The sequence below is a fragment of the Xiphophorus couchianus genome, chromosome 6, assembly GCF_001444195.1.
Source record: "Xiphophorus couchianus chromosome 6, X_couchianus-1.0, whole genome shotgun sequence".
Taxonomy (NCBI): domain Eukaryota; kingdom Metazoa; phylum Chordata; class Actinopteri; order Cyprinodontiformes; family Poeciliidae; genus Xiphophorus; species Xiphophorus couchianus.
The window spans coordinates 16,364,072-16,428,037 of NC_040233.1; the positions used below are offsets into that span (position 1 = coordinate 16,364,072).

Genomic DNA, 63,966 nt, shown 5'->3' on the forward strand with positions numbered 1-63,966 from the left:
TGCAACATGTAGTTGTCCAAAAGAAGTTACAGAGAAAATCTTCAGCCAACTGTGTTGTTAAAAAAGTTCTGTGATGAAATCCAATAACTGAAGTCAGAAAAGAACAAGCAAAACATACTCATAAAAAAACACAGTAAAGACAAATCTCAACTTTTTTGTTTCAGTCAGCCTTCTTATGTCTAAAATGCCACCTGTTGACAATACCATGCCACTGATTTTACGTTTTGCATCTTATGGCCTATTTTATTGGGCCTTAATTTAATCCTGGTACATAAAGCCAAAAGTAAACAATGAGCTGACAAATGTGCTGCCTTTTTTTTTGCTGCAAGAAACTGCAATACACTTCTATAAGTGTAGTGTCACTTTTAGTAGCCCATGCCTCCTCAAGTACAATATCAACTGAGTGAGCATGTAAAATAAAGTTGATGAATAATGTAACGAGTATGTGTAATATGACCAGTGTCCTACATTCAAGGTTTTCAGCGGAAGCTCGTGGCTGCCAAACTATTCAGCTGTGTGCACATATTCCTTTTAAGCAGTTTAGTAAAGGCAGGGATTATGCAAATTGCTTTTGCATGTGTATGTAAGTGATAAACCTGACATTGTTAGAAAAACGGCTCACTGCCAAACATCTTGTAAGAATTCATCTTGCCCCTCAGACTTCTGCAGGCGCCAGCAACCAGTGAGCTGGAAATGACTGATCAAAACGAAGGCGGGGAAAAGTAGGGAAGTTGGACTATTTGGGGGATTTAATAAAAACATTTCATAAAAAATAATAGGTTAGTTTGAGTTCATGTCATTGAAAATGCCCGTGAATACATTAGTGCTGATAAATGGGGATGTGTTTAAAAATGTGCGGCACTGTCTTTTCTGCTTTGAATAAGGAGACAAACGGAAAGAACATGCAAAGTCGTGCCATTCCTTTTCTCTCTTAGGCTTTCTTTTCCCTCATCCCGTCAGCTTTTCCCTCATCTCTCCATCTCTCCGGGGGAAGAAGGTCTCTGAGTTTCTCAGGAATGCTGACTTCAATGTGCTTTCGTCACTTGGGGGACGTTGGTAGGGGTCTTGACCCCTCTCCTCTTGTTTCCCTGGAGTCTATCAGCTAACTAAGTTATCATGAGATAACTCTCTCCTCTTGGCCCTATGCTGCAGCCTCCTGCCCTTCCCTTCCTTTCTGTTTCCTTCACCCAAGGCTAATACAAGGCAGGAGCTTCATTAGAAGCAGCGGAACATCCATTTGACTGCCGTCTAATCTTGTCCTGAGGCAAAAATAGTCTTTTAGTCCCTTTCCTCCTCATAATTCTGTGTCCGGGGTCTGATGGAATCTGCTTTGCTAATCAGTTGGTCAGAAGTAATGCCTTCTTCTTAATAAACAAGGTTGCAAATTTGTCTTTCATATGACACTACTTCCTGTCACATCATCAATATTTGACTCTACATTTACAGTATTATGAAAAACATGTATTGATGGTTTGTAATAAAAAATAATTCACAACTCATTTCCTTCCTCTCCAATTGTCCAGAGAGTCTTCTGTTTTTCCATGCTGTGAGTCTGTGTTGTGTAAAATATGTCAGCACACTAGAAATTATTTCAAGAGTGAGGCAAAAATTATTCATAGTTCTGGCAGATTTGTAACTAAAATAATTTTTATTTCAATAAGACATCTAATTCTGATAAAATGAGACTGGCACCTTTTAAAATATGACAAAACAAACTAAAATAACTATCTGCTTTAAAGGAAAAAAAGATAGATAATAGACAATAGAAGAACAATCAAAATATTTGATTCAGACATTTATAGTTCAAAATTACTTATTTTATCTGCTTAAAAAGTGTCACTCTTGCTTGGTCTCACACCATCTGGAAGAATTGCAGATATGCCAAAATGTCATAGAAATTAAATTTACCGGAAAAATGTCTCTTTCATTTCTATGCTTCCTCTGACTTCTCTAAAAAACATCTCATTAACCCCAAACAAGGCAAACCTTGAATGGTTTTCTCTTAGTAACACCTACCAACACTGAAGAGTGTTGTTGCTTCTTGAAGCTCTCAAGTATAGTTATTTCACTTGTCTGAAAAAGATAGGAGTTTCTGAGAGGCTGATCACTCAGTGGCTGCTCACTTACAGAGGAAATTAGGCTCAATTGAGACAAATTTGGGGGACCACACAATTTCCTGGTACATCTCTGACATTTTAACAAGTAAGTCATATATCGTTTAGCTGGACTTTATTAGGAATGAATGCAATAAGTAACATGCTCCTGAAATAAATTGACTTTTCTTTAGCCTTGTTCAAACTGGCTAAAAGGCATTCTGGAAGAATGTTCATAACTGAACTAACTTCATAACTGAACATAAGTTGTGAGCATGCTCAGTAAGGACTGAGGAAGAATTCTGGGCCAATTAATTAGACCACATTTAGAGAAAGCCTGACATTTTCAATATTTGCTTATCTATGTGAAGACAAATCCATACAGGGCTGTAATGAAGGATCACCAGTTGACTATATGATTTACCACCATGATATTTTGTTGTTCTGTTTGTTTCAGAAAAATATTTTTTAAAATAGGTTTAAAAATAGGTTTTTGTAAAGATTGGTTGGAATGTGGAATACCTGTTTGATATCTTAAAAACAACAAAATATGTAAGTCGTTCACTTACAGTTTATATAAAGTAAAACTGCAATGCTTTGGTCTGAATTTCTCCTTATTGCATATCAACAGACTCCTTGTTTATCCCTGTTCTGAGGCGCTTTTTAGAGCAACTCATTTTGGTGCCGTCTTCTTATATGTGAATGAGACATTTCACGCCCCGCCCCACTTCGGGTTGCAGACCTTTCCACTTTACTCCGTTCGGCCATTTTTGTAGTTTGATAGCAGCGATACAATTATCTTAACCTTATCAGAAATACCAAACAATTTAGTACATAATCATTTTTGTATTTCTGAAACAAAAACATTCTTATAAATAAATATTTTTCCTCCTAAGAACTGCAAAACTCATTTTATGTTGGCATTATCAATGATTCATGATCTACAATTGTCATTTCTTCTAACCTAAAGCAGAAAGCTTAAACAGAAAACAGCCACTATCCCCTAAAGCTGAACGACTGACCCATGATGTGCCCTCTCCATGTCATGCAGACAATTTTTATAAGGACCATGACTTGAAGATGATTGTGATCTGCCTCTTGTTTGTTGTGTATTTTCTCAAGCCTTTCTTATTTCCCTGTGAGGTCAGTCACCCCACAATTTTCTCCCACACACTGGTTAGTATTGCCTGTCTCTAGATCTGGTCCACCTCAGTTCTACTCACCAGTCCACATTGCCTGGGGTGCTGCTTGAACTTAACGACACACTTTGTCCCTCAGTGGGAGAACTTGGAACCTGGAGGAAATGGGCTTTTCCCCAAGGTTAGGACAGGCACCACTGGAATAAACATGAGGACTGCTTCAAAAAAAAAAAAAAAAAAAAAAAAAAAGGAGATTAGGGAATATGAGAGGGGAAAGAGAAGAAATGCTTTTTTTAAAAAATGTGTCACTGCTAAGGAGCTGCTAAGATGTGTTGGGTGTTTTTCTATTGTTGAAGAGAACTATTGGTCAATTAGAAAGTCAGGGAAAGAATGCATAGCTTTTAACTTTTTCATGTCTTCAAACTTTTCATCCAAAAATCTGGATTTGGTTACATGCTGCAGGCTTGTTTGCTTTCAGTGAAGGTGGTGTTCATGCTCAATCATGAAATAATGGCTAATTTTTATTATTTACGATTTTATTTTCCCTTCAGGAACACGAAGATAAAAACAAACAAACCAAAAAACATATACGTGTGTACACCATAAAAACTTAACTACAGACAGCCCTCCTAATCCCCTTCTTCCCTGAGCCATTTATTACTCGTCTCTTAAATGAACTAGGTGCCTGCAGACAATATTACTCATAACTCCAGCTGAGGCCAAATATTGGTATGAGGGCCATTAAAGAGCTTAAAGTCTACATTCATGTTTGTTCTGGATTGCTGTTCTTTATTTTAAATATGCCCTTGATTTTTTTTTTTTTCATTACATACTACAGCAGCAATTTTCTGAGAGTTCTCACCATTTTGGTGTACGCTCCATCACCACGTACCATTCAGCACCTTACATATTATATAGCCACCTTAACTTTTATTGCTAGCATAACCTACTTTTGAAAGAATTAAAGCTGTGTTTTTTGCAACGTTGACGTTTGGCCAATCTGTAAAATTAGCCTTTCAAATCTTGCATTGCATGAAAACAGTGTGCATCTGTCCCCAATCCATAGAAAGAAAGTTTTATTGCAATTAGTTATTTCTAATTATCTTGTGCTCAATCATAGAATAAAGCATACAATTTTTAAGATCAGCCATGGACTGGTTCCTGGTACCAATGTATTTAAAAATCCATTAAAATTCTATTTTATATAGATAACATTATTAAAACTGTTAAGAGAATATTATTTTTCACAGCTTAGAGTAATTTTCACTTTTCAGTTTTAAAATTAAAAAAACTGATTGTTTTGTACGTTTCTTTTTTTATTCATTTATATTTCCTATAAAAGATAATTATATTTTATATAAAAAGAGCATTATATTTTTGCATAATCTTTATAAGACTAAAACAACAACAACGCCTTCAGAAAGAGACTTCCTAAGATCCATTGGAATACAAGACTATTATGAACAGCCTTTCTGCCTACACCCAGCATCATCTACAAGTCTTTCAAGAACATTGCTTAATATGAGTTCAAACATTTAATTTTATGTTGTGATAAAGAAATAATTTTGTAATTAGATTGAATTGAATCATATCATAAAAACTTTGACAGGACACTTCACCTTGCTGCCCTCGGGATGTAGATGTAGGACATTGAGGTGGAGCAGGGCTTGATTTGGGAAACGCCTGATGCCCACAGTTCTAGCAGCCCTATACAACAATGCCTGCTGAGGATATCATTTTATGTTGACACTTGTGCGGTGGTGTTATGTTATGGTTTGTCTAGCGCTGTATGTCACTGTCTACCTAGTTGTTGGTTGTTATTGTCTACTTGTTGATGGGAGTACAGAGACTGGTTTGTGGAAAAGAATTTGCTAAACTTTTAGTTTAGTTTTGGACAAACCCCTAAAAAATCATTTGGAATTATTTATATGAAATGATCCATTTTAGAGCTAGAGCAAAAGTAAGGCGGTGTGTGCTGAAATCGGAGTGTGTTTGTGACGAGATCAGATGTACATAATTACACACTTGCAGAGAAGCCAATGGACAGCTTTTTAAATCTTGTTTTATTTTCTATGATAAAATCAGTTTCTAATATTGTTAGATAGTGTTGTGTCTTAGTGACATTCTATTTTAGGAATATTTTTATGCTCAGTTTTATTAGGGCTAAAATATTGGGATGCAGTATTACTGTGCAATGATGTGCAAAATATAACAATATGTAGCAAAACCTTAAAGACGGAATGCATATTTTGTCTGAAGTTGCTGTGTGACTAATGTTCTATTTCAAAATCCCTAAATGCTCCTCTTCTCTTCTTAGGAATTGTCCGTTTTATTTTAAGACAAGCAAGATCAACTTTTCTTTTGCTCCTAAAATAAAAACTCAAAATGGTTTTCTAACAAAAAGAAACAAAACAAACAAACAAACAAGAAAAATAAGTAGAAGCTGGTGTAAAAAAAAATAGACAAACAACAACAACAACAACAATAGTAATAATAATAAATGGTGAATAAACTTGTACTGTAAGCATGTCTCTTATCAACTGAGCTTCTGAAAATCTTCATTCTGGTATGTTTTTAAAATGTCAGTTTTCAGTTACTCAAAACTGTTTCTTGTGTGGAAAGACAAGACTTCTTTTTGGAGAAAATTCCTATGCAGTGAGTTTTCACTCTAATCACTTAATCAGGTCATTGCACTCAACCACCTCTCATTTGAAATCTTATTGCTGCTTATACTAATCAAAAGCGTAAGCACAAAATTTGTCTACTTTGAAGAATAAATGTTTTAGAGAACATCATTTTAGGGAAGTTTCATCTTGCAGTATTTAGATTGCTACTAACTGACCTGGCCCGTGCAAATGGGCTCTTCTGTGTTTATGAAAGTAGACTCCATGAGTCTACTTTATCCTCAAGGCTCATACAAGTGACTTGAGTTACACTGGACCCCTGTGGCTTTATAGTTACAAGCCTGAGCGCAAAAGTAGCTATGTGGATGAGTGCTTGGTAAGATTAATGGGCTGCTGATTGAGATAAATGATTTTCCAAAACACAGAAGGGATGTAAACTAATACTAAATACATTTAAGAGAACAGGAATTATACAAAGGAAGGTCTAAAGTACCAGTTAGCCCAAAATGTTTAGAGACAGTCATTACACATTTGCCCTTGGACGTTTGAAGGCTTACAAAAGGGAAACAGGAATGCACAGACATGCATGTTTGTACTAACTGCAGAAAAATTGATCAAGCAATAATTGTCTTATGATTGTTATGATTTTGGGTTCATATAACTTTGAATTATATTCAAAGTATGTGTTATTTCATACAGATACTCGAGCTGCCTTTCACTGCAATTATAGCTGCAAGTCTTCATACATCTGAAGTTTTAGTCCATTTGTCTTTGCAAAACAAGCCATGCCACAAATTCTCGAGTTTGGACTTTGACGAGATGATTCTCATTAAAATTCTTCATAAAAATAATTTCATTGTGGCTTTGGCTGTATGTTTCATTCTGTTTTCTTGCTATAAGGTGAAATGAGTCTTTTGTGACCAATTTAGGAATTGTGTGGTTTGGGTGATGTGCAGAGATTGTTTTCAGTCACCTATAGTGGTTTTGATGTATCCCAAAAAGTTCATTTTTTTGTTTCTTCTAACCTGTGGTCCGTCATTCACAATTGTTGTATTCCCTTCATTGTTTAAGGAAAACTCCAAAGGGGACTACTTATGACCTCTTCAGGCCACTCTTCAGTAAGGCTCAGATTTTCCATAGAGCACGAGTAATGGTTTCCTGTCAACAGACTTTCCAGCCGAGTTGTGGATCTCTGCAGGTCTTCCAGAGTTACCATGAGCTTCTTGGCTGCATTGTTGATTGATGCTCTCCTTACCTGGCCTGTGTGTTTAGGGGGACAGTCATGTCAGTAAGTTTGAAGTTGTGACATACTCTTTCCATTTTCTCATGATGGACAGAACAGTTTTCTGTGATATACTAAAAGCCTGGGATGTTTTAAAACGTAACTCTGCTTTAAACTGTAGCTTCAGGCCTGACAAGTTTGGCTTGTTTATTTGGTCTCCACCATGTGCTTTAAATATTACAACAAATATGCATGCAACACTTTCCAGAGTTTTATTTTTTTTAAAAAGACAAAAATGACTGTTTCTTTAGTTTGTTGAATGACAAACTAAAGAAAACAGAACATAGAATGTTCTGGGGTTTTCTTATAAATTTGCTGACAAAAAGCAAAAATCAAAATGGTGTGTTCCATATGAATCTCAATCTTGTTAATTTATGAGCTGTTACTGAGGACATATAAGTTCATTAATGGAAATAATGAAATGATTTATTTTTGAAATTGTGTATAGTGGGTACTTTTAGATGTTAAAACATTTTTTTATTTTGCATCATTTCTGCCATTGTGTTGTGCCGTTATTGCTTGTGATATGTCTTCTCTTTCAGATGATGCTGGCTCAAAATCTCCCTTTTTTAAATTACATGATGTGGATTGTTAAACTATTTAAGATGAACTAACGCTTGAAAAACAGAAGTTTTGAATTAAAGATTTACTAAAGTAGTGCTACAAAAAAATGAATACTTGTCAAAGAATAGCAAAAGCTAAAGCTACCATAAATAAAACCTCATGGTAATCACACATGGAAGGAGAACACAGTATTTCCTCTCTACTCAACATCTCTGGGCAGCAGTGTTAAGTGTGACTGTGGTTTCAGCTACACACGCCTGTCAGTCAGGGATTTTGGCTTTAATTACGAACCCAGGCTTGCTCCATAAGGCACAGAGTGTTCTCACATGGTGGTAGAGGTTCTCTTGAGGGAACCTCTGGTAAAGTGAATTATATGAAAGGAACAGTGCTCTTTGTTCTGCACAATGTGAGAAGAACATTAAAAGTGAAATATTCTCTGTCGATATTAATGCAGCTATTTTTATTCATTCATTCGATCCAAGAGCCACTGAGATTACTAAGCACATAAGAACCGCATAATACAGTAAACTTTGTTTTGTATTTAATTGCTAACATTTCAAAGCTACATGTCTTTTTAAACTGTACTTTTGTGTTCAAGACTGACAGGCCCAAACAGAAGATCCAGTCATCTAAAACTTACCACTCTGGCTTTGGCATGTACAAACTGTTGTGTCTGGGACGTTCGCCACATCCTCAAATGTGTGCTATTTATCGTCATTACACCCTTACTACAGAGACAAGCAATGACTGGCTTCAATCTAAATAAAGTTAAAAAAGAGAGGAATTGACCTTGATTAGGACTAATGTCTGGCAGGAAAAGAAGCAGTAGCAGTTACCAAGGCAGATTTTTTGCCTGGGTGGGATACTGCTGATGGGGACTTAAGTAGGGAAGTCAAAGCAAGGCAGGCATACTGATGTTTAGGGCCTTTGATGTAAACAAGATGAATATCTTGTGTGTTTATGCTCAAATTTGGTGCCCAATTGTACGAAGATTGGTTTACAAATTGAAAAATGAAGGTCAGGTGCAGAGTCTGGTAGCAATATTCACCTCTGCCAGTGGAAACTCCATACTCAGATGCTTACTGTATGTACACACACACATGCCCAACGGCACAGAAACTGCTTGTTTTCTCATGTTCCATTCAAGGGGCCATCTTGGACCATCGGAGGTCCACAAACTCAGATGCCACTTCGCCTTCTTCTTTCAGAGAGGACTATGTGTGTGCCAACACTCTATCAGTGCATTTTTGAATCACATATTTAAAAAGGTTATGAGACTTAAGGGCTGTGAAAAGAAAGTGACTCGTGATTCTGGTTGAATTGCTACTGCCCTCTGTTTTAAGAGCATAGGAACATCTTGTTTTCATTATTTAAGGGTCAGATGAGAGGAAGGCAGAGGAGGGAGGAGGAATGAATAGCAGCAGTTGAGAATGTTTTATCTGATTGTGTGTACAGATGAGGAAACATACAGTGAGTGTGTACTGTATGTAATCGTAAACAGAGATATCTTAGTGGTGTGAAGTAAAAAGGAAGAAAAATCTTTGTTAACAAATACCATCCTCTAGGCAGGACCATCTGTCACTAGGAAGTTCTGGGTAGCCAAATTTGAAACAGCATATGTTGTTTCACTTGTAATAGACTTCTGTTTTGAGTATTTGCATAACTGCATTTTGAGTGACCCCTGTGGTAATAATGTCAGGAAGGATGATACATTCAATGAAAGTACAGAGGCACCCAAGATATGACGCAGAAAGAGGGAATTCATTTGACAAATAAGTTTTTGTCTTTCATCGCTGACCTTTCTACATACTGAACATTTATGTAATTAATAATTTTAAACTTGATGCAAGGTGAAGAAATAGCAAAGAAAAAAAATCAAACTCTCATAGCTAATTTACAAATGAGGAATAACAAGTAGGAAAAATGTAGGTAGTTTTTGACATCAGAAAATCACAGAACATGTCTAAGTTTTGCTTCAGTTGTTCTATGCTGTGTTTATGTAGTTTTATCTTTTCTGAAACTCAATAAAAATGCTGAAAATGTGTCAAGTACGTGCATTCTGTGCTGCTGGTGACAAACTGGTTAAAATACTGCTTAAGTTTTCTTTGCAGAAAGTTCCCATATTGTACAATGACATATTGCAGTTTATTTGGAACATCCTTCTGCAGATACACACTCATATTAAGTAAATTAGAGCAGTTAATTTATTTCACTCAGTGAAATACTTTAATATAGAGTAAAACAATGATTTTAAGCCTTTATTATAGTTAATTATAATAGTTTTTTTTTTACTTAAAGGATTAAAGATTAGAATATTACATCAGAATAATAATAATAAAAACCATTTTAATACAGAAAACACTTTGAATCTGACATTTGAGAATGGAAAACATTTTTAATTTATTTAATATGACTGTATTGCATGTGGATTGAGAAACAGATTATTTTAAGTGAAGTAGCATGTTCTAAGTAGTAAAAGTGGAGCAGGGTTATATTTCTTCTCACTTTCACGCCAGAAGAAATGGCCTTTTCCAAATGTTTTGCAATCCAGGGATGTTTCTATGGTCTGGGTGGCTCTGGAGATCATAGGGTGGCCTAAATCCACTGTGAAAAGGGGCCTTACCTTGATACAATCATCATTAAATTGAGCAAAGTGCCTGTTTTAACTAAATTGAGCCACAGAAATAATAAATCTAATTTGTGTGACTGATGTGTCATGCTACACAATCCTAACTGTCCTGTGGACTAAGAACACACATGAATGCTTAAATTGAATATTAAACTATCTTCTCTGTCCACAGCAGTGACCTTCAAGCATGGATCTCCTGTCACAGGTCCCCTCCCTACGGCGCTTAAGACCACAAGGCTGAAGGTCAATATTCTACAGGAACATGTAGAGGCCAGAACTGTTGAGGTGCCTGACCTTCACCCAACAAATGATGTTGGAAATGTGAAAATAAATCACTTTTTACAATGTGTTAATCAGCTCTCACAAAGCATCTTGACTCCAAATCAAGATGTCATTTTTTAGTGACACCTATTTAAAAGAGGAGACCTAGAATGACTTGAGTGCCTATTAAACTGGAATTCGTGCAGAGAACATAAACGGAACTGCTTGTCTGTTATATTTGGCCAAGTTTTTCAACCTCATCAGATGATGGCTTACATGTCTTTAAAAGCAGGTGTTGGGGCATGTTACTGTAACCACTACTTAATTTAATTAGCAATAAATTCAGTAGGAAAGTTACTTTTGTTCTAGGGTCACACAGGAGGATGATAAGCATAAAGGTTTTAACAACTCAAGTTTATTTTTCTTTCCCCACAAAAAAAATAATAATCCAGGTAACACTAATTACCTTAATAAAATTAAGGTATAAAACTTAAATTGTGCACCCTTATATAAAAATATCAAATTAATATATAGAAAATTGAGGGTAGTTTTTTTTAAACAGTAGCTTTAAAGCTTATTTCAACAAAAGAAATTACATATTCCAGTTAGTCCTTCAATATAACAGTTCAGTCAGTCAGTTCAGTCAATGTGCACATAAGTTGTCTGTTATGAAAATGTTCATGAACAAATAGTTTGTGGAATAAAAAAAAAAGATTTTCGTTCAATAAGCTTATCTGTTGTCCACACAAAACATCCAGCTCCAGCAGCACCAGGCCCTCCGTCTTTCCAGGCTTCAGTCCGAGTCAAAGATGGCGGCGGAACCCTCCTGCTTCTGGAACCACTGGCTCGTTCAGGTATCGGTCGTCCCAAAAAAAACCAACCTGCATGCAGAGCGTTAACCGATCATGCAGGTATACGGAAATCATAGAAATCTTTCAATTACTTCTCAGTGAAAATCAAATTAGCGTTTAAAATAAACCAAAAAGGCTCCGTAATAAAGAAATGACTTAATAAACATCACTTCATCGTAAACAGTCTCATTTCACAGAGTTATGCTACTTACAGAGCGACACTTTATACTCTGGTTGTGTTTTTTTTCCCAGTTCGAAAAAAACTGAGCAACGTTTAGCTCCAGCTAGGTAGCCATTCTGCGTAAGTAAGCAGCTGAAAATAAAACAACAGACTCACCGGAGAACTCTCAGAACAGAATGTACATTATCCAGTTCAAAATAAACTGATTTCTTTCATATCACAGCAGCACTTATGCGTAGTAACTTCTCTACTTCTGCTGAAATGTGCTTAGTCTGCATAGTCTGCCATTTCTTTTTTCTTCTTCTCGTACCGACACAGGAGAAATGTGGGTCCAGTGCCCTTTACAGGACATTCTAAGAACTAACAAACACATTAAACATACAGACAGATCAGCATAGTTTATGGGGGTTACATTACCATAGAAATTAACACATTGATACAACTCAATTTCATTGCAGTCAATATCTTTGAGCTAGATGCTTCACTTTCGACTTATTCTTCAAATTCTCATTAGTTACATGAATATTTTATCATACTTTAACAATATATAATATGCAGAAATTCCTCTAATATTGGTAATTCATGCGCTTTATTTACTTTGACCTTTCTTGGTAGACTTTAATTCAGCTGCACAGTACAAACTCTTCATCTTGCAGAGCTGAACACATCTCACCAAGGTTGCCACCAATGTAATGGAGCAATCAATTTCCTGTAGATCTGCAAGCTTTGCCTCTCTTGCTGTCAAACTAAACTGTGTAAAGTTAGAGCATGCAGACCAGATGTGAGCCAAGGTGTCCGTCCTCTCAGGCTAATCAGATTGATTAGGGGCGGTAATCTGGCGCTCTGGAACTGGACTTTATGCTCCATGAGGCTGAGTAGTGAGAACTCACAAGATGGCTGGATGTTACACAGTCCAGAACAGCTTAGGCTAGCCTGCACGTCCAGTGCACTGACATGAGAATGGTTTGGTAGAGCAGGGTTATGACTACAGCATTGTGTGTCTGTTTTAAATCAAAACAGCAGACTCAAAAAGACCCAGTAGTATGGGTGCATGGGGCTTTCACAGACTTTCTTGCTTTCTTCAGCATATTTTTATCCTGTGTTTTGATGTAATATTGCGCCTTTTCAACTTCACTTCCTTCCATCGGATGAAACTGCCCAAAAACCTAAAATCAAAGCAGTCGGTATATAAGAGTGGAGCCGAACTTATAAACAGGCGCAGCAACAGGAGGTCTTATTCAGCTCCGGCCTGAATTTCAGAGTTTGAATCCAACCCATTGAAATGATTTCAGGAGGGATGTGGGAATTGAGATACTTGTGCTGACAAGCTTGCCCAACGATCAGAAAAGGAAATGCTGCTCTCAATGACCTTACTGTTACCCTTAGAAATGCTGCATAGGTCTCCCGTATTTCTGATACCGGTCTGAGTCTTAAACTTCCAATTCAGGAACTAGCCTTCCTCTCATTTCCTGCCTGTGCAACAGCCGTCTCCTGTTCAAATTATGCCTCCCCAGCACACGTAGTTACATTTTCATGTCTTTCTTCTCTCTGTCTGTGTCTAATTATCTTTATAGTTTAATTTATATGGAAAGAAAATATGCTAACAACGGATATATCCCTTTCATGCATAGTGGTCACTACAGTGGACAGCTATCTAAAAGCCATTTTCTTGTGCTTCCTGTGGATTTTTATGTTATAAATGCACACAGACCACTGAAGTGGACACTAATGCATCATAAAATATACCATCAACCACTGGTCATCAGCTGCAAATGCAAGAAATTATTTTTGTTAAATACAATATGGCCGACAGACAAAAAAGCATGAGAACCGACCCGGTCCCTCCTTCTACTGTAGACGACTCTTGCAAGTAAAAAAAATATTGTGACATCAGATAACCCCTAAGGAACAATACTACTGATGTATTTTTCAAATAACAACTTTGTATTTGGACAAAATTACAATTGATCACATAAAAAAAAAAAAAATTATTTTTACAAAAAAATGTTCCTACCTTTTTTATGCCTTAAGAAAAGAATTTTAAAAAATGGAAAAAAAATTCTGACACAAAGGATCATAATTCATGCATCAGAGGGATATACTGTGTGATTTTCACAGTAAAGAGTTTTAGCTGAAAATTATGCATGTAGCTGGAAAATTAACATTTAACCAAGAAGTTCTCTCTTACATAAAGTGAGACAGTAATCTTTAAAAGATGCTAAAAATTAAAAGCAATATTAATTTTAAAAAAAGATCTGTTTTTACTTGCATGTTTTTTTTAAATGCTGTGATGGAAATTATTTATGCTCTTAGTAATTTCTAGAATAAATAGTTTGTTGGCATTACAACAATGAAACAATTCATATGATTAAAGTCATGTTGCCACTGGCATTTTGATAAGAAGCAAAATATTTTGAGATTTTCAGTCTAAAAAAACTCACCATCATTCTATGCTTTAGCTTTGTTAATATCAGCCTGGAACTTTGAATCATAAATGTAAAACTGCAAGGAGTAAAAATAATTTTGGGCTGGTGTTTAACAAGTTGTTGCTTTGGAGGGAAAATACTAAAATTTTCTCTGCATAAATGATTAAAACTTTGCCCTGGTGAAATGTGGAATACATATATTTTTTTATTTATGAGTAGAATGAGTTGCGCTTACTTCAGATTTGTCAGAAATAAAATGTCATCATTCAAAATAAAGTTCTTGTTTTGAATTAAAGTTGAGGCTGCTTGTCAGAAATTTATACTTCTGTGTTTAGTTTTGGTTGATTACATAATTTTCTAAGATCTGAGAATTTTTAAGCAGAAAAATCACCATGTAATACTGAAGCTTCACCTTTGTTAAAATTATGTTGGATGTATATGGAGCTCCATGGATACAGGATGAAGCCATTTCCACAAAGAAGTTACTCTTGAGGCGAGGTTTGCTTCTGTATGGTGTGTAGGATTATATTTTCTTTACAGAAAACAGATTTTTTTCAGTGCTAGTTCAGTTTTTCCCTCTTATTGATCAGTGCTGTCTTTTAAAATCACATCTCACTATAGTAACTTGCATTACGTTATGCTTGACTACCATTTCTACTGTCTCTCAAAGAAAATATATTGCTCTATATTTAAATTCAATTATGGCTTGATGTATAAGTCCCAATCCTCACCTCTGTCTGACCAGCTGCTGCTGTCCCCCTAAGAGCAAATTAAAATGTTATTACCACAGCTTTCTGCAAAACCATTGTCAATATCTTGTACCGAATATACCCAGAGGATGAACACTTCCTTTAAAAGAAAGAACCATATAAAGAAATATTCAGCCATGTAACAAAAAAACGCATTTTCGTTAAGTGTGAAAGGACAGTGTTGAAAACCCAATAAACACACGTCTACCACATTTTAAACAGCTTTTCCATTGTTTCTGAAAATATGCTGAACACTGTATCAGTGTTTCTGCTACCATGAATGCAATAAAAGTAAAAAGTTAAGTTTATACCACCTCTTGAAATGGTTGTGTCCTGTCTCTTCCATATCTTTGCATTGCACCATACATAAACAGGAAAAACACATGTTCACATATAGACATATTCTGCCTGATAACTATTTTAGTCTCAAGACTATGTAGCTTCTTCTTCTGGCTCACTAAACCATGTACAATTATCATAATTTGTAGAGGTAACAGTGAGAGGATTGTGTCTGAATGTCATGATATTTTGTCTAATAGGTATATTCACTCCAGATTTATGTGCGTGTGTATATACATGTGACTCCAGAGAAAGTTATACATGTCTTACAGACTCAATGCAAATGAATGTGGAGTTTAAGATGGATGATGATGTGTGGGAATCTTATTTAAGTCAAAGGGTTAAGTCAAAATGAACCAAAATACAAGTCAGGCAAAACGACAGGCAATGTTCCCTCTATAATATTTGTTAGGGACCCACCTTGGTAAAGTCAAAGATTGTTCACCCTGTTGCACAAACCACCAACTGACCTTGGCTCACTCACTGGTTAAACACACAACACAGTAACCCATTCCCAGTCATATTAGTGTTGCCTATGAGGCTTTGAGCTTTGGGGTCACTGTGTGAACTGGAGCCTAAGATCTGTATTTTAGATATCATGTAAAATGTCTTTTAGTAAAAAATACAATATACATTTTCATGGAACCTTCTGAAATTTTCTTCCCAAATCTTTAAGTTTACTTTCTGACATTTACTAGATACTTTCTAGAACTCACAAGAACATTTCCTGGAACTTCAAAAAGAACTTTCTGGTTCCTTTTACAAAACATCTCAGGTGCTTTCCTGGAAACTTCATGGAACTTTCTGTGAACTTTGAGCAAATTTACTAAGCAATGTGATGTAATGCATTGTAATCTACTGCAATGAAAATTAAATTAATTAATTAATAGAGAATAGGGCAAGAGTTTAGCACTAAACCGTTCCTCTATGACACCCCTACACATGTCATATGAACAGTTTTGGTCTTTCAGTTGGTACACAAGCAGTATGCTTAATCACCAAGTAACTGGAAAAGAATTTGATACTTTACACAAAACGTCTCACTCCTTTGTGCATAGAAATTACTGTCTAGACTGCACAGAGTCTGTTTCAGGTTATTATAAAAATGAGAATAATTACATTTTGAATTTAAAAAGTAGCTTAGTTTTCAGCATCTTACCACGATGCAATGACACAGTAGAAAATTTGGTAACATATGTTACCAAATGGTGTTTAAATGACAGCACCAGGGGCTGAGGCTGTTCATTATTGTCTCTGCAAATAGGTTTGAATTTCCTTCATCATACCCGAGCATCTCATTATATCGTTTCAAAGCAGCACAGATGTACAAAGCCTTGTAGAAGGGTAACGCTGGTCTTCCTACCGCAGAGAGCCTCACACTGACATGGTGGCCAATAAAATCAAAAGTACAACATCTCCTATTGAGTTTCATGGTCACATTTGACATCAATCACTGATGTCCCGGGTCAGCATTGCGATTCTATCCACAGGACTCCTCAGATCATTCCCTCACACTCCTCAGCAAAACAGGCCTCTACATCACTCCTTCACTGGGAGGGCACTTACTGGACATGAGACTGTTATTGCCAGGAGTTGAACAAACCCCACAGAGATCTCTTTAACAGTGTTCCTCAGTCTATGAGCAGGAAAAGGACGGAACCTGCAAGCGAACCTTTTTTTTTCTCAAAAGGGGAGAAAATTGTGTTGACTTTGGAGTCTCTTTTGTTTCCCTTCATCCCAGGAGTGAGGGGTCCAGTAATTTTTATAGGACATACGGCTGACATTTTGATTTCAGCAGCGTTCTTTTGACTTTGATGTCAACTCCCGTGATTTTCTTTGCAAGAGACATTTTGAGATGTCAGGGTGGTATGTGTAATATTTACTGTATTTACCTTATGCACTACGCTCTTTGTCCTGAGAGACCACTTCAGAGTGAAAGATTAGAGCAGAAAGGATCAATCACTGGAACTCCACTTACATGATTTCTATGTTTTCACACCCTAAGTTGCCTTTCACTCCCATCCTTGATCTTATAGTTCTGTGATTTTTAAGCACAAGTCAGAATTCTCTGTCCTGCATTAGAGCCATTAGACTTCATTGCCTTCTACCTTTGTTGTTGTGCCAAACAATGAACATGGGAAAAGCCTGTAATACATCATGTGAGTACAACAGGACAAAATCAAGTAAAACGTTTAATGTTGGAAATTACATTCGCAAGTCAGATGGCAAAATGTGCAAATGTATATGCAGTTAAAATACTTCATTTCTAGTGTATATTTTTATAAAAGCAGCTGCAGGTGCTAATGTCAGTATAAGATTAATTCAGATTTGACATACCATGCTGTGGTGCCAAAAATCTGAGGTCAGATTGTGCCATGCTTTCGTTTTTTCCATCGTGCACATGTGAAAGACCATGTGGAAGCAATTCTTCTTTGTTAATATGAGTATTATTTTAATTGTTGTAATTACAGGTTAAACTGTTCAACCACTCACAAGGTGCTCAGCAGGTTTTGACAAATGGACAACTTGACTTTTTCTCTGCTGTCCATTTCACCTCTCTGTACTTTTCCTTCAGCTACACCCAGAGTGAAAATTAGACTGGTGACTCAAATACAAAACTTTGGAGTCTCTACTCATGAATGTTTCTGAGGAAAATCTACAAATGACTGAATTGGCACTTTGTTTTAAAATAAATAAATACGTTTATGTGTTATAGTAGTTGAGAATGTAATTTTACATGCCATCTAAACAGCAGATTTTCAAGTGTTCTAATACTGTTTTTAAAATAATACTTGAAGCCCAATTTCTAGGTACATTATCCTTTATCAGAAACCCCAGTATTATTATTTCTTTTGGATTATGTATGTGGTTCTTGATGCCTTTTGGGAAATGTTGATTTTGAAAAATAGGTATTAGGCAGAATTGTTCATTTTTTAGTTTTGAATTAATTTAGTCTGGCAGAACATGTACTGTATAGTGACAAACCATGATGAGACGGAATAAAAAGAGAATATAAAATTGTAGGAAGTTAAATTGTTACAAACTTCTTGTGATTTTACTTTATTATGCCCCCTAAACTGCCAAACAGATGACAGTTTTAGACTGAATCCTTTTAGGCTGACCGATACATCTGATCCTACTCCTCCCCAAATCTTTACCACTTAATTCAGAGAGTGTTTAAAATATTCCACTGGCAAATCTAACACTTCTTAAAAAAGCTGAAACATCACCAACACTAAGTGTTTCCAACTACATAAAATTTAGTGATTTAATTAGAACATATATTATATAAAAATGTGTAAATTCCACAGCAAATGTTTGTGTTTGTTAAGAAATAACCACATTTTACCATATGCCCTGAAGTAAAAAATAAACCTACTTTAATCTATTTGAAACAAATTTAGATCTTGATCAGATATTTCCAACATCCTAACCCTAATTAACTACAACATATAAGCCCAGCATTATGCCTACACCTGGCAGGTTTACATGACATGTAACCTTACAAAATTTCACCAATATTTGGGCAGAAGCTGCCCTTCCAGAACTTCAGTGCTGATTTTGTGTTGCCTTCAATGTGCTATACAGATAAACTTGACTTGACTTAAAAGGCTGATTCCAAATCAGGTCAGCGTTTTCTTTTTGTTCTCTATGACTATTGCTGTCATAAAAAATGTGCATTTTAATGTTCTAAGAGAACGTCTTGTTTAATTTTTGAATGTTCAAGTTCACCTTTTTAATTTTACCTACATGTTTCCCCTGAAGGGAAGTTATGTTGACATTTTAGAGTTTTCCAGGCAGAAATTGACTTGAATCTGAAACTTTGAAAGATAGCTCCATTGTCAAGGCTTATTTTGACACCAAAAAAAGGGAAATATTTACGCTGGTGAATATATTTCTTGCCATTTTATTTTCTAAAATCCGATGCTAGAGGCTTTGTTTCCCTTATTCAGCTCAACAAAAACAAATGAGACGAGCTACCCCACAGAAATGCTGCACAAATTGTCAAGAGAGAGATTTGTTTATGTTTGGTGAAATGTAACTTTATTTCTTTTTTGCCTTACATGCAGCCTTTACAAACTGCTTCCTATAAAGAGCATCTAGGTAGATTGTCACTTTTCTTTGTTTGCCCTCGCTACCAGAGAACTGCTCACAGTGAGAAGTAGAGTCCTTATCTGCTTGAAATGACCCCAGAGGCTCATAAGGTTCTTTTAAGCAGGATTTTCAGGAAAATAGTTTATGTAAACTGTATTAGTCTCTTTTTTGTGAGAAAGTAAAAGTGGTAATTGTCCACATTCCAACATTAACAGTACATAAACTATGGGGACCATCAGCTATAACTGACCCAGCTGCTAGCAATTTGCGTAGCAGATAATAATCGGGCTGCATGCAAAGCAGTGGTCCTGTGTCAGGCATTAGGACTGTGGTCCATGCTCTAAGGGATTTGAGACATTAATAGAAACGGTTGGTTTAGTTTAAATAACCTTGGACAAGACGAAAAAGAAGACCTAGTCTGGCCAAATTTACAATATCAATTCGACAGCAATCCAAATCACTCACCAAAATGAACCAAGGTACAGATCCACTCAAATTGTACTCTGCACAAAAAACACATGGATATTCAAGCCCATGCGACATTTTAATACTATAACACATTTAATTTTCAAAGCCAAAGACATGAACATTAATCATAGCTTGCACTGTTTGAAATGACTATGGCTTGTTAAAACTCTTCATATAATTACTTTTGGTCAGTTCTAACTTAACTTTCATGATGTTGGATTGATTTAAAAAAAAAAAACACAAGTGTTTATGGGCAGAACACAATTCATGAGAGTCAAACAGATTTTAGACCCGAGTGTAAACTAAATAATAACACCAACATGTATAAGAACAAGTTCTCCACAGCAGCTATGGCAAAAATCTGAATGTCTTCACCACAGCATGACACAAACACCAACTGTAGTGACCTTCCTGGTGATTTATCGTCCTGCTCACCATCATTCAGGGCTCTTTTCAGCATATGATCACCTCTTGAACAGCTGGGATTCAGCCCAACCCCGTAGACTGTATTATGTGTCCTGTTCTTGCATGAATGACCTGGTATTACTTGCATCAGATGGAAACTGAAGCAACTCTTTCACACTAAGTTTGCAGGAAAGCCTTATGTTTACTTTTAAGATTGTCACAGCACTATAAGCTAAATACCTCAGTGTGAAGATGGATGCATTTAAAATGAATTTGAAACTGTTTTATATTTAAAAACTGGCCCTATATTTTAAAAAATTAAAGTAAATATAACCAAAGTAAAATCCTGAGTATTTATCCTTAATATATTGATGGAAATAACATTTTAATGAATGCCATAATTCATCTTCACTTTATCACTAAGGGAGATAACTGAACCTCCATCAGCTGATAGCACAAGAGCAGCCACTGATTTGGACATTTCCCTCTGGTGCTGTGATTTCCCAACAGGTGCTGGCCCAGTTGGAGAGATTAAGGGCCCAGTGTCCTCTGATTCTGTCTTCCTTGGAATGTCCCACATGTGGCTGAAGACAGGCCTCTCTTAGATTCCTGAAGAGTGGGTTGATAAGGTGTGAGTTTTTATGGCAATTTCTTAGGGTATAATATACATCAGTGTAGGAAGACAGTAAGACAACGTGCCATACGAAATATGTGCCTTTGTTATTTCCCTGTTAATCAACTGCTTCCTTCTACATAGTGAAAACATACTGTAGCTAGTTAATGAAAAAGTTTTTCTGCTGCTGAAAAACTTTTAATGAATGTTTAATGAAACGTTTTTCATTAACACAGATTATTAAATTTTGAATAGGACATATAATAGACAATTCTAACACATCAGTAGAGTTTGACCTAAATGATTATATTTTAACTTTGGCTGCATGTCAGAAAGGTTGTCCTTCTTGAAGGTTAACCTTTTCTTCAACCAAGACGAACCACTGTCGGTCTCCCACTTGACGCGTGATTTGTCCTGCTCACATCCTCCACGTTGCTATGTGCTGCTGCCAACTTCTTCTCTTCAGGAGAACCTGTCGTGAATGTGCAGGCTAGTAAGCTTGCCATTGATGACGAAAGATAAACATTTTTTCTGTAACAATAAGTTACAGCTGCAGCCAACCGACAATCTTGGTCAGCGCATACACAAGTGCGATTGACAGCAATAAGACCTTCTTCCTGACTCTGATTGGCTATTTCTGAGTAAGAGATTGCAGTAGGACCACAGAAAGGAGGTGAAGGAGAATTATTTTTTTCACAGATCTGTCACGACACAGTGACATTTTTAACAAAGTTACCTGCTACAGCTTTAGGGATTATGAATACTTTTACAAGTAACTCCAGCTAAAATGGTTTGCAGTGTTTGCCCAGTGTTCATCTTGTAAATAACATATTCAGTGCTTAAAGATCACATGAGGGCTACACTTGTTCTGACACTGAACTGTTGAGCTGGATACAAAGTGCAACCAGAAGAGAATACATTGAGTTTAATGAAATAAGTAAACCCTCTTGATGCAGAAAATCTTATTTTTTTCTCAGTCATCGGTAGAACAGAAACCTGAACCAAAGACACCCCATTTCATCCATTTTCACCATATTTGGACTAAAGTTTATTATAAATATATAAAAGCAGTAGATTCTGCCTGACAGTGACACTGAGCACAAAGCCAATGATGATACCAAAGGAATCCTATGTACATTACATTAGGTTGCAGACTGGGTAAAGAGAGGTCACATGTGCTTTGTGTCCCCCTGGGAGTCTTTCATGGCAAGACGAGAGCGGTGCCTGTATTTGAGGTGCAGCTTGTGGGCGCCACACAGATGAGCTCATGAAACGCTATGCTGTCTGCCTAACCGGGGGTGGGGCGTGGAGGGTGATAGGAGAGGGCATACTTGCCATCAATCACGTAGGGCGGAGCTGGGACCCGCTGCTCCTAGACGAGTCCAACAAACTGATGGAACATGGGCCAAGGCCACATTAAAGGCATTAGGTGTCACCCCTCAGCATGAGAAGTTGGGGATGGAGTCGGGAGAAAAGCTGAGAGGATAACAACCTTGAGGTGTGGTGCAACATAACCAAAGAAGTGTAGCTGAGCATGAAGACAAAATGAGGAGTCAACACTTGGGCAGAGGAGAGAAAGATTAGAGAAAAAAAACAGCTATGAAACTTGAAGAGGACAGAAAGAGACTTTGTCAGAACCTCCAGCAAATTTCTGAGAGTTCAGTCTATGAACTTGTCACCTTTGGTCACATGTTATATTACTTGAAAATTAATATGCTGTTTTTTTTCCTTACATGTGTCCATGCTTACTTTTAGTCGGGAATTAATCTGAAGCACTGACTGTGAGGTTGCTGTTGTGCCTCTTATGAGCTGGGAGGCACTGTGATCCCCCCCCCTGTGTGCTGGCAGCAGTTACAGACTCTAGGTGAAACAGTCTGCCGGCACACAGCCTCACACTTAGGGTATCTGGTGTTGACAGACAGGCTGCAGAAATACCAGGTACCAGTCCGTCAGCAGTCAGTTCTGGAAATTCGTTCGAAGTCATACAATCCTCTTCTAACTGAATTGTTATTATGGTAGAGTTCTGAAAGCATTTCACTAAGAAACAAACAAAAAAAGAAAAAAAAAGACCTTTAAAGTAAATAAATTATAAAATATAATTCCAAGGGGATATATCTGAGGACTAAAACTGTTTTGGATTTTTTTCACTCTAAACCACTAAATATCTAAAGCCATAAAAAGAAGCAAAAAAAATTACATGGCTAGAAAGAACAGAGAAAAGGCCTGAAATATCACACATATTATTCATGCGGATATTTTATTACTTTATCTATCAGTAGTTTAGTATAGAGGGTCAAACATTCTTTTTAAATAATGATGAGGCCTTCAAATTTATTAACATACCTGATAAAGAAGAAAAGAAAACCTTAAACTAAAGTGAATTATAATGTAGCTATACCTGTACATCCTAATGCTAAAAGGAAAATACTACAGATCTGTAACTATATACATTACAGATTTTATCTCTCTTTCTATCCTCCTCATTTTGTGTGGTGGCGATACTTATGGGTATTTTTAGGTGGTTAAGTATTTTCACCACCTCATATACAAAATATATGTTTACTTTTACTTGTATAATTTCTTGGATAGTTACTTTTTACATTTACTTGAGTAAGAATATGTTGAAGTAATGCTACTGTAGCCTTTGTGTTGTGTCATTCATGTCACAAGTGAACATAGATTTACTTATTGGTAAATAAAAATTCTGATCAAGATAAAAGAAAAAGAATTAATGCAAGAAAATATTTCAGACACAATTATTTTGATAATTTATCATTTTAATGCAAGCAATAATCTTACAAGGTGGATTATTTTTCTCCGAAATGATTTTTTTCTTAAATTGTCAGTCTGAAACCATGCAATTGTTAAAAACTATTGTTTCATTTAAAATTTTGTTTTTAAATTACACCCTTTTTTTTCTTTTTCTTTTTTTTACAGAAAGTGCCAATAAATGCTATGGGCATTCTCCACTTTACACCAAGGTTAGCCACACTTCCATGTCGATCATTTCCATACTTTTGCAATTGTTAACTATTGTTTGCCATTTAAAAGTAGCACCTGCAGTGCATAAAATCTATAACAAACTCCCAGATCAGTATGTTACCCTGTAATAAGCGTCACCAAGCAGTGCGGGCAGGAGAGAGAAAAGAATGGCTACTGTATGAGTTTGTAACAAGAGCCAGCTGTTGATGGCCATGTGGGCCATGCACCGGCAATGTGTTGCTGGAGAGATTTGTGCAAAATGAGGCTGAGAGACAGATCATAAATTGAACTTGTTGGGTAGAGCTGGTTTGGTGAGTTTAGAAGCCTGCCAGAGTTTGTATAACATTTGTCCAGACCAATATTAATCTGCAGTACTACAAGTACACATATTTATGGACAAGCTTGTTTATTTTATCTCATCCTCCTTGTTTTGTAATTCAGAAATTAAATATAACATTTTTATCATTAATTTATTATTGCATGTGTCCCAAAATTCCACAGATGGAAAGACTAAAATCCCTTAGAAAGAACCTGCTCTGCTTGAAATATACCTGCTCTGTAAGCACTTGGTGTTCTGATTCAACAAGTTGCTGGATTTGCTCCATAAAACAACAGGTCAGGATCATGGCCGCTGTAATAATTTTAGAAGGTTGGGTGGCATTTTACAGAGCTAAGGCTGCAGCGGAAGAATTTGTCTGTGTCCTCTGCTTAAATGATTACACCAGAAGGAGTCTAAAATAAAGCATGTGGGACCACATTTCCTTCATTTTCCCCCGCTCAACGCCACATGCAAACATGTGATACTGTGTGTAAGTATGAAAAAGAGAAGTGAAAAAAGAAACATTTCTGTCTTAGCAATCACTGTAAGCTCTACATCATGTTTATTAACAGTACTAAATCAGTGTCTGCTCGGAAGGGGAGCTGCAATTCTCCTGAGGAGGTTGTAGACTGACTTTCCCTGGGTGACTACACCATTGCACATTTGGTAATAAGCAGAATGAGAGTTTTAAAGCAGGTTTCTGGATTTTCTCCAACGATATTTAGTTTCTTCTATCAAAGGAGCAATTTTAAAAAAAACATTCCTCTAAGGCTCGAAATGGCCATGGGTTTTGTTTTCTTATTCAGCCATCTTGCAGTGCATTACCCACAGTTAGTTTGTGTGTGCAAGATTGAAGTCAGTACAGGAAATGAAGTTCCAAAAACTTATTCTGAGACAAATATAATTGATCTACTACAAATATGCTTTTAAGGTGCTTTTTACTTGCATGTTATCTTTAGCTCCTGGGTCACAACACTCTAGGGGCTCTCTGTGTGGGCTTTAGCTCATGGTGTATTTACACATGTAGGCTTTAGTGAGGCTTTTTCTCTAACAGCTAGTTGACTATGTTTGTATTGCTGCTGTGTGGATATATGATCTTTGTCAGGTAATAACCAGCGATAAGATTCTAGGATATAGTCTACACCTGTTATCTTACAATAAATGTCCCCTTAGATCCTTTGAAACAATGAAGATAGATGTTAACTTATGGTGTTAACAAATGTTAGTTTGCAAATAATGTCAATTATGCTAATGCTATGTTGTACTAAAGACACGCTGCTAACACATGTATGTTTTATTCATGCTTTTTTTTTTTTTTTTTACCTTATTAGTGACTTTACAGTATGAAATCACCTTTGATCAGCTAGGAAGATGTTCATCAACCCTTTAAAAAACACAAGAAAGCACCAAGTTGATGAAGCTTTGTACTCAGAAAAAATGCCCCCTGAAACAAGCTTTGGGTTCATTATCCAAAATGGTGGCACTAATTGCAAAGTGTAGCAAGAGTTCCTTACTGGTAGGGGTTTATAAATGCTAGACCTTATATTTTGATTTCAATTATTTAATAATTTTTTTTCTTCTTTGAATTTTGAAAAATCTCAAAGTTTTAGCCATCATATATGTCCTAGTGCCTTCATCTAAGGCAGGGGTCTCAAACTCCAGTCCACGAGGGCCACAGACCTGCAGTTTTTCGATGTGCCACAGGTACAAAACACTAAAATGAAATGGCTTAATTGCCTCCTCCTTGTGTAGATCAGTTCTCCGAGCCTTGCTAATAACCTAATTATTCTATTCAGGTGTGGTGCAGCAGAGGCACATCTAAAAGTTGCAGGACTGTGGTCCTCGAGGACTGGAGTTTGAGACCCCTGATCTAAGGTGATGAGGTTTTAGGAATGACCTGGAGTTCATTGATTATCTTTTAGGATTGATTATCCTAACCCTAACCCTAACCCCTAAAGTTGTCTAAAAATCAAATGGTGGTCAGGCCAAGGCCAAGTCATAATCAGGCTGTGGAACTTTGTTTTTGGTAAAGCCTTACTAATCATTTAGAATTATTTCTGATAATCCAACTTTAAATGAACTTTAGTTAATCTCAATTATAGAACTTCACAGGCTTTTATCACAAGCCCTACTGTATTAATACTTCTGATGGCTGCTGACCCTCTTATTTGACTTTTAACAGGAATGTTGCTTTTCATGTTAATGACATTAATGTAAAACCTTTGGAGGAGATGTGCACATACTTTGCTAAAAGTATAACATCCAAACAAATTATAAACTTTGTTCTAACCAGCCTCATTTGTTTCAGAAACCCATCCAAAATGGACTTTTGGACTGAGGACTCTATAAATATTAATTAAATTCTACAATCTAAATATCTTCAACATTACACTTACAGATCAACTAATTAAAAGTTGCTGTCTTTGAAAAGGAACCACGGTACGACTGACATGGTCGTTGACTAATCTGAAGCATGCAGTAGCATTTACGAGGGATGAAGAGGTGCATGAAAGGTGCAAGGGAGCCTGGGTGAGGTGAGGGTCGGCTTGTAAGGCCTCGAGGGCGAGGGATGCTGTGTACTCCTCACCCGGGCAAGGGTTCATTCCGATCATCTGGGCCAATCTGTTCCAGACGTGGTAAATGACACATTATTGGATCCAGACCTGACAAGGGCTTTGTGTATATTACATTACCAGACACCAGGCTCACTTAAGCTTCATTACCTTCATTCCTCCTCCCCACTAAGAAAGAGAAAAGGGAGAGTGAGTGAGGGGAAGAGAAAGGGCAACTTAGATCTTACCCCAAGCCGTACACAGAGGGTGCGTTTTCCCCCTCAGGTCAAGCTTATACTCTGCACTCAGCTGCAAATCACACAGCTCTCTTTTTCACCCTCTCCTCCTATTCTTTTTGCATTCTGTGCTGCAGAGGCATCTAGTACAACAACAGTAAAGCCCACCCAGGAACACCCAAGATGATCCTGCCCACAGGGATTTTTAGGGAGATATTAGAAACACACCGAGGAGGTCGCCCTGCACGTCTTTCTTCCCACACTGACGGAACAAACCAAACGCGTTGATTTGAGACCGACAAACTAATATGGAAGATGTTATAAGCAGAGTTTGCTTTTGTTAGAGTTAAATATTTTGTTTAAACAATTTGGAGGCCAAAGGCTTTCTATTTGCCCTAAACTTAACCTACCAAAATTATGTCATCAATTCTTTGCCCAACATCTTCACAATATAGTGTACTAGTGAGCTGTTTCTTTATAAGTCTTCAGGTGTGGTAAATGGCATAAGAATCTGGTGGATTTATCTAGACCCTTTTATTTGGATGACACTTGTAAAAGTGTCATCTTTTACCACCTTTACCATATATTTCTGATAAATAGAAATGACTATAGTTGTCATTCTATTCCTTGAAATAAGCTGCCAACATATGTATATGTATCAGCAGAAATGTGCAAACAAACACTACTCAGATATACATTCCATGTTGCTGTCTTCAAGTTTATATTTCTTTTATTTGTATTCAAACATTTGGCTACAACCTATACATGCAAACACATAAGCCACTAAAATATTAATATGGCCAAATATATTAATATGGCATAAGCCACTAAAATATTTCAGTGGCATAAGCTTACCTCCTGTGCTGTAGCATCTCATCGACACAAAGTGTCGCCCAAGAAGATTTATGGCCTATAGTTTAGCTTCCTATAACACATGAGCAGCCAGATCTTTTTACTTTTGACTCGCAGAGACCCTTATCGTACAGCAAACGGATCTATTTCCTCTACGTAGATGACATTGCCAAATTTCCGTTGCATCACCTGCCAGTGTACAAGGACAGACAGTATTGCAAGAAAAGCCCGTCTAAAGATAGGTGTCTCCAGGAATGATAACTGAAATGTGTACTCATAAGGGTCAGTGAAGATATATGTGCCACAAGGATTACGGTTACAGTAAGAGGCCCACAGCTTTAGCTTCTTCAATAGCCAGAACCACTTTTTGAACAGTTGGCCATATGCAAGATAAAAAAATAAAATAATAATAACAGCTGCGTGTACTTGTAGCATTTTAGGTAATACCACATTTTAATAGTTAAAAAGAGTATTTTGAAAAATTATTAATTAAACAATAGAAAACAAAGAAATTACAATGGTTATTCATTCAATTCTTTCCCATAAAACTTAATACAAAATTTGCATTGATAGCATTTAAATACCTATGAATAATTTGCAAAAATACTGCAAAACCTTTCATAGTGTGCAGCATTTTTAATCCTAAACTTAGCCAACCCAACATGTTATATACATTACATATACTTATAATACTATGAATATACCACTGTGTACCAAAAAGGAACATCCGCAACTTCAATGTGGGGGCGTGTGTGGGGGTGTGTGTAGGGGTGCGTGTGTGTTATAATGAAATCAATAACATTTTATATGAGTTTAGAGAGATTTTAATTTCTTCCAGTCTAATAAAAAAGCAATTCCAGCAGTTCAAAAATCTTTGTTATTCTGCCCTTCACACTCTTTCTGTGTCTGACATTATATGTGTGTATTTGGGTGCATGGGCATGTGTGAGGTTAGATGGTCATGGAAGGCAGCGCAAGCAACTCTGTTCCAGCTCATTAGCTGTGATTAATCGGTATGTGAGCTTTCCCATGGTCCTCTTTGCCTGCTGGAGACAGAGCTCACCTTGGAGGGCACAGGGAGCCTTCATTGCTGCTCTGCTGCTGTTAACAGACTGCCACATGTAAGAGGGACTTGCATATATTTCACTCTTCTCCTATTTGCTGTAATTTTAGATGTGCATATATATATATATGGGCTGCTTTTGAACATTTTGTTGAAATATCAGAATACGTCCTCAACTTTCAGACATTATTTTTATTCATAAATAAATAATTTTGTACATTAATTTAAATAATTACTTTATTACATCAGCAGCCTTTAGAGAGTTGTTCATTGCTGCTTATTGATGATTTTAGACCAGTGTCTAAAATCATCAATGTAGTAAGGAAAATGTGGAAAAAAAACCCTTAGGAATAAAAAGGGAAATATAAAATATGTTAAAGAAAATTAAATACATAAATTAAAAGTGACTAAATTAATCTAAAATAAAAAGGTTAAAAATGTCCATGTAAAGTATCTAGTAGGTTTTTATTATTATTATTACTCTAAATAATAATATACATTAAACTATTATCTTGTGTGCTTTCATGCAAATTTAAAACAAGCATTAAACAACTGTGTTAACTATGTTACTAGATTTGCCTTCTACCTGGGAACATTATATTCCATCTGACCTCTTTCTGTAAGAAAAAGAAACAGCTTTGGTCACATACAAATATACATTGATGTAGGTCTCTTTAATTAAGACATAATAAATTTAGTAAAGCCTTTGTTTTTTTCACTTATTGAGGAAATGTGCTCTCTAATCCAATGATACAAGAACCATCTGTGTAAATTTTTGCCCACTGAGGATGGAAGCTCTTTGGCTGCAGCAGTGCATTGTAACTGCTGTGAACAGTGGTGAGAGGATTGTGGTGAACCCTGCGATTGGCGTAAAACATTCAAAATAGGGGATCTCTCTTATCATCATTCTCCGTCTAGTATTCCTCCCAAAAGTAAATAAGTCTTGTTTCTGTTGGGTCTCCCATTGCCCACACACGCTCTCACTGACATAACAGGGTTATTCTCATATGTGGACAAGGAGAGAGTTGGATGTTTGAGCCCGACTGTTCACTGTTAGTTGTCTGTCACGCAAACAATTACAGAAGCTATTTTATTACACATGAAAAAAAATGTTTCCAGTTGTGTTACATGTGTTATATGTGTATTGATATATCCAGAAAAAAGGAACTGTATCCATAAGACATTTAAATATCATTATTTTACATTTGGAAAGTCACTCAGGATTATTCAAGCCTGACCTTTCTCCCCCAAATAAGGAACAAAAATTAACAGAGTCACTGCTCAACCCGACTGAGCCCAAACTGAACCTTGTTTCACTTTTGTTTAAATCCTGTGTTCCAAGATAATTCAGACACAAATATGCTTAAAGCTGCAGAGGTTTCTTAATTTCCTGTGTGGGCCACACACCACCACACAGATCCCTCTGAATACAGACCGCGCTCAGAGACTGTGATACACAGCCCACTCTACTGTCTTACTGTAAAAATAGATACTGATGAGGAGCTCTGTCTTCTACCAATGAAAAGTTAACAAAATAATGAAGTCATAACTTGATCCTTCTCAGTAAAGACTTTTCTGGTGTACACATATTTTCATTCTTCCTTAGACGGAAAACCAAAAGCCACATTTTTGCATAAATATGCAAAAAAGAAAATTAATACACTTATATTAGGTGACAGTCAAAATCCAGGACATGTCTTTATTTACATTGGTTCTCCAATGAATCTCAGTCAAGAGAACCTGATGAGTGATCTTCCTGTCATATTTAAGCTTGAAAACAGGGAGACATGACAGTGCACTTTTCCCAATTTCAATTTCCTAACCCAGAGGTTTGTTTGATTTGCGGAACATTAGCTTTCTGTAAAAGGTTGCAGGGGCAATGGGCTCCCGCAAGGCAAAAAATACATTAAAAAATAAATAAAACAAACAAAAAAAATCAGTCTTTTGAATTTCTTTTTCATTGTTTTTTATAGTCTATGAAAATAAATACCCCACTTATAGTGTACAGTGTGAAAAAATATAGCTACATACGGACACTGAAGTTATTTGATTTGAGACTTATGATTGAGTAAAATTAAACAACTATTCAGTTTTTAAAGCTCTATGACACTTTTACTATAAAATATAAAAACAACAAAAAAATTCCCCATCTATGCTCACTGTTTTGTCTTTCTCTCTTTAATTACCAGTATAAAAGGGTATTGATATGGATAAGGATTTCTGTAAATGTAAATAGCAGATTTACATTTGTGATGTCAGAAAATATGTATATTTTTCAATGGGAAATTATCTACATAATGTCAGAAAACAATCCTGATCAACCCACAGAACACCTAACCTGTATTGCTATTATAAGGGACTAAAGAGTTGGGAAACGCACAGCAGCAGGAGACGACCTCAAAACCTGATCCAAACCAGCAGAATCACAGAAGTCGAACAGAGCATTCATTGTCTGTGGCTTACACCTCTTAGCCCAACTCTTTGTCGCCCCCACTAAACTCAACTCTTAATGATAGCCATTATAGTACATTCAAAAACCATATATCTTAAATGTAAGTTCTGCAAATGATAAATAAAAATCACTGCTTGTCTAATTAGGGCTTTCTTAATTTAAAACCTACTCAGAATGTGTCTGCACAAACTCACATACATTGGACAAAGACACAATGACATCTTCATGCACTGTACAGGAAACACACATTCATACACAGGATCAGGCACCAATGACTTGAGTTATCCAGAAATGGAAACACATGATTGATGTGGCTTGATTCATTTCCACACCTTTAAAAGCTCCATTTTACCCCGGCAACCAACCAGGCTGAGTGGTCTCCGCAGTTCAAAGCCTGGCATGGCTCTGGCCTTCCTAGTCAGGGTTCTCTGGGACAAGAGTGTCTTTATTCTGCATCAGGGGCACTGGTGCTGGTGGCGGTGGGGATTCCACACCTGTGTTTGCTTCTTCCCCGTAATTGGGAGCTGTGTGCTATTTTGAGCCTGGAGTACAAAGTGGCTCACTCATGAGGTACTCAGGGTGAGGAATTCTGGCTCCCAGTTTGTTGTGGGCGGAAAATCTGAAGGCCTGTGATTAGCCCTGCAGGGTGCACATACACCCGCGACCATACAACGCTCGCAGACAGAGATTGAAAACTGAGAACCCACTGCCTGTTCTGCTGAAATTTATTTCAAACACAGTTTCCCCATTCCAATAAAATAAATATTGGCATACAGTATAGCTTAAATATAAGAAAAGTTTACATGAATACAGTGCTTTTCCTACCTCTTAAATCATTCACAGTTTTCTGCTCTCCTTGTATGTTTACCAACACAATTTAGCAGTAAGCCCAAACTCCAATAAAGCGAAAGCCTGAGTCCGGATGCAGGTTCTTTATGTCCACTTTATTCTGGTGACCCAAGTACTCGTATAACATGGAGTAAACTGTAACATAAATAAAATAGCTGCATTTATTATGAGTAGAAAAGAGTTAAAACAAAGAACATATTCTTAACAAATAAGATATTAAATAAAATCTACTCTTGAATATTAAATGAAAACTTACAGACGGTGACATCAATGGCTTAAACAAAAGGCTGACTGTGACAGGTTCACCTCCTCATGAGTGAGTGAGTAAAAGAAACCTAACGAAATGACTGACTTCCTGTCCCAGACCTACCGTGACCTTCAAAATAAAAGCCTTATTACTCTAACAAAAAAATGAATACTAAGAACCTATTTTACAATAGGTTAAAGGGCAGAACACACATTTTCTAACATAACACAGTTATATGTGCCAAATGACTGTTCAACATAAAGCAGCACAAGCAATGAAAATGATTCATGATTTTCAAACTTTTCAAAGATTCAAGATCAAAAAGGTTTCATGCGATTTTGCATTCTTGCAAATTCACATTAAAATGTTTTGCTCACCTTTCAAGGTAATTACAGCTGCTAAGCTTTCAGTTCGAGTCAAAACATATTTTTGACTATTGTTCTTACAAAGAACTTCAATCTCAGTCAGATTACATCTTCTGAGAATATCAGATTCTCAACTGGATTAAGGTCTTAGTTTTGACTGAGCCATTCTCACATGTGAGTATGCATTGAGTTTGACCATTCAAAAGAAGCTCTGGCTGTATGCTCAAGGTTGTTTTCTGATCATAAGATGAATATCTACTCAGATTTTGACCCTAAAACTGTTTTCTCCCAGAATTGCTCCGTATTCAGCTCTAGTCATATTCCATAGAGTCTGATCTGTGTCCCTGATTTGTGGTGCTGAAAAAAAGCACCTCTGAGACTCGATGCTGCCACCAACAAGTTTCACTTCAGAAATTGTGTATTTGCAATGATGGGTGGTGATAGTTTCCCTGAACACTCAGGATTTTCAAAGCATTATTTTGTTCTCATAACCAGAGCACTTGCATCAACTTTCATGAACTGTGTGTCATGTGGTTTATGGAAAACTGAAAACTGGACTTTATATGATTTTGAATATAAAATGGCCTTCCCTTTCTTATGAGTGGATCCATCCAATTCAAAGGATGTGAACACTTTAAAATCTGCTTAAATCCATTTGTGAATTTGTGAGGATTGTTACATCATAAAAATCGATGTAGTTGTTACAGAGAATTGTTTCCAATGTGAGATCAAATTTATCATGACAGGGATTTATTATGGTGTTGTTGAGCAATTTTCTGGTCCACTGCCTGGAGCAGTTGGAAGACTGCAGTTAAGTGCCACACTTTAACCAGTTTAAATTCTTATGATTTCAATTAATTTAAGTTTTAAGGAGGGAAGAAACCCTTGAAATAGAGATGATCACAATGAGGTGGTTATAAAACAAGAAATTATCCTCGTTCTGGGTCTCCTAAATGTCCTGGTGCTTACTTTGGTATTCCTTATGTATTAGAAACTTTTATAAGTTACATAAATAAGAAATATTGTTTTTTTTTTATTCTTTTATAAATGTTTTCATGTTAAAACATGTGGTGATAATAAAAGAGGTTCTTTTAAATTTTTTTCATGCTCATAATACATTTATTTAAGATGTACATTGTTTGGTGTAAATTCCTCCTCTGGCTTATGGATGTTCTTTGTTAAATTCTTAAAACAGTGTAAAAACTTGCATACCAAAGGAGAACAGAAGTATTTCAACATAACAGCTGAAGTTACAATACTGAAAAATAGAAAATACAACCAATCTACCGTTCGAAGGGCTATAAAAGTGTTAGTGTCGTGTTTAAACACAACTTCTTTTTATTATTTACAAGTTTGGGAGCCTACTGGGGTGCAGATTATCTGAATACATTTTGACCACCTAGTAAATTAAGGACTATGAGATTTTTATAAGTATCACTAAAACAGTAGAAGGACAAAAGGAGCAAAAATCGTAGTTATTGTCAGCCAGTGTGCTGTGACAGTTTAGTGTTGGGTCAATCCTAGTGCAGGGAGAACTCCAAGTCAAAACAAACATTCTCTTTGGCTTCTGATGGGACCGTGTGCTCACTTTTTCCCACAATTTTCCAGAACAGCTTAATTTGCTGTCATTCCAACTAGGTGGTCATGATAATCAAGATGAAATGTTTAACATGTAATTTTTTCTGAAAATGTTTTCTTTTAACAGGTAAAAGTGTTACATTTTGAAACCACATTATAATGAATGACAATTATGTATTTAATGATTTATTTTAATTCTTCTGGACATTTTTATGAAGGCTGAAAATGTAAAATTCCTCCATTGTTGTCAAGCAAACTCTTCCCTTGTTCACCTTCAAAACAGAGTCCTGTTACTAACCTAGAGAATCCAAATTTTAACTGGCCAGGCAGGCTGGGTAATTTATTACCAAGAGACAGGAATTTTGACAAATCATTTAGCTCTGCAAACTTGGCTGTGGCAAAGTTCAGCAATTAGACTCCTATGTAAAGACATTCTCCTTGTCTGTATCGAAGGGTGCTGGATTTATGTACACTCATAAGCTGGGGCCAAGTTCAAACCCCTGCTTATGGGAGCTGGGTCTTGACACATGCAAGATTTTTACAAATATGGTGGAATGACACATTTTATAGTAACTCTGACCAAGGAACACTGGTCCGCAGGGGAAGGAAGACGGTTAGTGAAGGCACCAAGACTTGGTGCTGAGAGAAAAAATGTTGCTGAGAGAAAAAAATCAACTTGGTTTGGGGTGGGATGTCCTCATGAAATCTCTGAGGGGAAAAATAAGGTGCTAAATAACATAAGAAAACAAGTCATTTTAATTGGTCTTATTGGAAACTAACAAACTTGCTATGTAACCGCTTAATATTTTTTTAAAAAAATCTTTAAAAGTACAAACCCCAGATGCATCTCAAGCATGTTAAATTTTGACTTCCAGTCAGCCAGCCTTAACCCTCTGTCAATATTTAGCTTTCTTCTAATGGAGTGATTTTATGCTACTGTTTGAATGTGATGGCCAATGAGTGGCCGCCTGCTCAATGTTCAGCTAAATGTATTTAAGAAGAACTCTGGACAATCCATTACAGAGGGAGGAGGTATGAAGAAAAATTTTAAGGAAGATTGTAAAATTTGCCCATAAATTTCTTTCAGTCCCACTTCAGCTTGAATGCTCTTCTGATATGCTCAATTTGCTTAAAAATTTTATTATTTTCAAACACATAGTGCCATTTAATTGCTGGGTTGCAGACACGTGACTTGAATGATGTGTAAAATGTAGATGGGGATTTCTCTGGTTTCTCTGGTTCCAAACAGAACAAAATGGATCACAGTGACTACCCTAATACTCTAAATGGGCTGGCACACGCAAGGAATCTTGAAAAAATATGCATCTATTTAGGATATGATCAGTATTGTCTAAGTAAAAAGGACTTATCATATAATCTTGAGGATTTATCCAGCGTCAAGGCGATTGACATAGCTAACTATCTGTTGCTGCAGACCTCATATTATATGTTACAAAAAACATAAGATAGTCGTTGTTGTTGCTGTTGTTAATTTTATTGCCGAGTGCTTTTAGACGGACGTGCCGTCCGGTTAAACTGTAAATAAAGTTAAAAAAACAAAACATCAGTACATAGTATTGCAGAATTCAATAAACACAAACTTAAACATTGATTTATCAGCTACGCTTGACTAACCAGTTATAAGGCAGTTTATTCTTAGAACATTTCGTCATATAATAAACATCGGCATTCAACTATCAGTGCAGCAAACACAGCTAGCATTGGGCTAATTAGCACTAGCAAATTCAGCAAGCTCACGCTTATAACAGATAAAAAAACTCATCTCTCCACAGCTTACAGCATTAATATAACTCACCACGTTGGGCAACACTCATGAAGGCCAGTAGAATAGGATTTTATTGTAGCTTCAACTTGTTAGCTTCAGCTAACGGCAGTCTCGGTGCATTACTGGCCTGCCGTAAGTTTCTTCTCTTGTTTCAGCTCCCCTCCACTACCAATGCAAAACAACTACAGCGCCCCCTAGCGGAATGGGAGGAGTGAATCCAACATTATACGACAAGCCAGCTGAAAGCTTTTAAAAGCCTGCAGAATGCAATTATTTTATTTCAGGTTGGGTCAACCATCTAGGATCAAATTAAACATTAAATTGCTGTCTATCTGTTTTTACCCAGGTGAGAAGTAAGTTGTGCTATTTTAAGTAATTAGTCAATGAAACCAATGTTATTGCTAACGCTAATGCTAAGGCTAACAACAAGCTAACCCATGTTACTTCTGTGTTAAAGTACCGGTAGTAGTTAAAGAAGTTACAGTTCTACTTACAATTGTCAAATTTAGATAACAACACTGAACTATCAGTAAGTAAAATAAAGATGCTTAGAAAAGCTTAGACATTTGAAAAATAGCAAATGAGGATAGTGGATATTGGACACAAAATGCTGAGCATTAAGGTAAAGAGGAAGATCAAACAGACCATTCATTAATGTAAATGATCTGCAAGTGCAGATTATTCAGTACTAAAATGAGGAGAAAATAGTGTCATACAACATCTGGCAAAAAGGGATCATGTAAGCAAACAATGAGATATTCCTTACACCCTACCTTTTTTTTAAATGGTCTTAACTGCTCACACAACAACCACATCTTTTATAAATGACCATTATAAATCCATGACCTCAGAATGACGTCACTTGTCTTTGACACTCTCCTTTATCCGGGGCAAAACACTGGCAATTGGGAAACACTTTCGGGTCTTTTTAATCAATGGACACAGAGTGATACGTCAGCCTTCATTTAGTTGTCAGAGGTGAAAATAAAATAGATGAAAAATGAAGTGCTGGGACTTGCCTGACCTTGCACATGATTGCTGTTTAAATAGCTGAGGTTGAAACAGGGTGTTTTGTAAGCTGGCAACTGCCCAAGGCGCAATTTGTCCCAGCGTGTATGACAGCATGGAGGATGGCACGTCAAATACCACTTTCCTGGGAAATCTCATATCCCACATGGTATAGAATCATGGGTAAGAAAATACAGAGTCCATCAGAAAATTACACCAGATGAGTTGTGATTAATCACCCTTACTGGCACTCTAAATGGCATTGCCGTGATTTATATAATTTTTCAATATGTTTTGCTTTTGTTTCTCTCCCTTTATTTTCCTTTATCTGAAAGAAATTCACCACAGAACCTTTCCATGTTAGCCTGACCATTGCCTTCCTACACATTTCCATTAGATTCTCATCTCCCTTCAGTGCTCTGGGAAAATCAGTGAATTGAAGGAGTTAAGAACAATATGGTGGTAGTTTGGCAATGGCTTGGCACTTCTTTCTTCAGGGTCATGGAGGATATATGAAGTATCAAATTTACCCAATATGTAATGAAAAAGTAAAATGTGAGTTAACTTATTTGCTTTTGTGCTTAATTAAATGCACATATTCACGCAGGTGAATTATTTCAAGCATAGCAAACTAAAACTTTCAGTTATAATTTTGTAAGACAACAGATTTATTATTAAAATTTATTGCACTTAGTACATACTCAGCTCTAGAGATTGCACTAAAGGAATATTTTCTGTATTTGACCAGTATTTTTTTTTTCAAATCAAAGGAAAAATCAAAAGCTCATTCATCATTTTACAAATTACAATTCACACCCCTGACTACACTTTCAACTTTAAGCACAGAGTTATGGAGAGTACATTACGGTACTAACTAAATCAATCAGTTATATAGAAATCCCTTCAGAATACCATCTCTGACATGGATACTGAACTAAATGCATCTCGCTGATTAGGATCTGACAGAGTGTTGAAGAAATATGGTCAAGAAGCTTTGGAGTGTGCCTGGTTCAATGGCTGAAATGGCATGTTTAACAATCCTGCTCTACCTACAGAACAGAGAAAACTAAAGAGAACACTATATCATGTTAATCTATTTCTTGTTTAAATGGAGAAGTAGACAGTTTGTTAAAAAAAAAGAAAGTAATGAGTTAATTAGACTGCAACAAGCACAGTGAGCTGCATAACTAAATGTGCACATGGCTCCGCCTTGCTCTGCTGGAGCTGCAGAAATAGGATCCTTTCAATCAATCATCCTGGAAGATTTGCACTTCACTCATCCTGTGTTACAACAAAAGACAAGATGAAGCTGGAAGATGTTAAACCGAGGCTGCGAGACGTTACACTGCGTATTCAAACGGTGCTCTAAAAATGAAAGCAGTAAAATCTGAATTAAATAATGTTGGGTTTACTTCAAGCTTGAGCCTCTAATCAAAGTTAATCAGTTGGGTTGGACTGGGCTCATGTATTATGTCTATGGACTCCGTCTGGGTTGGGTTGAATTTTTTTTTAGGTCCGATCTAAACTTCAGCAGAGATTTCTCCTCCAGATGTGAACCTGGAGGAAGTTGTGAGGCAGCAGGAGTCGATTAATTTCATTTTTTATTGGTTTTTATCACTGAGAACAAAATGTTAGATATGTTCATCTGCTTGATTAATGTGTGATGGGATCTGCACTGTCTGCTCAACTTATTGAATATTCATTAAACCACATAAGTGAAACAGGATAGCCCTTATCAATATCATGTAAAAATTGACATCTAAAAATGAAATGTTTTTGACAGTCAGGTAAAATGACGGACAACAAAAAAGCCAAGCGCGACTTCTACTAAGCTCCATTTCTGAAGCACAGGGATCTTTAGGAATGCACGATGTATGTGGCCATTGCGGCAGTTCTACTGTTAATTTAGAGTTTTTATCCAGAGGTGCACCTCAGGAAATGAATGATGGGCTTTCTGGTTTAAGAAGGGATCACTCATAATGGAATCCAATCCCAAGCCGTCTTTGTGAGAATGCTGGAACAAATCGATCAGTAGGGAGTATCTGTGAAAGAGATGTTCTGAGGCGTAGCGTCAACTGTGCTGGAGCCAGAAGGGCTCCTGTCTGATGCCCCAGTTCTGGCATTACACAGCAGATTTACCACTTAATACGCCAGTTAAGCAGACTTTTTACGTAATATGTAGAGATGGATTATGGCCGAGCCAGCACATTTTTGTCTCGACTTCTAATTTTGCTATCTCTGCCGAATACAGGAGCTATTGCCTCTTTTTTATGTGCTTAATCCTTCATCCATGTCTCACTCTATGCTTCACTTAGTTAGGCATTTTCAGTCAGTTTCTGTGTTAAGTCCTTCCCCTCTGAACTCAATCCCCAGACTGGCCCTCTGCTTGAGCCCCTCAGCTGCTGGTCTGCTCTCACACTAACCCTCTTGTTTATATCGGGGATGCAATTAAGTCGAAGCCAAGTAGAGGAGTCCCAGAGAGAGAGGCAAGAGTGCAAGCTTGTGAGTCAAATTTCAACTTCTCTACTCTCACACACTCCTCCCTCCCTTTTCCCCATTTCACTCATTTTCTCTTTCTCTCTCGCTCCCTCTCTGTTGCGCTCACTTTGAACAGGCAATGAAGCCATTCTTCTTCTGCCTCAAAACAGAAAAAAAGTGAAGTGTTTTTTAATTAGTATCTAGAAAAGCCGGTTCTTGGTAGATTTATGTCATATAGCTGAAAATGGCTCGCATGGGATGAAACAGGAGGCTGGAGATAACCTGGTATGTAGGCGAAAACTGCTAAAACAAGACATTACCTCACTGGTATGTGTTTCCATGAAAAACACATAAAGCGAGTTTGTGCATCCAAATTTTAGCAGAATTGCGCTCATATTTCTGTGAAGAATCACTCATTTCAAAATAATGCTCTCTAAAATTTCTTCTTGTTTTGCCATTAGGGAACTAGTTTGTCTCCTGAGTTCACGTTCTCTACATGTGTGGTCCTTTGGCCCAGGGGTCTCATCCCAAAATCCCAGACACACGTGTGCAGGCAGAAGCAGTAGTGCAATGTAGAGTAGATAAACAGTGCTTTTGCTGGTCACTGGGCACACTCCACACTTTAGCAATGCTAAAGAAACAGTTTTACAAAGTTCTGCGCAGAGGTTTTTAACCACTAATAATTTGTTTGTGTTTACTTCTTTACAATCAAGGCATTTATGTAAATCTGTAGAGGGAATCTTGATTGGTCCTTCAGATTTTCTGAAGATCTATGTATGTTCATTTTTGGATTCTGACTGGAGGTGAGGATCAACACCTTCAGATAATTTGGGGAAGTCTTTAAGATCATGTCTTTAAGAATGGACAAAGAAAACCATTAAAGTGACATTCTATTTCAGCACTTGTCACTACATTAAAAAATATTTAAACTTACTGTCAAAATGTACTTTAAGATTAGTTTTAAATAGTTATATTTAACTCTATTACACAAAATGCCACAGTCAGTTTTATATATATATATATATATATATCTTGTGAACTGTTTTTTTTATTGAATAAAACATACCTAAACAATTTCTCGTCAAAAAATAAATCCTCCACGCAGTTTATAAACTTCATTTTTATTACATTAGATTGCATGTCATCTGTACTGTTGTGTTGGTCTGTTACACAAGTAGTTGAAAAGAATCAAGTTGTGTTTACAAGTGGCAAACATACAGATTATCAATAAAATTAACAGCTTCAAACAAAGGTATGAATACATTATTACCATTTAAATTCTGAGGATGATCATCATGCACGTCACCGTGGCATCCCATTCAGCAACATATCTTGTAAATTGTCAGAGCCTAATTTTTAGTCAAAATTATATGACATAATTCATTCCTTATAGTCTGTTTTAGGGCTGTCCTCTCAGACTTTTTGTGACCACATTAACTGAGACATTCAGGGACAATAACTGAATGGATTGGGCTCACCTGACCCAAAAATTCATGTACATCCAAACAGCTCATGGTCACCAACACGTAGAGGTACGGTATATTAAGGGTTGAGGTAGAACACCTTGTAGTTGGAAGACTCCCCCCATTTGAGATTTGTCATCTTCTACTTTCTGAGTTGAACTACTCAGGAAAAATAAATAAAAAACTCTCAAAATCAACAACTAAAGCTGGCATAATTTTACTAACCCAACAAACTACAGTGAAGCTTATTGCCTAATGTCAATGCCAGTTGTCTACTAATATTCTCACTGTCCAAAGCAAATCCAAAGATCTCTCAGAAACTAATGCTGACAGAACAAAAATATTTTTGAAGTCTTTATGTTGGAAGTATGCATTTTAATCTCACTGTTTTTAATATAATTGTACAGTTGCTAATAACAAATTGCTCTCTAGCTCTTCTTCCATTAACTCTTAAAATTAGCATCAAGCTGCTTTAATCCTTCTTAAGGACATCCCAGATCAGCAGTGCAAGTGTGCCTCACTTTCATGGGGGAGATGCAACGAAACTCCAGGGATGTGTGCAGCGTTGACGGACAGGGGGATAAACAGAGGGATTGTCCCTGACCTCCCAACACTAGTCTGGAGGAAGACGAATAGCCCCCCAATGGGCCCTGAGCAGATAAAATACACCCTACCGTCTTCAACACCAGGTGTGACAGCCATCAGGGGTGGCCTATCAGCAGGAGGCACAGGGCAGGGGAGGTAAGGGTGAGGGGGCACATTAGGAACATATCAGCAATTACTCTCTGGGTTTATTTTTCTTCCTGCTTTAACACCTGGATACCAAGTTACATTCATCCCGGGTGTTGATTGTATCTTAATCTCTAAGTGAGATCCCTCCATTGAGTCATTTGTCGATTATCTGATAAAACACTGAAGCATGTTAATGTTAAAGTAACCGTTAAAGGGACATATTGCTTGTTTGTTTGCCAGAAAGCATTTCTTCAGTGACTTATATGAGCTTGGTATTTCAGGTTTAAGTGTTTATCTTCTCTCTTTGCAGTTAGCATACCGTGAGTTGCAAATCAACCTCTTTATATAATGGAATTCACAGGGTCGAGGACATGTTTACCTCTTTTTCCAGGCCCATTAGGCACCAAGCGGCTATATCATATCTGACACAAAAAAATGGCCTCAATCTGTTTAAGCTATGATCCCTGACTGCACAGACCCCAGATCCTCACACTGGCCTCTGCACACAGAGATATGAAGAAGGATCATAGTCATTTATATGCACTGAACTTTAAGCAACAAATGTGTTATGGGTGCAGACATCCCACAGCTGAGACATATAGATTAGCTTTGCTGCTTGTTGAAATGATGAGGGGGAGCAGAGCTTTGAAGAAACTCCTGTTAGCAATGCTAAAGAATAAATCAGCAGCCATGTACACTTACATCTCTATTGTGAGATTTGTTTTTTTTTTCTTTGGGGAAAGCTTGTACAAATTCTCTCAAAACAATGTTTTGTGCTTTGTCAAGTGTCAGCCTGCTGAGTACAAGACAAGCTTGTGTGAAAAACGGAAGCCCAGACCTCTAATTTCCTGAGTGAGCTTTTGCTGTAGAACGGGAAGGTCAGACTGCTCTGCGGCCATCAGGAATCAACCCAATAGTCCCCCAAGCCACCCCTGCCCTTGTGATACCCTCTCTAACCCCCACCTCCCTTCCCTTCCTCTCAACTCAGGCCCCAGGGTCGGTGTGGGTTAACCTTGCTCTGTCATGACCAGAAAACAGAGTGATATCTTACTCATCTAATCCCCCCTTCAGTCATCATGCAATAAGGTATGCTTTGCAACCCTTGACCTTGCAAGCCAAAACAAACCCACCCTCCAGCAACACCGCCCTGTAAACTCCCACCAGGGGACAGACACAAAAAAGAAAAAGTGAGAGAAGCTGAAATGACACTTGACAGGATTCAGAGTCATTGTCAAAGCCAAGGTGGAATTTGAAGCGACAGAAAATGTTTAATTCACTGAAACTATCTGCTCATTTGATAGTTTGTCTACAGCCATGAGCATAAAAGTTGTGAAACTTAATTATGCCATTTGAATGCAAGAACTGTAATAATTATTTTTGTATAATTTTTTCAAGAAGGCAATCTTGTAGTGATTATAATAGCACATATATTAATTGGGAACACCTTTGAATTTATCCAAAAGATTTTAGAATAAAAGCCCTCAAAACATATAATATGAGAACTCATCACATAAAGATTACCTGGTGCATAAATACTGGACATACAGTTGATACATACTGTACACTAGAAAAAAGACCTCCCAATACACAAAATTATATATAAAACAGAAAACCTGTAGACTGGTCTGGTGTCAGTGACATAAAATAAGGTTATGATTTTTACAGAGTAATTTACCCAGTAGAAAATCTATTGTGTTTTTATTGTCTTATATACTTTTGTCATACATTGTATGGTGATTGAAAAAAAACACATCCTTCAGTAGAGAAAATTATGCTGAACTTCTAACTTTGTCCGATCTAACTTTTGCTCGATATCTGCTCAGACAATTTCTGAGACTTTCCTGCAGTGAGGACACCACGAGAATAAGAGGGAGGGTTAAACACAATATATTGAAATTATAAAACATGTTGAAACTCTTGTTGGCCTTAAAGTGTGCATAGGAGGTGTGCCATGAAATATACACACAAGTTCTCTAAAGTTACCTTGTGCGACCACTTCTTGAGCACACTTTAAGTGTATTTGATAGTGTGTATGGGGGTGTGCGTGCGTGTGTGCACGCAGAAAGAGCCTAAAGCTGCTCAAAAGGGTTCAGGGCTCCCTTGCTCCAGCACATCTGGGCTTTATATCAGGCCTTTAATTAATCCTGAGTGAAGGCCAGGCAGTGACAGGCTGACTGGGCAGGCTCCAGTCCAGGACAGGGCCTGATTTATTACAACTGAGCTCCGACCAGCATTGATTTATTTCAGTCTGAGGAAAGGGGAGAGTCCAATGGGTGTGTTTAAGGGGACAGGGGGAGTGGACACAGGCAACAAGGCAGGACAAGTTGAGTTCAAGAATGAATGAGAAAGTTCAGCAACACACCAACAGGACATGACTGAAGACAGGGGATGTGGTTTTGTGATGATGAATTCATTTGAAGGCAGGTTTTGTGCATGGTGAGAGCTTTATTACTTTGTGTTGTTGGTAAGCATGTGAGAACAGAGCAGGAGAGTGAGTGTGAAGGAGGGGATGATGAATGTGATGGAACTAGTGGGAGAGATTATGAACGCTGAAAACTTCTCTCCATCAGCTGGATTATGTTCCTTCCCAAGCCTGCGCTGTCAGTCAGAGTGACTCCTCTTGCCTTATCTCCACACATCAGGGGACCGTAAATCCTCCTCTGCTCATTTGACTTAATCACCACAGTTATCTGAACTCAGAATAACACAGGGAAGCAAACTCCTTCTCCTCCTTATTTCCCACAAGAGTGCTTTTCAGAACAGTAGGAGTGCAAAAGGATGTTGTTTTTACTATTTCACACATGCATTACATGGCCTCAAATGAGAAGCAGTGTTGTCAAATACAACTATGATGTATTTATCTCTGTGCTTGATTGCAAGTAAAGTTGAACACTTTATTATTATTTTTTTTAAACACTTGCTTAGTGTGAAAGATATCCAAATATGGCAGCATCTTCCTGTATCTGTCTTATAGAAAATCGTTCTGTTGAACTTTGCAGTCAACACTTAAAATTAGCAAACACCCCATGAAAATTCCTGGTGTAATTCTTATGGTGTTATTGTCTGATTAAAATTGTACCTTTTAGAAACAGTAAAATCTTCAGATTTGATTAGATTTTTTATTTGATTAAGAATTTCTAAAATGCTACCTTACAATGATTCCCTCATTAATCAGCCTAAAAGTATACATATTAAAGTACTCAAACTCCAGAATCAGTATCCAGCACTTTGTTTACACCAGTGTCTGATACGAGCAACGTGGGCAACTGCCCAGGGCTGCATCTTGTCCAGGGTATATCCTGCCTGACCAGGTGAAATGGAGAGTACATATTACTCCCAGCATTGTTCAGTTATCACAGCCTCATACAAAGCTGAAAACTAGTCAGAAATATGACTATCAATGATAAAATCTGAGCAAGTTACTATTGAAAACAAAGTACAACCCAGCCATTTGATCACTTTTCAAATTTCTGCATTATGAATGTTGCCTAGTCACCAGCTGGGCACATGTTTATTCTCAATCTTTATGCCAGTACCTCTCAGTCACCACAGTGGAAACTGAGTAACACAGTTTAAGCTTTTGCCAAGAGTGGAATGAGCCCAGGCTGTTTGTGAAGTCGAGACTGGGGCGCCTGTATAATACAGATTCATATCTCTCTTCTTATCCTCCTCCCTCATGTAGGGCAAAAGACAGCCACTTTCAGTACACCCATGGGGAATGGGGAATTCACCCAGTCACCCTTTTGTAGCATATTTTTAACCTTGGCTTCTTTTCATAGTCTTATAATCTTCAATGTAGCATGAAATGTCAGTTTTATAAATAGGGAGACAGGGATCTCTTTTTTAAATTTTTCCACATATTTTCTTTTTTAGATTTTGGCACTTGTGATATCTAAATAGGAACACTATCAATATTGGCAGCAAGCTGAGACTTTAGAGATCCATAGGGACATTTAAGGGAAGCATTTTAAGGACTATCAATAAAACACACTTTTGACACATAAAACTGTGTTCGTATAAATACAGTGAAAAGTCTCCATAAGTTTCAAAATCACCTTTTCAGTGGAATCCCTATTTTAAACTGTGTTTCTGTAGTCATAGCAAGCATATAGAATGGAACTAATAGCTCACAAGAATGTGCTTTGATGCGTATGTGGCACTAGGAAAGTGAGGCATGAAACTAGCCCCCCCACATTTTGTTTTTGGTGATGATCACTCACAGCCTAGCGTTAGAATTTATTAGAGTTAACAATGTTTATTAGAGTTAATGTTTATTAGATTTAACAATGTTTTGGTTTCGCCATCGGAGGGCGCTCAGTACCACATACAACAGCGGGTGACAGCTTGTTGCAGCGGATGTTGGGAGCGCTACTGTAACCGCTGTATTTTCTTTTTTACAGGTAAGCTGAGTATTAGAATGTATATCTCGTAACGCCAGTAGCCTCCGATGGGTACGGAATGACACAACAAAGGCGCTTCAGTATAGCTGCATTACTGAGCTAGATATAAAGCAGGAGTTAGCACCAGGCTAAAGTAGCGAGGCTAACGGCTCACGCTTGGCTCGCGCTTATGTGGGCTCGGTGGGTCGGCTTAATAGGGCCGCAACATGTGTTTTAAACTTATGTATTGTTTGAGTTCAGTTGAGTTAATGAAAGTATGTTGGATGTAGATGTACAGTGATGTCAGTAGAGAGCATGTGTATTTGTTGTAGTACCACATGCAACAGCGGGTGACGCTCTGGCAGGCTGTAGGAGTCCGCCATTGCCGAGAGGACAGCTTGTTGCAGCGGATGTTGGGAGCGCTACTGTAACCGCTGTATTTTCTTTTTTACAGTTTAAACTGAATAAATATGCTGCACGAGGAGTGACTCGGCCCATCATTTCCTGCTGTGTAACACATACATCTAAAGTCTTTATTTTGTTTGGGGATGGGGCTGCTCAGTGGCGCAGTTGGTAGCACTGTTGCCTTGCAGCAAGAAGGTCTTTCTGCTTGGAGTTTGCATGTTCTCCCTGTGCATGCGTGGGTTCTCTCCGGGTACTCCGGCTTCCTCCCACAGTCCAAAAACATGACTGTCAGGTTAATTGGTCTATCTAAATTCTCCCTAGGTGTGAGTGTGTGTGTGAATGGTTGTTTGTCCTGTATGTCTTTGTGTTGCCCTGCGACAGACTGGCGACCTGTCCAGGGTGAACCCCGCCTCCCGCCCGGAACGTAGCTGGAGATAGGCACCAGCAACCCTCCCGACCCCATTAGGGACAAGGGTGAACAGAAAATGGATGGATGGATGGATGTTTGGGGATGGTCAGGACAGGTTTTCTTTCCCAAACAAACTCCTTTAAGAGTCATTTAAGAGTAGACATTAGTCGACAGCATTTACAAGTCTAAATTTCTATTAAAATTATTGAAATAAATTACATGCATTTGCAATACTTTTCTATATTTCACTAGCATTATGTCTAAGGTACTTATCAATGAAATTCTGGGTACTACTTATTTTTTCTTAGTTTTTTTCAATAGCCTTGTTGATAAATAATAATTTCTAGATCACAGCTGGACATGAATGTCAGTGTTTATTTAAATGAGCATGCTGATTATGTTATTTTCTAATAAAAGCTATACTATATAACTTTTACAAAAACAAAAAAAATGTAATTGAGCTCCTCTGCCTTCTCCTAGTGTTTCCAGTACTAAATGCAGAAACGGTCAGAACCAGGGGGAAGGTCTTAGCGCTGTCAATCAGGCTTGTGTACGCATTGGTCACACCCTCCCTCTTGTTTTTGCTCTTCTTGACAGTTGAGTCTGTCATGAATGCACATGCTAGTTAGCATGGCCTCTGATGATGGTAGATACATGGTTTTCCTGGGACAATGTTTTTTCCACCATTAGACATTTAGCAACACATACCCAAGCACTACTGATGCTGTTAAGATCTTCCTCCTGGCTCTGATTTGTTGTTTTTGACCAGAATAGGTGCATTTCTTCAGACAGCAAAGGTAGCACTGGGAGGATGTGGAGAATTTCGATTTTTTTACTGATTATCTGTCTCGTTCTACCCTGTCACAACATGGTAACGCTTTTAACAAATATGTAAAAAACACATTGTTGTAGAAGTTTCTTTGAAATGACATTGTTAAACTTCATTGACGTGAGGCTGACAGTTGAAAACATATTTTTGCAAGTCAGTGTGATGTGAAATAAAGTTTATACACTGCCATAGGCATTTTAAGAGACCAATGGCAAGCTCCACTGTTTAGCATTCAGTGCAGTGAAATCTGATGTATCAACTAGTGATGTTAACAATGCTGTGGGGAAGGAGCTGTAGCCTAAGCAAAAGCAAGGGGCAGGGTGTGAGTGGTGTGTAGAAGAGGATGATTGACAGTGCTCTATAAAAAATTCAATGAAAATATTGCAAGACAAAAGGTTTTAAAAAGTACTACAAACCTGGATATTTATGTTTAAAAACATTGCTAAGTTCTTTGTAATTTTTTGCCAATGCTCTATTTTACCAGAATGTAGGCAGACAAGACAATATTACTTAATTTAAGTACTTTGAGATGTAACACATCCAATTTTGGAAATAAATTAATAGTTGGAAAAAAAATTTTATCACTTCCACCGGCCACATAATTCAGGCTGTCACCCCCACAGTAATTAGTCAACTCACAGTGTCTGGTGTTTGTAAGGTAACAGACTGCACAAATACATGGTCTGCTCCCTCCAAGATTAAATGGATTGTATTTCTGTTTACGTAATTTTTACATGCCTGAGGAATCGTGTAAATCACATTTAAAAAGCATGTATACCTCATTATACCACTGAACCTCCAATTCACCAAAGTGCACTGGAGAATATTCAGGCCTCATTTATGGTGTAAACATGTCCTTACTTATCCAGATTAACTCAGCGGATCAGATTACCCCTTCTTCCCTAGCGTCCCTCAACAGTGTAGTTAGGAAAACCAACCCCAATGTCCCAAAGCAACTAGTGGCCCTACTATATTTTCTCTTAATAGGATGCGTTTTAACTCATTACAATCTATTTCTTTCTGTGCTCATGTTACAGCAGTTAAGTATTTTCTTGAGTATTTACAGTAAAGTGGATTTAGCCCATTTGCTTGAGGTCTAGTGAAGCCCAAGGCCACAAGCAGCGAGGCCTGTCCATCAATGGCAATTATTGGAAGGAGACCACCGGTGAACCAGGGTCATTTGGCTAGCCTAATAACTATATAAATGGGAGAACTGAGGGACAGGAAGTACAGGGAGACAGGTTGGTGCTGAGAAAAGCTAGTTTCAGAGGGGGAGGCCCCTTGGAAAAAAACAATGACAAGCTTTTACAAGTCCAAAACTCTTTTGGCTGACCTCCTGATGACAACAGATCTCTAACTGTGTTTCCAAAGAAACTAACCATTATCTTTTTTGAAAAGCAGAGAAAAAGAATTCAAAAATTCAATCCCAAAAACAAAACCACACCTATGTGACATTATTGATCAAACTAGATCGTAACTGAAATTTGTGGTTGCAAAGCCATCTGACAGTAAAGATTTGATACTCTATGCATATAACTCTACATCCACATAGGAGGAATTGTCTTTACAACCCAGAATTTATTGGACTGCAGCTCAGGTTTCACCATTGAGTCTTTCACTGTTGTGCCATCGTTTAGTGGCTAGAATGTACATACTGTAGATTCAAGTGATATCATATCCTAGACTCCATGGAGTTAAAAGTATCCTTTGCATTGCTTTACAAAAGACAGCAGGATGACATAGAAATACACTTTCAATCACCTTATTTTCTTGCATGCTTTGTGTTTTTTAGCCTCATTAAATATACTTAGGTGATTATGGACCAGCTTACTTAGTGACTGTAAGTGACTGTGGTCCTCCTCGTCTGCAAAGTCTGATAGATTTAAATGACAGCAATAAACAATAAATAATTCAAGGGATGTAAAATTATTTGGGTAATATTTGCCAAGGATAAGCTTTGAACTCCTAGAAGTCGTCATCAACATCAGTCAATATCAAAAGTAAAAACAAATAACGAGACTATTGTATATACATAAATTGAGGAACAGGCTAATTCTATTTTGCAAAAACACAAAGGTCATCTTTGGGTAATAATACATAATAAAGCAATAAGTTCAGCCTACACCAAGCTGCATTTTCTTGTATTCTGAAAGCACATTTACCAGTTTAATTCTGGTTATACCCAGCTTAACCTACTGCAAGAAGCCACACTCATTAACGACTCTGACATCAGACTTTTGTGGTATCTGAAATAAAACCTTGTCTGGTTATATGGAACAAATGCAGGGACATGTTAACAGTTCAACATTGAAACAGCCTTGAAAAATGATATTTTATACAACTGTTTCAGGAAGTGTAATTGCACGGAAGAGAAAAGGCAGGAATATGATACCCTGAACTACTGACGGACACACAGCAATTTCATGTTGTCATGCTGAACAAAGCTGTATTCATCTGCAACGTGACAGTATGTTCCACATTTATTGATTGTAAGTATCAAATAATGGTAAGGAATTTCCATTACAAAACACTATAAAAGTTCTGCATTTCAAATAATCCTATTTTAATACTTGGTCACTAAGAAACAGTTTAGGTTTGAGGGTAATGCTTAAACTGTTTTTGATATCTGGGGAGCTCATTGGCTTAATGTTGTGAAACTGAGGAAAAATGAAATGAAATGATGCTTGTCCAGACAAAGATCGCAATCTGTTGCCAGATTGCTGACCACCATGATCATTTACAGTGAAAACACTACTTTATTTACCATGAAACCTATGAGACAGAGATGCAGCAGCATATAAAAATACTATTTTAGCTTTGATATTCCTTTTCATAATTATTAACAATTGAATAAATATTCATTTGTAACTTTTGGAGCAGTAATCACAGAGAAAGTGCAGGTTAGATATCTCATTTTATGATAAAAAAAACTTTGCAGTCTGAACTAGAAGTGTGAGACTTTGTTTAACATTACATCAAGCAGCTTTAAGTTCATCTTTACTATTATTAATAATATTATTTGGGTAGAATTCACAAGCAAAATGGCATTTATGTCTATGGATATGGTTATTTTTACTTGTAAATTTCCCTAGTAAAGTGTATTAAGCGCACTGATGAAGACCATTTTCTTTAAATTTTATTTTATTTAATTATAACCCACATTTATTATTAGTTTAATATTTTTACAAAGCTGTTCTCTAATTACTTTAAAATATAGTACCTGTTTCAGATTAAAGTACAGAGAACTATATTTTTTGTTTGCTAAGATGCAAGGCTAATTTTAGCTTGCTTTTGCAATCTTTTTTTTAATACATCATTTGTAGGTTTTCTTTGCAATTTCAAATTATCAAGTATAGCAAACACTTAGAGAAATATTTGTTCTGCTTCATAAATTATGTTATTTAAGTTGAATGTTGCAACTATGATGACTTTTCAGTGTGCCATCCAATGACACCAGCACAAGCACGTTGGCAGCATTCAAAGGAGAAAAATCACAGGGAAAAAAACCCAGGAGGAGGCAACAAGGTAAACAGGACGGTCCAGCAAGGAGCGGTTCAAAACAGGGAGCTTATAGTCAACGCTGGACAGATGATTATTGGAAAAGGAACAGGTGAGTCTGATTAGCTGATGTGGAACAGCTGTGGGGCAGAATATACTGAGAGGACTCGGTAGAAAAAAAGCAAGAACAAGAAGACTAGCAAAATAACTAAAGTTAGTTTTACTATATACCATATTACCAAAATACCCCTGAACCCATGACTCAAAACAAATCAGACTTACACAAGAAAACCCAAAATACAGAATAAGACAAAAAAAATAAGTTGTTTTGTTATTTTCCCCTAACCCCACAGCTTTTGGAAGAATTTTAGCTTAGCATGAACTAAAAATAAGATTTTCACAAGGCCTTGACTAACTTTCCAATAGATTCAGATCTAAATTTGAGCATACATTTTAAGAAATAAGTAAAAAGAAAAAAAAAACAAATTCAGATAAAATGCTAAAAAGTTCACATCTTCCACTGCTTCAGTCTAACCTATTTAGCATTCAATATGTTGTGTCCTTGTGCACCAAAGACTCAGAACACTTTATCCAGGCCAAAGATGTGGGTTCAACCTAAAATAGCTTTTAACATTAAATCTATTGGGTTAAATGTTTTCTATGAAAGAAAGAAAAACATTGAAAGATATGATACAATTCGACCAAAACTTCAATCAATAGTTTTAGCATCCAAATTACAATAGTTTTGTTCATTTTGACATTTTCTAGAAAAATAATCTATTTGTTCAATATAAGTGTTTTTGTCTTTTGTTTCCTTTTCAATGCTATTATCTGGACCAAAAGAGGGTGTTTTTGGCCCTGCTGAATTCTGGGAATTTTAATGTTGTCTGAAGGACTCAGCAGTTCTGAACTCTCTCTTGGCAGAACTTCATAAGAGGACTCATGCAGCTCAAATATTTCGACTTCAAATGATCTAGAAAAACACATCCCCACTGGGTGGCTAGAAGTAGGCGTGTATAGTGTTTGAGTATACTTGTGAAAGATGTGTGTGTGTGTGTTAGTGTTTATGAGCTGTTCAGTATAAGGCTTTATTTTTCTATAACTTGTGATGTCTAAGAGAGGCTAAGGACCAATTTCTGCATTCGCTCCAAGGGATTTATATCTTACACTGTGATTATTTTCCCGATTAACTGAACCCAAACAGTATGTTACTCTGCAGACGAAAATGAAAATACATCTCATACTAAGTTAAATCCTGGACAAAAAAGACTAAAAACCCATTGCAGACATATAAGTTCCCTTCCTGGGACTTTCTGAGAGAAGATCCAGAAGCTTTGTTATGAATAAATGTTCTATTTTCAGTCATTTTCATTCAAAAATAGCACACATTGTGAAATTGTAAAATTTTAATTATCTTTTCTTTATTTCCTTCTGTTTCCATCTGTAGTTCACCTGTTATGGTCTCATATTGTTTGTGTGTGCTGCTATTCACTTTCATCTCTTTTGTCCTTGTTCATTCTATCCATCCATTCATCCATTATCCATTCATTATCCAACACGCTTATCCCCAGTGAGATTGCGAGGGGTGCTGATGCCTGTCTCCAGTGGTCAACTGACAGGTCGCCAGTCCATCGCAGGGCAACACAGAGACAGACTGGGTGAACAATCATATACACACCAGGTTTTTTATTATTCAGTAAATCTAAAAATCTTTTACAAACTCTTGTCTGCATTTGAATTATCCACCGCAAAATAAATGAATAAATAAAAATTAATGAAATTTACACCACTCATGATCGTATAGCAGAAATTAAGTTTGAATTTTCAGTATTCTTGTGCACATGCATGCAAAGTTTGAATTTGTCGCTTTGACATTGAAATAGATTGCATTGCCCTCTTCAAACATGCAATAAAATATTGGGAACAATGCCAGTAGACCTTTTGAGGCTGCACAAAAGTAAAGTAGGTCCTTTTAAATGTTGCAGATAATTCAGCAGGATCTGAGTCATGTCCTATTTTCAGCCTAAGCTCCTTGCATCTGGCAGCGAGTAAGGTGTGCCAAGATACAGTACAAATAGACATAAAAACTTTTATTCCAGCTATAATTTTTTCTGAATAATATGAAGCATTTCTATAGTCACAATTATTTTAATACTATAATTTTACCGTTAACTAAATAAAAAATGACAGATTGAAAAAGAACATGTAACAATAAAACTAGCAGCAGAATTGAAATCACACTTTATGTAAAGTGTCTTTATGTAAGGAACCAGGATTTGGGGATTTATTTAAAACTTATGCAGCCATAGGACTAGACAGGAGAAGGGTTTGTGTCATTTTTTTAGAGCATTTTGACTTTGACTATAAATTTGAGCTTCATTTCTTTGGTTATCGTATTTCATTTTCATATTGTGCACGTCCGTATTTTTTTAGATGCACATTAGCTACACACATCTCACCACTCAATGTACGGTGATAATATTTGCATACAAATCATTTATTCAGGTCCAGTCAATCAGTTTTTTTACTCTCTGTTTTTCTGCGACACTATTGAGTATCATGCATGTGAAATAGATGTTGACTATCCTTCCTCCATCAAAGTTTCCATAGCAACCAGACGTTTAAAAATACAAGGGAAAAGACCTGAGGGAGCGCAAAAAATTTCCCAAAACATCCTTTCATTAAGTCTAACGTCTAAGGTGTGAATGAATGTGCCAACCTCATGCTGACCACCACCCATGGGTAAAACTGGTAAACAAGCTCTGTGCAAAACTGAGAAGATGAGATCATTTCCTACTCAAGTGGCCTATGAAGGCTGACAAGTGTGTGGTATAGTACCTCCACCGCATTTCTGGAGACAGTGATGTCATTGCTGTTACCTCAGCCCCAGCGCTGTAAATCCCCAATGTGGACAAATGCAGGTAACTGTTAGCATCAGTAGTAGGCCCAGGTGGTCTAATAACATCCTGGCTTTCACTAAAACTTTCCCTCAGGTCTTGTAATAGTCCAATTGAGACACTTATGTGCTTTAGGTCAATGCTGTGCCGTATGTGTTCTCTTCATTAAAATTCACAACATTTTGTTTGTCGGTGGCTAGCACTGTAAATCTGCTTCCAATTGCACATATTATAAATTATGTAAAAGAGGTGTAAATTAAAATGTTTTTCTGGAGATGACATTTTTATATCTTAAGCATGAAGATTTACATTTTTGTCTATTTTTACACATTTTTGCATGTATAAAACCAAGTGCAAGTACAGTCATTTAAAAAGTCTGAAAATACAAGTCAATTAAAAAACATAGAAGTAAACACCTTAAACGATAAATTCCCAGGCTACTAAAGCTACATTTTTTAAACAGAACTTTCTTACTTCTCCCTGTGGAGAAGGCATCAGAGAAGTAACTTGTTAACTGGAAATACAAGCTACTTGGATGGTGAGCCAAATTATTGTTTGTTCTATACCTGTTAACCGGTGGGGTTCATGCTGTCGGCCCAAAACTTTATGGGATTTTTTTTGAGTCCTTGAAATGCTTGAAAAATGTTGTTTGATGCAATAAAATAAGCTTCTCAACATTACTGAAAACCTTTGAAGAATCACAATATTTTTGTTTTTCAGTGTTAATTCCAAAACAGAAAATATTAAAAGAGCCATAAGACATGAATAGGAAATATTTAAAAATTTTACTTTTTTGCCATGCATTTTCTCATTTCTTTAAGACTTTGAAACCAACCAATTCTAAACTCTCTCATCTAACCTATTGTTTAGGCTTTGGTGAGTACAAACGTCAACACCTATTATTTTGGATGATAGCAACATTTGCATCTAGATTTGCTAACTAAACAATTTTAATTATTTCAAGTGCCTCCTGACTGTGCAAACAAACTGTCAATTTTTTTTTTCATTTTCATGATTAGAGTTTTACATCATCATAAATAGTGGCTTGAGTGATTCTTGTAGTGTTGCTGCCAAGTCAAACATTGCTGGTTCCAAACTCTAAGATCTATAAGAATGCCTGCCCTGTGATTGACACAGTTAACTACATTATCTCATTCAGCTCTCCCCATCTTTCCTCACATCATGTGATATAAATCTGATTAACAAGTCTAAATACGCATTCTAATTTCAATGTAATGTGAGGACAAAAATTCAAGAAACTAACATTTCAACTTGTGTTCTCTTGTAAATTAAACTACTTGGAATGTTTTAATATTGATTTGGACCTGTAAATTAGGGGTATATTCACATTCACAAATGAAAGTCGGACTTATATTTGGGGCGGTTTGTTTTCACATTGTGCTTTTTTTTACAAGTGTATTCTAATTTTCAAACAAAGTCAAGCGGGTGACGACAGGCTTTGGTGAGTGCAAACATCATTGATAGAAATGACTTGGGCGGCACAGAACACAGATCAGGAAGTCCTGCTTGCTGCATTTTTGTCGTGTATATTTGTGCTTTTATTACAACTGCAATACAATTTTTGAATGTCAAGAGCATCTCATACAATGATGGCCTTGCAGTTGTATATTTCTAATTTTTGAAAGGGGTATGCAAATGGTGCTGCAAGCTGAATGGGACAAAATTCTCAGTATGCCCTGACCCACAACATGCTGGCATCAGCATCACTTAGCAGAAAGCCACAGATCAGGTACGTTTTCAGCATAATTGGTACATGCAGAAGTTCAGTGATTGTTTTTTTACTTACAAATCAAATGAGCAACTGACAAAACAAGCAGAATGTCACTATTACAGCTTCATAGACATATAGTCAAAACTGAAGTAAATATGACCCAAGTAGAGCTGTGATTACCATGAAAGACCTGCATTAGAAAAAGAATGCTTGCAGTAACTCCTTCCATAATCCTTCACTGAGTTAGGTCATCATACTGATACAGCCTAGTCTGTTATTGCCATCATTTACAATGGCACCACTCTGCTTGAAGGGTGCAAAGTGCTTCTAATAAACGGTTTAGGGTTTCTTCTCCTCCTTACTGCTTGGCAGCCTCTTTACAGAGCCGCATCAGAGAAAAAGCTTGGCGTTTCCTGATGCAACAGCTATTTGTAGGAAGGTGAATTCAACATTAGATCAACATGATTATTTAATTAGTGAAACAAGACAGTCACTTTTTTTAATTATACCTTTTATTTTGACACAAGCAAAGATATAACTTTTTTCATTTTAAGATATACACATCATGATAATTTCCAAAAGCTTATATGATGAGTGAGAAAAAGCAGGCTCTTTTTAGACTGTTCCTGATCTTTTCCTCCCACTAATCACCAAAAAGAGATACCACAGCAGGGAGGTTGTTATTTTAAATTGTTCACCAGCAGATTCTTATCATGCCTATTCTCTCACCCTAGCACCAGTGGAGTGTAACAAATGTCCAAAACTCCCCAGAATTGTCCATTTGTCACCAGTAGGGCCAGGTCAGATTTATTTAGTAAGCCTAGATGCATACTAATAAAGAGAGAGCGTGAACTCTGTGAACCCCAGCATGCCTTTGAAATTTTCTGTTGCATGTGCATCAAACTCTGTAGTGATGTGTTAAGCCATCCAGAAAAATGGTGACTAAATGTTGAACTAATAAAGAGTTGTTCTCTTCAGAACATTTATAATACTTCAACGTATTCTCACCTCATTATCACATGCCACCATTTTTTTTTACATCTAGTTTATCCCACAAATTCATGAAGAGTGAAGTATGGACCTATTTCTAATAGGTGCAGGTGCAGAACTGGCTTTAAAGTCTATAAAGTTTTGCTAATTTGAGAAATATTGAACATCTGCTACAAAATTGTACATTATTAAACACCTAGTTGTGCTATATGTGTTATTGTGTTGTGAATGCCTTGCAGAACTTAGAACCATTATATTTGAACCCCTTTTATTGAGGTAACACATATTGTTACCTTACATCCCTACACTCTCTCCCCCTACCTTGTATGATTTGAATTATTCCTTTTCAGGTCATTCACATCATATAAGTTGATCTGGCAACTTATCCAATTGACAGCATGTTTTCAAATGGATTTAGAGTATAACTCAGTTATCTCTCATCTGCAAAAGTGTGTTGACCTTTTCAGTTTTTGTTGATACCTAGCTTTGTGTCAAAACCGTAAAGCTGGTTGTCCAAATTTATTCAAGACTTCAAATGTTTGCAAAGTTGTGGTTGTGTGATCCTCAATATGTTATCTGCAACAAGTTCTACTTATCATATCATTTCAGAAGAAATATAACATTGTTCTCCTGTTGCACCTCTCAGCTCATTGTGGGGCATAATGAACACTTGTAGGTCATGGATTAAATGTGTGATCTGAAAGGGGATAGAGACAATATTAAGCACAACCTAACAAAACATTGTGTGGATTTGACAAAATTCACACAATTCAAACTTGTGTGACCAATTTTTATTTACCACACACACCAATTATATAGCCAATTGTACTTGAACAATTCTTTTAAAAAAAATATTAGCCTAGTCATACAGTAGTATAACAAAGTAGTATAACTTAACAACCACTGCCATCATAGAAACTTATTTTTTACTTGTTTGTTTTCTTGGACTTTGTCTCATATGACTGGAATCACAAAGCAAGATGTTAACGACTAGAACACCTTCAGCAACCTTGAATGAATCAGTTCTCAAATCCTACCTCTCTGTAAGATGAATCACTACAAGAACTGCTCTTCATGAATCATGAGCTGTTTGGTGAAATTTTAATGCTCCAGGCATGCGAGTGTGTTAACCATTGACAATTCAAATGGTAGATAATTCATACACTGCAACAGGCATGGCAAGTCTGGGTTCAGTAATAACTGTAGCTGCTGATTCAAATAAAGTACCTTGAGATTTAACGGGGAGGAAAAAATTACCCATCAATAACATGTTTCAAAATCAGATTTCCAAATGTGATCAAAAGTGTTTGAGGACAGCAAGCAGAACAAGTACATCCAAGACTGAAGACACAGGGAGCCCCTGAAGAGTTGCTGGATAATCTCATCTGTCTGAACAACCTGGTATGTTTTCTGCAAAACTATTATGAAATTGCTAACCATGTGTGCCTGATTATATCATAAAATTGGCAGAGAAAATGTGGAAAACTATGGCAATATATTAAAGCCCTCCCTAACCATCATGGTTAGGTCATGGTTAACCATGATTAAGGAGGGTGTAATTCGCACCCCAGACTTTGAAATTAATCCAGTCAGATAAAACATAATTCTCTATTTTATGTGACGTGGACCATTTTCTTCTCTATAGCAGAGTATTGAGTTTTTGTATATACTGTATGTAGTACAATTTTAAAGCACAATCATCTAATCATGTTACACACACACACACACTTGTACGTACATATATACTGTATATATATATATGCACCTTCTACGAGGCTGGCCACAGACGACAATGGTAGGGTAGGAGTTAGTCTCATAGCTGATGGTTTGCTGATTTGAATCGCTGCTCCTACTGGCTCAGCTGATGTGTTGTTAGGCAAAACACTTCACCTGCCTTTCCTGTTAGTGGCGGTCAGAGGACCCAGTGGCGCCGGTGCTACTCTTGTCAGCAACTCACCAGAGTGTAAATGTGTGTGTGTGAATGACTTGATGTAGCGTGAAGCACCAACATATCCTTAATTTGGGTACAAAATTATTTTTTATTCAGAATAGAAGCACTGACATGCAGAGTTATAAAATGGTCCTAAAAACACTTGAGATGAAGCTGTACTTCTGTCTGTGCTGAATATAAAAACAACCAACTGCTTGCTGTGTTTTATGTCTTGTGTTTTGGTGCTTCATGCTTAATTACAGGATGAAAGATCAGGAGGAAATAAACACCCTTCAAAATTTTGCTTCCCTGACTTATTGCTGCAGCAAGTGTCATCTTTCCTTTGGTTGAAAAAGAGGCACACTCGCTAGTAAAGCATCTGAACACTTTTTCTCTCTCTTTTGTTGACAATTTATTTGTTAGAGAAACAAACCTGTAGAGTGCTGAACATCATTAAACATCTACAATAGACATAATATTTTTATTTATTTAAAATAGGCATACATGATGTTTTAGCTGTGCCTGTAAAAATCTCACACTACCAAGACAACTGGTGGTGCAATGTGCTGCGCAAGGCGACATTTGTCCACTTGATCACCAGCCCCCCAAAATATCTGTGCACGCCACTGCCAGGAATGCTTAGATTTGACTGATAAAAGAGGAGATGGGCACACCAAGGAGGAGAACTTAAACTGCTGTGGGTAATAAGCAAAGTCATAAAACCATGTCAGACTAATGCTGCCTTCTCGTTCTTCTTCTCTCCCTTCCCTGTATTTTTTATGGGTCTGTAACTGCATTTGTTACTCGTTTGATGGGCTGGGGGAGCTGTCTGGGCCCTGGAGAACAAGATATTATTCTTCTTTCGCCCCCTCGCCCCTCAGTCCTCCCAAAATAACAGCCTCCTGCCTACTGTTTAAAGTCTCTCACCAGAGGCAGCAAGGGGGAGGAGAGGAGCAGAAAGAGGACGAAAGATGTCTCCATAGCTCTCCTCCGAGGAGATCAAAGTGGACCATTCCTTCAACCCCATGGCACCATAATGGTTTCGTGGAGTCAGAGTGAGAGCCCTCACTGCTCAAGATGTTGTAACATGGATGATTAGTGACAGTGTAATACTTTGAACATTCTCTTTACAAAGGGAGAACCCAGCAGAGAGCAAAGCTTTAAACTTTCTCTGGGGGCCGAGAGAAAAATAAGGGAGTTTCTCGGCCACCAGAGAGCAGTAAGGGCTGAGATGTAAATATACATCACATTAATTTTTTTTTCCGATTTTTATATGCGTTACGGGAATAAAGAACAACAAATAGAGTGTGGGAGGCAGCACAGATGCCTTTCATATTTCCTCCATTAGAAAAGTAAAGTGTGGTACATGTTTTCCAGTGTCTCACTGACAAATTTGATCAGGGAAGGGAAGCAATCTAAAGCATATTAGAAATTAGTAGATTTTGTCTAAATAAAGTGTTTTTACTTAAAAGAATATTTCTGATAGTGGTGTAAGTAGAAGTTTCAGTTCCAGGTTCTCTTTTATTATTTTGATAAGGAGAAGATAAATGTTTAGCTCAAATAAAAGTGGTAATATCTAAAAAATTAGACAGGTTCAAAAGTTTTTCACTGTTTACAATGTCAAAACTCGCATGATATAGATTCATTACACTGAGTCCCTGAATTACAAAAATTCTAAATAATGAACTGTAAATTGCACAAAGAAAAAAAATAGTATGTACATAGATCAACTGATGCCACCTGTCAATCAATCCAGTGGGTTTGTCAGCAACTGACCAATCAGCAATTTGTCCTGAAATAAATGACCCTTACCAAACCTCTGATAAGTTGTTGGGGTTTATCATTACAAATGCGCTGTGGTCATGCGGATATGGTGGAAAATAACCTGGAAAAATGGTTAAATATTGTCAGTGGAGAACATGCACTAGAGACATGCTTTATCCAGAGCATCAGCTGACCTGACCGGTCCACAGGGTATCCCACCTCTTGACCGTTGACTGTTGGAGATAGGCACTAGTACGCCACGAGACCCTTCAACGATAAACATGTTAGATAATGGATGAATGGATGGATGGATAATATACAATACAATGTAAAAACATTTAACAATCAATTAAAATAAAGCTATAGACTGGTATATTTAAGTCTGCATTGCTTCAAATTTAGCACTAGTACATTTTAAAAAGTACTTGCACTGTTGAAAAATATTGCTATGAGGAAAAGTAAGATTAAGTATGTAAGTTCTCTCATGTGTCAGTCCAAGTGGCCCTGCCTTGTGACTTATTGCAAATTCCCAAGCTATGAGTAAGAGGACATTCTCTATTAATAATTACTCTCTAAGAACCATATATAGCAAAAACATTGCACTCTTAATACTTCACAAAGCACTTCTAATTCTGATCTGAAAAGGTGTAGACCTTTTGATTACCAGTACAACTTAAGACAATTAAAAGGACTTTGAATAGTTTTAAACCTTTATGTGGAAACTTTCAGTGACTGAAATCTGTGAAAACAACATCAACATAACATCAATGTCAAACCTCAGTTGCTTGTTTTTCAAAGCATTTTTGGAGAGTTTTCTAGAGACTCTCATTACATACTTCACTCAAGCATATATATAGTTAAGCAAACGTTTTATTCACAAACTTCATTCCCAAAGTTAGCAGATAGTCTGAGAAATCAAAGGCACAAAGTTACACAGAATTTTTGCATTCCATGCAAATAGTGTATTGAGGCATTGAAAGTGATTATTCTAGACAGAAAGTTTAAAGAGGTCAAGTTTTAACAAAACAAACTTTAATGCTCTCTCCCTCACAGCCATTTTTTTTCAGTTCCAGCTCTGTTGCAAGCTCCAGTTTATTTTCATCCAAGCTGATATAGCTCTTGCAGTGTTTATAGATAACAAGGTATGAATCAGATGTCTATGTGGTTATTTCTGTAGAACCTACAGAGAAGTAAAAACGAACCAGGTTAATAATGGCTTTAATAAGGTCATAAAAAATGTAAAACAAGTGTCCTAGATTTTGTTGTGGGTAAACTATTTGAAAAGAAATACTATTAATTTGAGTTTAGTAGTAATATGGTAATATGCCATGTTTTAAGAACAAAACAAATGTATATTTGTGTATGAAAACTCTTCTTCAAGTACAAGTTATTCCTCCGTTTAACACAATCTATGTCAAAGTGTTAAAACATGCTCCTTGTAGCTGTGCTGTTGATTGACATGGTTGGTGCAGAACTATGTAATCCAGTTTTCTTAAGGGCTTTTTCTGTCTCACCTGCCAGCCTTTTAAGAAGAAGAGGAAGAAGGGATGAGCAGAAACATTTACCTGACCTCAGGCAGTCTTGACAGACTGAACCATCAAATTCTATCTGTTATCACTTGTTGTCACTTAACAGGTGAAGAGGTTGTTAGGCCCGCAAAGCACAATGTCGGTAGTTGTGGCATCACCCCATAGCATGGGATACACTGTATAAATGTGCAGGGGTGCTCAGGTCTGTGTGTTGGAACATCTGCAGCCACTGAAGGCAATTCCTTTGTTTGAAGTTCACACTTAAGAATATTTTCAGTCTAAAAATATTCTAAATATCCCGCTCAGAAATAAACAGGTTTAAAATTAAACAAAAAAAATGAGCCTTTTATGGCTCAGAATAGACTTGTCTCTTTCCGTGTGTCTTTCATGTCAGAGGAAGTGCAAAACAATCATATTGTTACATTGTTACATTTCCTTTTGTCGCTTTGAAAGCTTCACATTGATCTTTATGAGGGCACAGACACTCTTTTTTGGCTCCCTGTAGTTTCTATTTAAACAACAATTAAAAATAGGCACAGTTAATCTAACATATCTTTTAACAATTTAACCATATTTAAAGGCATACATATCACAGAAAAATTAGCATAATGGAAAAAATTAGAATCTAATATTTATAGGTAGACATACAGCAAAACAATGCCAACTACTGGAATGCCAAATAAAAACAGCAAAACATTTGAAGAGTTATGGCAAATTACGGATTGCCATTGTTGTGCAACAATAGGTTTGGTTTGGCTATGAAATGCCAAAGACATTTGTTAACAAATTTGGTCATTTAGATCCGAAGTCTGGGCACAACTTGATTGTCAAATAATAACAAGATAACTTTCAGTCTCAACTTGTGGTGAGGTGAGATATTATAGAACAATAAATGATGATGAAACCTCACACACTCATTCTTAAACAAGTCCCAGCCCACACACACATAGAGCATAAACACAACTCTCTCCAAAATATAAGAATTTATTAATGAAATACTTCAACCTTCAATTAAAATACTTCAATTCATTCAGCTCACTAAGTAGGCTAGTAACACTCAACTAAGTTACCAGGTAAAACTTAAAGAATGAAAACAAATAAACTACCAAAAGTGAAATTGTACAAAAGAACCAAAGGAGAATAAAAAAATTAACCCACAAAATGTGATATTACACATTAAAGCTGCACCCACTAAAACAAACCACACAGTGCTTGCCTTCAAAGTTTGGCTCGATTGGGGAGGTGTGAGTTTGCAACCAAATTCTTATGCAGACCAAAAAAAACAAAACTCTGGTCCAGCTTTATTTGGTTTAAATGAATTCTGATGCCGTTCGAATGCATATGTGGATGCAAGCTGACCAGAGACCATTCCAAAAGCGGGAAGCTAACTATAGCACAGGGCATTCTGTTCAATATATTGCTCTCTGCTTTATGGGTTAGAAAGAGACCATATAGCATACTCCAAAGATTTTCCAAAATTTGATGTTACATGATTATGCTGTGAAACTATAGCTACTGCTGTGCATTCTGATTTTACCGATGTCAATGCAGTCCTACTATTTCCAGTCATGCCTGGGATTAACAATGTTGATGACCTCACAAATGCAACAAAGTTGACACCATTTCTTCTGTTTGAAGGGAGCATGGTCTGCCATTTTAACTTATTGTGGATGAGAGGTGCTCACCAAACAGGAAGAGCAACATGGTGGAGTAGTGAAGCACAATATAACCAGAACCAAAGTTTTGATTTTTGACCTTTCAGCTCCAAACACTCCTTGCTCTTCTTATCTCTTCAGCTGACCAACTGAATTTTATCTGGCTAACATCTGATAGATCTATGAGTCTGCTGAGTTTACTATGTCAAGTACTTCTCAGTCCAATGATCCTAAGAACAGTTGTACACAGCATAATGTAGGAGCATAGT

General features: G+C 36.9%; 1 long non-coding RNA gene across 1 annotated transcript; it reads right to left on the minus strand.

Moving 5' to 3' along the window:
- Window positions 1–11,148: 11,148 nt before the first annotated feature.
- LOC114146993 (uncharacterized) lies at window positions 11,149–11,930 on the minus strand. The gene is made up of 2 exons (XR_003596000.1): window positions 11,781–11,930; window positions 11,149–11,473 (listed from the first exon to the last, which is right to left on the minus strand). It is a non-coding gene; the product is annotated as an uncharacterized LOC114146993 (long non-coding RNA).
- Between the last annotated feature and the right edge of the window lie 52,036 nt (window positions 11,931–63,966).